The sequence below is a fragment of the Zootermopsis nevadensis genome, unplaced genomic scaffold, assembly GCF_977971745.1.
Source record: "Zootermopsis nevadensis isolate Lab colony 2312 unplaced genomic scaffold, Znev_1.0 Znev_ptg000030l, whole genome shotgun sequence".
NCBI classification, from domain to species: domain Eukaryota; kingdom Metazoa; phylum Arthropoda; class Insecta; order Blattodea; family Termopsidae; genus Zootermopsis; species Zootermopsis nevadensis.
The window spans coordinates 15,921,492-15,993,580 of NW_028259162.1; the positions used below are offsets into that span (position 1 = coordinate 15,921,492).

A 72,089-nucleotide genomic window follows, 5' to 3' on the forward strand; every position below is an offset into this window, starting at 1 on the left:
CCTCCATCATCAGGATGGAGACAGAGCACAAGGTGCAATATCCCAGAAGGCTGTAACCTTCATGCTCACTGCCGTGAATTCTCAAAAAAGGGCTAATACTAACCTGGCAATATGAATAGTTTCCCAGTGCCTTGTGAGCTTCATCCACTACCACACACTTAATGCTTGCAGTTGGACACAGATCAGAAGTCAAATAATTTGTTAACACTTGAGGTGTCAGAAAGAAGACCCGCTTCCTCTTCCAAGCCACAGCCCGCTCTGGAGGAGACATGGAACCTCCACACATTACTCACACATAATACTTCTGTTATCGTTCTGTAAGGCTAGCCAACATTTCAAACTGCATACAGTGACAATACAAATCTGAAGCTTCTACATTCTCATAGTCTTTGTTCACATCAATATATACTTTCTTTCACTATTTAGGATTTGAGTTTTTCATGGCAGTGGGTCCAAAGATGGCTATCTTCTGAGTTGTTACACCAGTAATCTGGTAGAAGTTTAGCAATGTTTGATGATGGAGGCAGCAAGGAAATCTGTGATGCCAGTAAACTTCTACCAGACTACACAGTGTAACAACCCAAAAGACAGTCACGTTTTATAAATCTATTTATTATAAATCAATTAAAAGACTGAATGTTCTTGGATGGAATCCTTTATAGTGCTCCCCCCTTTTTTCCATCCTCATTTCCTTGTCTTTGGTGATCTCTCTGTTGGTCCCCAAGGAGGGCCGTCCCCTATTCTCTGTCCCCTGAATGTCCAGGCTACATCTGACTCCCCACCCCACCCCTTCTGGCCAAACTGGTCTGCCCTTCTTCCACTAGCTCCCCAACTCTCATCAAATCTTTGCATTTTTCTCTGTTAGTCCAGACAAGGTTCTTCATTATCCAACTTGTTCCTACATCTCAAACTGATTCTTCATGCTTGGCTTACTCACTAGCCTGATGATGGAGGCTGCAAACACCTCTGAAACATCAATGAACTTCCACCACACTAGATGGCGCAACAACCCAGAAAACAGTCATCTTCATACTTTCCGTCATGAGAATCTGAAATCTCATGCTCTCTAATACTATTTTTGACATTTCTTTAACACATTTTATTTTGTCTTGTTGCTCCCTTATATATTATTCACCATAATATAAATGGAAATATGTACTCCATAAAGTACACCAAAATTCCAAAATTGTTCTTCATACCGTATTCTACCTAAGATGCTTCCACATTCTGTAAGTTGTCTATCAACCAACCCTTTGCATCCATCAATGTCTCCCCATGGTCACTCCTCAATTTAATTCCATTTTCATCATCCTCTGCATGAAATATTTCTTAACCTGTTGTTACCGTGTGGATTTTAACCTCTCTCCTAAATGTTCAGCCCTGATGACTGAGGCAGTATTTTTCTATAAACTGATGATCTCTACCTACATGTACACATGGCATTATACCCCAGAAGACAAACACCGACAACTTCTCTACTCTGAGAACGTGTGGTCTAAGTTAATCATTACCTGTAACCTCAGCTGTATCATCCTTTGGTATTCCCATTACTTTATAACATGATTCAATCTGCTGATGGACTAGTGGTTGCGCTGCCTTCTTTCCCACCTGGTTGACGTGCGCCGACCAGGTAAGCCCGGCGTCAAGGGTGACCCCCAGATACCGCGCTGTTTTGACCCATTCGATCGGCTGTACGAGAAAATGCATTGCTCTGGGCTGTTGGATGCGTCTTCTCGCCGAAACGAAGAGAACCGCGGTGCTCTTCGAGACGTTGATAGCAATCCTCCAGGCCCTGAGCCAGAGCTCAAGTCTACTGAGGTAAGTCTCCAGATACCTGACGAGAAGCGTTGGTCTACGGTACGTGGCTACTAGAGCCGTGTCGTCCGCGTACTGTGCTAACTCGACGTGGCGGGACGGTGTGGGTATGTCGTTGACAGGGGAGAGAAGTCCGCCCTGCACAACTCCAGCCTGCATGGCACGACTCGTGGACGTGGCCGACTGGAAGGACGTCTGGAATGTCCGGTCAGCGAGGTAGGAAGAGATGGTTTTCACCAAGTACGACGGGAAGTTGAGGACGGTCAGTTTGTATAGGAGGCCTTGGACCCAGACTGTGTCGAAGGCTTTGGCCACGTCCAGGAAAACCGCGCCGGTTAGCCGCCTCTCATCAAGGTTCCTGTTGACCCTTTCGACGAGGCGAGCCAGCTGCATCGACGTGCTGTGTCTGGGTCGAAACCCAAACTGCTCGTCGCGCAGCAGCCCGCGTTCGCCGACCTCGTGTAGGACCCTCGTTAGGAGGATCTTCTCGCAGAGCTTGCCGACCGTGTCAAGAAGACTGATGGGTCTATAGGAAGAAGGTAGCGTGGGGTCCTTCCCCGGTTTCAGTATGGACACCACGCGAGCGTGTTTCCATGCCGAGGGGAAGTGCTGCCTGCGGAGGACCGCGTTGAACACTTTCGTGAGAAAGGTTATCGCGCGTCGTGGGAGATGTCTCAGGACCCTGTTCGGTATACCGTTGGGGAACGGAGCCTTGCCAACCTTGAGTCCCTTGATGGCCTGGGCGACCTCCGAGGGACTGGTTAATTTCGGTTCACTTGCGGGGGCATACTCGTATGCTCGCATTGCCTCGTTAACCATGTCAATTGCAGCCGGGTCCGACGGGTTGTCTACCGGCTGGAACTGGACCTCAAGGTTGTCGGCCAGGGCTTCTGCCTTCTTGGGGTTCGAGAGAGCCAGTCCTCCCAGCACTAGCAAGGGGGGGCGACGGAGTGGGGACCAACATATGACACAAACCACAGTTTCTATTTCTTCTTAATTAGTTCTAATCGGTAGCGATTGGTGGCAGCACAAACTTCATCCGTACTATGCTGCCATCTATTGAGTGATGCATAAACTTGATTGTATATTAGTTCTAATCGGCTGCGATAGGTGGCAGCACAAACTTGATCCGTACTATGCTGCCATCTATTGAGTGATGCATAAACGTGATTGTATATTAGTTCTAATAGTTAGCGACTGGTGGCAAAACAATCATTTTCTTTATGTTTTGCTATTGTTGAGGAGGATATTTGGGCCTAAGAGGGAAGACGATGGGGCGTGGAGATAACTGCACGATGACGAGCTTAAAAATCTGTACTGCTCCTCCAGTATTGTGAGGGTGATTAAGTCGAGAAGAATGAGATGGGCGGGACATGTAGCGCGCATGGATGGGACAAGAGGTGTGCACCGGGTACTGGTTGGGAAACCTGAAGGGAAGAGACCGCTGGGGAGACCTAGACGTAGATGGGAGGATAATCTCAGGCGGGATCTATGGGAGATAGGAGTTGAAGGAAACTGGATTTTGTTGGCCCAGGACAGGGTCCGGTGGAGGGCTTTGGTTAATTCGGTGATGAACCTTCGGGTTCGGTAAGCCATCTAGTTAGTTAGTTAGTTATCCTACCATAATAGATAGATAGGCACGTTCTGATTGTGATCACATCATGCTCACAACTGCATAGCTTTTGCTCAGCTGGCGTTAGCAGCGGCCTAGTATCTATCGTGACTTTGACCTTGGTGGAGAGGATGAGAGTCATTTATCTGTTATTTCGTAGGGGTGGACCTACCTCTGATTTTACGTTTGTACCATAACACATTATTGTTGTTGGGTTGCCTTTTAAATGGAAAATTCTGTGAAAATGATCAGGAATGTTGATTTTGTTCTATTCTAAATATTGTTCTATGTAGGGACGTTTGAAGCTTACTACGGGGGCGTTTCTTGAGTTGGCTACACTGTCCAATCCGATTTGCTATTGTATGTTCTATTTATTAATGATAAAGTTCATAAAATGAATGTATACATATAAGAAAAGCTGTGAAAGAGTTACAGGTGAATGCATTGTATGACTGATAAAGTCACGCGAGAAATGACAGAGCAAGATTCCAGTCTAGACAGCGAAAGTGACTGTGACATTCCATCCGATTTTGGTATTTGCCCATGTGAAGCTGAATTAGAAAGGCTCAGACTAAGGAATCTATGACCGGACTTCGATCGATTATCTCCGAAAGACGAAGATGTAGTGACATCGTACAATAACATTCGGTTCATATTTGTAAATAAAATTCGTTGAATTTTTAAAGTTTATTGAAACTTAAATAATGAAGACTCATACATTAATTATTTTGCAGCTGTATATACAGTTTGTTTGCAACAATGTTTCTGCTACAAAGTGAACGCCTCGCACTAATATTTTCTCGTAGAAAGTGCGGTCTACACTAATTTTAAAAAGTTAGTCGACTAGGAATATTGCAGTATTAGGCTACATTAAGTTAACATTATGGAATTTCAGTGGAGAAGTTGAGAAAATAAGCGAATGGTACAGAAATCAGCAACCTCGTTAATGTCTAAGTTCGACATCGGACACTATCATTACAAATGCATATGCTCAATAAATCACGATGTAATGAACCCCGCCTATACAATAAGTGAATCCTTTAGAATAAAGTTGTGTGCTCCTAACTTTGGCATTCAGTACACTTCCTCCAGTAAGTCAACGCTTTCTTTTTCCGAAACAGAAAAGTTGTGGATACAGGCCGTGCGCTACCAGAAGTCCGCTGAGAGTAGACTTAGTAGTAGGGTAGAGTTGAACTGCTACGTTGTACTCTTCCCCAAATTACGCGTCAAACATGCAAGAAGATTCGATACTAAGTGGGCCGCACTCATAAAGGCTATTGGAAAATATTGCGTTTGGAATTTGAATGAGCTGAGGTGTAGGCGTAGACGCACGCGCAGTAAGATCAACTCTCTACCCACCCCTACTCCCTAAGCAGGAAAATTTTCCCTCACCCCTTACCCCAACCCGCGAAAACTTCCCGCGGAGTGGAGATAATTCATCTTCAACTGAGAGCCCAAAGAATCTGCTACATTGACTAAGGACTTTTGTGATTTTCTTCAGTTCCTACAGTAAACTGCCTGTGCAAAACGCTTAAATTAAATTAGGCTGCAACTGGCTCCTTCCATATCGTTTTCAGATTCTTAATTCATTGGTCATTCTATCATTCTGTGCCAAGCCTGAAATACTGAGCACGATGTTTAGTACAGCACAAATAAATAATGAAAACGTGAACAAATATCTACTCTGTCCAAAGTGTGCATGGAGCTGAAGTAACATAGACGAGAAACAGGCAGGAAAGTGGCATGCGTAGTCCACAATCGCTCGAAGGCATTTTGACCGAGTCTATACCTGTTCACAGGCCGAGGACAGTCGAAGTACATGATTGAATATCGCTTGAAGGTACTTCCTAGACTCTCAACCAATAGGAAGCCAGTCACTGATCATCGACCGACCAAGACCGTGTCTACTCCATACACATCCTGAAAGCACACAACGACAGAATTTTTTTCGCCGCTGGGGAGTGGAAATGGAATTACAAATTTTAGTATACAGCGTGAATGTGGCATTATTTTTAATGCGTTGAGCTGTTGCTACAGTGTCAGTCATCAGGGGTTTATAAACTCGCGCTTCCCACAAAAACCACGTGAGAAAGAGCATTTACTGCGCTCGTGTGGGGATCCTTATCTATCATATTGTGACGCTGAGTAAGGACAGGTCGGCTGCGTGAGAGAGCACCGGGTACGTGGACCGTGGCGGCCGAGGAGCCAGCGTGTGTCCAGTGGGGTGCTACGGGTCGATGTGTAAGCGAAGAGTGTGAAGAGCGCCGAGCTCGGGGGACCAGATAGACTCGAAGGACAGTGCGAGACTATGTGTGTGTGCAGAGAACAGAGACACGAAGTGTGTTGTTGTTGTTGTAGAGAGTTGACTGTAACTGATTTAATTTGACGTGAATAAATCAGGGTTGACAATCCAGGGTACCAATACCGCCCCACGTTACAATATGTTACCCGTCAAGATGACATGAGTCCCTGACTCACATATTTCATCCTTTGTTTTGGTTTAAGTTATTCTTGGGGTAAAATCAACTAAGTTTTTTAATTTTCTAGAAAGTGAGCTTTGTGAACTTACGTGGTTTTGCAAATAACCCATTCAGTTATTAAAGTAATATTTAACAGAGTATGCCCTGCTGAAAACACAGAAAGTTTTGTAAACTATTAGTCTTCAAAATTCCGGGAGTTTCAACAGTGGTTGATTCATTGTCGAAACATTGTTAGATATCGTCCATTGTCTGTGGTATACTTCATATACAGGAATACGTCGGAGATATTGCGGGTTTGGTTCCAGACCACTGCAATAAAGCGAATATCGTAATAAAACGAGTCACACGAAATTCTTGGTTTCCTAGCGCATATAAAAGTAATGTTTACACTATACTGAAGTCTATTAAGAGTGAAATAGAATTATGTATAAAAACCAATGTACATACCTTAATTAAATGTGACACAGAGACACGAAGTGAGCGCATGTTCTTGGAAAAATGGTGCCGATAGACTTGCTCGACGCAGGGTTGCAACAAACCTTCAATTTGTACAAAACGCAATATCTGCGATGCGCAATAAAACGAGGTATGCCCTTACACGACGTTCCGTGAGTTGGCTCTGCTCCCCTCTTCATTAGTTTGGCTGACACTCTTCCTCGTGTTGCCAATGACAACGGTGAAACCTGTGGAATGCTAGGCTGCTAGGTCACCGTCGTGACCCGCAAATGACTGCAGTTTTCCCTCTACTTACGTTTCACGTCCATGGATCGTTTTCTGTAAGATCGCGAGATAAAAGTCGTCAGTTCAGTGACAAAAAGTCACAGGAAAACGGGGCAGAGTGGAAACTCTAATAGTCGCATATATCAAATATACCTCAGATAATAAACAATGTCCACCCATGTAAGCAAGTATTCGCCAGAGATGGCTCCACTGCACGGAATCGAAGGCCTTTCCATAGTCCAAAAAACACAGATAAACCGGAGCATAAAATTCCCTGGCCTTCTCGACTGTTTGCCTTACATTTAAAAGTTGTTCGCTTGTGCCTTTCTTTGCCTTTAACAAATCCAGTTGTTCTTCAGGTATTTGATGGTCTAAAAAGGCTTTTTAAACGATTACGTAGGATCTGGAGCATGACTTTGCTGGCGTGCGATATTAACGCTATTAAACGATAGTTCTCGCACTTTTTCTTCGATCCTTTTTTGTATATTGGAACAAAGATGGATTTTGTCCAATCTTCAGGCCATTTTCCTGTAATCCATATATTTTGGCATATTTTTAGTAGGATATCTCCCGTGGCCTTGAGGGTCTCAGGAGGGATTCCATCCGGCCCACAAGACTTCCTCTTTTTAACATATGAACAGCTAGTTTCACCGCACCACGTAGAATTCCAGGTTCTAATGTCAGATTTATATCAGGCTCCCATAAATCATCATCATCTACATTTTGAAAAGAGATTTTGAAAATATAATTTTCAGACATTAAAAATCTTCTCAATTTCTGTTACTTCCGCTTCCAAATTGTTTTCTATGACCCAACTCTGAGGTTTAAATTCTCTTGTCAGTCTTCTGAGTTTAGCAAAAAGATCTCCATTTTGATGGCGATTAGAATGTTCTTCTATTTCTAAACATACGTTTCTAATTTATGTATTTTTGTTTCTTCTGCAGGCCGTCTGAACATCTTTATTTAGTTTATCCAACTGCTCCCTCATTTTATGGGAATTTCTCGTCACTCTCATTTCTCGTCGAATTTCTATTAGTTCGAGTCTGCAGTCTTGTAACACAATGGGCTCCGGCGGGAATAAGTAATGTGTTATGTTAACCACGTCTGGGTTAATGGCACTTTCTTGTCCAGGTACCAGGCAGTTAGACGGCGTAAAGTCTTCTTTCAGGCCCGGCTTAAGATCTGTTAAGCTGATCCTGTATTAGATTTTATCTCGGAAACATGCCTTGAGTTCCCCGTTTGATTACAGCTGTGACATATTTCTATTACTCCGTATGTATCTTAACTAAATTCAAGTTCTTAGTTTTGTGTATTTTATAGTAATATTTTGTGCTAATTCATTAAAATACTTAAAAGTACCCTACAAAATAACCTGAATAAATAAATACATCTGTCAACTGAAAGCATCGTCTGTTTCTTCATGCCATTTGAAAAGGTTGTTTCTTCCCCAGGCACATGGCACAATTAACCGGTATATTTGGGCAACTCAGCCAAATGTACATGTGCAATTTCCTTACAATATCACACGTAGATCAGAAATCGATACAAAATTCTCACTGTTTTACCTTCGTAATGACGATTTTCTAAACAATGTCCATGAAGAAAAATATTTACTCTTCCCCTAATACCATGAAGACGGTTTCGTAGCTCGAAACATGTCGCCACAAGTGGATTTATTTAATACAAGACGCAAGGTGAAACTGCTGTGTGTTGGTGGATGGTAATATTTTAGATAAAATTAAACGTCTGTAAAATAACTAATTTCAATAAGACTTCTTGAGCAGAAAATAACGAGAAATAATTTTTTCCTTCTCTGCTGCAAACAATATTTCTCTTCTTATTTTTTTGTAGCTCCTACATCAATTCAAATTTGTACATTATTTTCATAAGGAAAGTAATTAAAATTAATGTGTTCGTCGTGGTTGTAATCAACTGCAAACTACTGATTCTCCCAATCTAACATTTATTTTACTTTTCTCCTCCTTCTTTTGCGTTTCTTCTTCATTAATTTGTCTCTGAGTTTGTAGGTGTAGTCGCTTGCATTCGGGAGGTTCTTGATGACACAAGTCGACGGACAGTATCTATCAAATTTCATCTCTGGCGCCTGGTACCTGCAATTTAAAAAATTAAAAGTATAAACAACCCCTCTTTCATCGCCCATCAGTATTATCTACACTCAAGACAATTTTTATCACATTTGGCGGACACAGTTACAGAAAATATGTAACTCAACACGAGATGATGCAACTCACGAAGGAATGCGTCTTCTAACATAAATAATTTATTTAATATAAGTTTAACAGAAATGTAATTTGAATGCCAGTGCATTTATGTCGAGAAAATATCCACTTTCTTAAAAATATATATACTTTTTCTTCTGGTGTTCTAAAATATTAGACATTTCAATGTAGAATAAGTATAAAAGAATTGTCTTTGCGAGTCGTAAAATGTGTTGACCTAAAAATATCCATGTCTTTGGGTAGAATGGAAAATTGCTTGAAGCTAAGGGCATAGCTTCCAACGAAATGTCGTTGCTTATAATTCCCCCAATCGGACGTCAGTGCACGATTCCCACACCATATTTCAGAACAGTTTCCAGTTCATCTTTCTTTTACTCAGATGCACATAGGACACCGGCCAACGCGGTATTATAACGTAATATATTTTATTACATCAAAATGGAGGGAGAGATTACCACTATTTTAATGACTTGTGTACTGCGCAAGCTACGTTTGGTACACTTCATTACGCCATTACCTTCGGTCAGAATAATAAATTTAATCACACGCTTTCTTCGGAGAGATAAGCGTGTCTTGTTTGAGACATGCGCCCATGACAATAAAATTTTGACCCACCAAAAATAATTCTGGAGAGGTTCTGCTGGACGTAAAACAGACACAAACCAAAATCGAATGAATTTCTGTGGGATTTTAGGCTCTTGCACAAACAAATAAGAAGAAATTTGTCCTCTGGGGTGTTTTTGGAGCTCCTTACCAACTCCGTCAATAGATGGTAGGAGACTGCATGGTCAAACATGCCAAGAGACAGCCTTTTCCAAGTAAACTTCCATCAGAAATTGGAACATAAGACGGAGAGGCGTCGTTAAACCTGAAACTGGCCTAACCCTTTGATGAAAGATAAAGATTATGGCGGTGCTGATGTGCTGAACGCCACAAACTTCCTGTCCAAGTGAGTGCCACTCATCAAAGAAACTTCGTCAAAGAGCTTCTTATTAATGCAGTTAAAGCTTACATCTGATTAGCATTTCCCAGTCATTTGCCCTCTGATTTAGCGATTCAGCTTGACCGCAACGTCGCCCTGCCTCCTTTCATTCTACCCCCTCCACTCACCCATTTGTCGTGCGTTTATTCAAGGTCTTGAGTAAGCAGGAAGAACCTCCGAAACGTCGGTCAATTTCTACGATACTACACGGCGCAGCATTCGCAAGATCGCGGTTATTTTGACCGGAAATAATTCACTTCCTAGTGTTTTTCGAAAGTAAAAGTCTGTGATTATACAGCCCTGAACAATCAAGGAAAGAAACAAACCATCGAATTTCCTTGTCATCGACACATGCGGAGCCCTGGTTATAACTTCCACCGATGACAAAGATTTTATCGTCGATTACTTCTACTTTGATGCAAGACGATTGGACGACCATGCCAGGGATCTCGGTCCACTTGTCTTCGGCGAGGTCATACTTTTCGGTGCTGAGGTCGTCTGATGTCTTGTTGTGTCCTCCTGCACACACACATTCAGTAACAGGTCACAGTATACAAAAAAAAATGCCAAAGGGAACTTATTCTAACCCCATTTATCGGGGCCCATCTTGATATTTGTAACTGTCACCTGGCCACCAAATGTTTAGCCTGTATGGAACCACAAGATTCATTACCTTATTCACAAAAGTCGGTAGTTGAACCATTTCCACATAATCTAGTTCCATAAAACATTTTAATATTATCCTTCCTTTTAAGACTATCATCACAAGTGGTATCTTACCTTCAAGATTACTAATTATAACTTTCTAGACGTATGTATTTCTCGTAACTTCAATGCTTCAAACTCCGTCCGTCTTAACCAAAGTTTTTACGCACTTAAAATTTGCAATTCCGTAAACGCAACGAATAAATGAAATACAACGAAGAAAATTCATTCCCTCTTGAAGTGTTAGTATTAGTACCAGGAACGAAATTAAAGATGAAAAAGCTACAATATTATTCTCGTACTTGTAGCATCAGGAAATTGCGCCTGACATCTGTTTTCTGCTTCATGAAACTGCGTGCGAAAGGACTTATATATCAACACAAGATGCACTCTTCAAAACGGCGTGACACAAACAAGTGACGAAAGCAAAGACTGCGAAGGAACTGCTTTAAACCATCGGCTTTTTGGGGATAACAGCACGGCAAACTGAAATTTCCTTGCTACAAGGACAAAATATTTACCTTTAAAAACTGCGACTGTGTCTACTTTACTTGAGATACCACAAGAGATTATGCGTTGTTAGTTAGTTAGTTAATTGTTCTTTTTGGAGAATGTAATCTAAACGACGAATCGGGGTTTAAATTACCAACAAACTAACTCTGTAAGGACAGGAGAAAAATGTTGTTCATAAAATCTCAGTCACTCAAAGAAAACCAGGAATACATTTCACAATAACAATTTCTGTAAGAAGGATACAGGGGCATCACTCAGAATGCCCAGAGTTCTCACCTACGGCGTACAGACAGCCCAGGAACTCGACACAAGAAAAACGCCCACGTCCAGAAAGCATTGGTGCAACGAACGTCCATTGGTCGATGTCCGTGTCGTAAACTTCCACCGAGTTTAGAAAATTCTTATCATGACGTCCACCAGCGACGTATATTTTGTCTGTAAAAACAAATTAGCTATATGACACAAACTGTAAACAATTTTGATGAAGGCGGAGGCATTAAACTGATCCATGCAGATCACAGACATGGGACAATCCGTACTTAAATTTGTAAATCTATTAATGATATTTTATTTTATGTTCCCCCTCGAGCCACAGACACGGCTGTCTCTGTTCAACTGTTTCTCTGTTTTAAATGCAGACAAACAGCGTGTCAAAGTAAAGTAATTGTACCGATATAATTTAATACAAACAGCATAAAGTGCTTAAATTAATGCATAATGGTAATGATGGTGAGTTATTAATACATTTTCTGTGAATTGGATTTTATTAAATTTGGTGCTAGAGACGTACGGTACGAGCTGCCAAGTGGTGCTCTACATTTATAAAACAAAGTGCTATTTACATGAGATTATTGATTGCCTCAAAACATATTACATCCGTATTATATGAGCGCCAGTTTGATAGTTTGACGGTTGTTTACACTCACTCCGAGTGTACACTACAAAGGCAGAAGACGACGCACAGGGACAGTTTACAAGAGCAGAAGAAACCATCACGACTCAGAACTTCAAGCCGTTGCAGTCTGTGAAATAACGTAGTACGTAGCACGGATAAAAGAAAGAGATAATAAAAGAATGTGGACAAAGGAGTGAGGGAAACTAAGTTCAAGAGAGAAGATGAGGAATGTCTTGATGATGAAGGCATAAAGTTCGTCTGAAACGTCGACAGAAGCCAAACGACAGCCATCTTCGTACTCGCGACCGTGAGAACCTCAAATCCTGCGATTCCTTCAACCGTTCTTGCGTCGTTACAGACAGACGCCTCGCCTTCTGCACTATTTCACAAATTTATGTTTCACAGGATTTACGTACTATTCAGTACAGCCGCACTTGCATCTTCTCGCCCTGTGTTCATGGGAGCGATCAAAGACCACTGGTCCGTCTCGCAGTCGTATCTTTCCGCCGTACTGAGATGCAGACCACCATAGAAACCGCCCATGGCGTACACTGCACCTCGCAGAACTGCCACACTTAAACTGCGTCTGAAACGGTAAAAGTACACGCTCTGCTATGCTCATTTATTGCTGATTCAGATGCATTTCCTCTCGCAGAACGCAATTGTTCGCTCGTCATTGTTAAATCACAATTCAAAAGAATTAAGAAGCAAATCATATTCTTATAACCAACATTGTTCAAAAAGTCCTCCTACCTATTCATACTTTGCACGATGCTCCTGTATGTGAGTGGTACAGAACCTGCTCACATTTATATCTTGACTAACAGAGCGACTATCAGCTTTTTAGGAAGAACTCTGTTCCAAGGAGTTCCTTAGGTACCAAGCTGCATCTTACCTGCCTTCATGCATAGGCGCCACCTCGCGTCATTTCTTCGTAACAGCGTTGAAGCAGACACATGAAACGCCAAAACCACCGATGACGTAAATGTCGAAACCGACTACTGCCGTGCAATGGTAGGCTACCGCACCGATCGAGTCGACGCCCTTTACCTGCAGGAACGACAGGTTATGGCTTACGATTCTTTGAGTATTTGGCTCACTAAACTGAAGTCCGTACATTAGAGTCCAAGCGACCGACCACCGGATCAGAGGTGCAATCCCCAACAGTGGACCGAAACTGCTCCACCGTGGTGGGTGGCACTCGACAAAGACCGTGAGAAATGGAATTATGAGAGGCGGAGGAAAGAGGAAGACCCGAAGAGAAGCTCAAACATTACCAGTGCTCTCGTCAAGTTCGACAGACAAATGTAGAATTAATTTCTGATCAACAGCTGACATTTCAGGTTCGTACGATGGCAAAGACAGATGTTGGTGTTTTGGGTTTTATCGACGCGAAGCTGGAGGCAGTACTTCCCCCACCCCACTCCAAAGCCTTCTAATTCACGAGGCGTTACCACGCAGATGGCCAACATCGATACTCATTTATTACATTGAAATCCACTGACGATCAACGATGATTTCGTTTCATGTCTAAAATCAGCAGACAGGTTGCCATGACAGTTGATGTAGGACGCTTATTGTAAATGGTATTTAAGGCAAACTTCACATCCTTCGTCGATTCCTATTACAACTTACATTGTACATGAGACTCAGCACTTGTGTAATTTATTCATTTATTCTCTTTAATTTATGTCTTTGGAGCTTCTCTTAAAAAAGGGTTCACTGAAATAGAAATAAACGAACACGAAATAAAGAGGCGACGAGGTGCTTGTGATTAAGCTTAAATAAACAATTACTTGGTATAAATAAGCTACGAAAGAAAAGTTAGTTTTTCTCGGAGACGTCATTTAACAAGGCACGTTAAGAGTAGAAATGTGTGCAACTCACCACAGTCCACCGGTCTGCTCGTGCGTCGTACGCTTCGATCACATTTGTAAACCCTTCGTAGCGACATCCACCAATAACAAACAGAATGTCCTGTGGGTTTCGCGGGCGAGCAAACCTTGGTATAACGAAGTCCATGTGTTTCTTCGTCAACTTTTTCACGTCGGGCAGGTATGTGAGCGTGTCCGAGATCACGGGTCTGCACCGCTCATTTTCCGTTACGTACGGGTGCTTTGACACCTGTTGAACAGTTCAATGTGGACCTTATGAACTTTTAGGAAGAGATGGCACGTTCCATTGCAGAGGAGACAAGAAATTCACACATAATTTGGTTCGGAACTCACCGAAATAGACTGTGGTATATACAAGATAATATGATTTTTGCTTTATATAACGGCGCTATTAACAAATGCACAGGTTGTGGGGAGAAGCGAAATCAAGGTTAAATCGATCTTAGAGAAAACTATTGAAATGTGTTTCAACCGAAAGTTAAATACTTCAGTAAGGGTTGCAATATGAGTTACATTCAAAAATGTAACTTATTTCTCGTCTCTCCCGTGCGAGATGGACGCTGCGATCACCACATTCTTTAATCGTCAAAATTACGTAGCATCAAAAGAAAGTTATGACAATTAGTTGCTTCGAGTTTCCAGGGAGGCAACCTGCTGTATGTTGATGGTTGGGTTGAAGTCCGTCAACACAACAGCGTGATTATAGGCTCGATGTCTCTTAAGGGCCGTTGCATGTTTCGACCTTAATTGATCATCATCAGGTGTTTCTCTTTAAGTTTTCGAAACTAGTAGATAGGAATTCTAAATTGTATAGACATTTGATGCAGATAAAATTTTATGACTCCGTGCGAGTGTTTCACACGTAGTCGTAAGAGGCGAGTGGCTGAAAGTACAGGGCATTTGACCTTGAGTAGAAACATTTTTTCTCTCGGGTTAAAGCGCTTGATGAAATGGAAGAAGGAATATCATAAGTTGTATGGCTGCTTCGTGAGATAACGGTTAAAATATTAGAAAGTTAAAGCTGTCTATGAGATTTGGGGTAATTTACTCTTGGATGTTGAACGAAGTTTTCTTGCTGCATTTTCCGATTTCTATTATCCCTATGTGGTCAATCAGCTGACGATTATCATGCTAAGTGTTGTCGGGTTGACTATGTATACCGTCGGACATGTGTGAAATTATTATAGCAGTTAAGATACGCTTCTTATGGCAGTAGGATCTTTGGTTATGTAGAACGCTGAGCCAGAAGACGTGATTTATCTGTTGGAGGATTTTCCTATTCAAACTGAGTGGACGTTTGAATGTAGTTAACGGTGGAATGCTGTAGTTGAACTGAAACACGTAATGGATATTTATAAAGGCTGAGACTGTAATCAAAGATTTGCAGTGCAGACGGACTCTCAAACTTACAGACGATGAATAAAAGACGATTATTAAATCCAACCACATATCTGCATAAAAGGACGAATCGAATATTTGTTTTGCACATACACACATGTATACGAGCGTGTTACCAGCGGTATTCCACAGATAGTCATTGTAACCTTGGTAACTAAGTGAATCTGGGGATTTCTTACGCAGGAAATTTTGCGCGAAACAAGGCATTCAATTCATTGTGTAATTTTCACGTTTTTGTTGTAAGATTTTAACCAGAATTGGAATGTGTCAACAGATTCCGTTAAAGCTCTTCAGCATTAAATCTAATGAACATCCGGTCAGACGTTCTCGACCTGGAACTGCGGACAAACAGACGGGCTTACACGTGACGAAGGAAAAGGCTTCCGATTTGCATTAATTAGTTACGAACACGTGTGAATATGGAATTGAAAATGTGGGTTTCACTTCCCATAAACATCCACGATTTCATGGCGATTCTGACCTTCTTCTTGACGAACTTTGCGCCAAGTAGTCCCAGTCTGACGCCCTTCAAAAGGCCCGCGATGTGACCTTTCCTGTTGTCCGGGTCGTGGTTGATCCACCGGAGAATGCACTCCCACACAAATGTCTCGTCCTTCACGTTCAGTTCCTCGGACTCGATTATCGCTTGCAGCTCCTCTACAGGCAGTTCCAGCAGTTCTTTGCTCTTCAGAGACACTTGCATGAAGTTGTGCAGAACGAAGCGGTGAGCGTGAGTCTCGAGGTCGGCGAAGAAGTAAAACCTGAGACAGCGAAGGTAAGAGCCGACTCAGAATCGATCTCCTTCGAACTCTGACACATTGAAACACTGCAGGAAGAACTTGATTCTCAAGCATTTGCACACCACAATATTTCGCTTCCAATTTTACCTTAGTCCTTTTGAAGCCCGAATGAGCGACACTGAGAGCAGATAAGTGTGCGAGGCAACGATGAGAGATGCTCAGTTTAACCGTGGATAAATAGAAAGTTTTCGGCTCTGAAGTTTCCAAGGCAATGCCCGCTCGTCCTCGTGATAAGATTATAGGTTGAAACAAGAGCACGGTTTACGCAAGTGTAGAAGGCAGTGAGATGAGAAGTGTAGAATTTTTAGTTCTGGCATTAACCTTGGCGAAACGACGTTGTGTTAGCTATGTGTGTTAATCCAGTGAAACCTCGTTTAACCGGACTGTATGGGGGGAGGGGGGGAGGAACCGCGGTTCGGATAAGCCGATAGGTCGGATGAGCGAGAGAAAGGGAACGTGGTCATGGAATTGACAAATAAGTAGAGACTCAATGCAGATTTTCCTCTACGGTGGATGATGCGGGCGTTTCGCACACACAAGCCGACGGGAAATGTCACTTGTGGGCGCTGTTCAAGGAAGTTCCTATATTAAAATAGCGAATTTATCAGCCATTCAGTCCATCGCATCAAGTGGAGGTTCTGGTGTGATTCTGCAAATGTCAATTTATTTGCTAGCTATGTTTTCCTGAACAAGACGAAGTAAGAGTTCATCTTCTACGGGGACCAGCGGGTTGTATCTTGTCTTTGCCCAATAATAACCACTTCTCTAAATGTCTTGAAGTTTTCATAATTCTCATCAAAATATGGGTGTGAGGTTAGATCAATGAACTGTACCGCGTGGACATCGCTATAAACACTCTCGCCGGTGGAAACCGATCGCAACAGATCTGGTCGAAATTCGGTCGCTAATTTGGGAATCGGATAATCGATGCTCGGTTAACAGGTGCTTCTTCTGTATGCAGAAAGATGTGGGGCTGAAAGTTGATTCTGATATTGGGAGTATTATGTAAGAAGCAAGGAATTCCGCAGAGAAAGAAGGAAAGAAAAAAAGAAATCAGAACATTTAAATTACAAGCACATAAATAGCCTGGCAACGCTTTATAATTTTCCCAGTCCTCAGTCAGAGGCCTTAACCTCCGACCCGGCACTCGGCTGCTGAGTCGCTCCAGCGGCGAAGGCTTACGTCACAGCAAATGACAAATGAACATCAATTACCTTGCGAAAACCAAGATGCCGATACAGTTGTCGGCGTCCATCGCGTTCTTGAGGAAGTCGCAGCAGAGTTTAGTAACGCCAGGAATACACAAGTAGTCAGCCTCCACGAGCAGCTGACGCGCGTTGTCGGAGTGAATGTCAACCTCTCGCAAATAAACAAAATCCAGTATCTGGTTCATCATGTCTGAGCTGACTGCGTGGAGAAGAATATCAGTCTCCTCGCTGGTGTGCAGTGTTGTCGTGAAGAGGGTCCTGAATCGTCACGAAGCAGTCGTCGATTTGGAGAAACGGCAAGCAGAAAATTACAAGCCATGCGCATAAACGTTAAGTTTTTATAACTCACGTAGCCGAATAAAAGTATCGTTTTTCAGTGTGATATACGAATTTCTGTTATCTGAATACTTCAAAAACTGCCAGAATGGGTACTAATGGGATCACATTAACTGCCAGAGGGTTAAGAGCGTGCGGAGACTTAACAGAATATAAATTACTAATCGGAATGCAAGCAGCGAACATTTGTACTATAGAATGGTCGCCTCGTTTCTTACATATATTTCACTCCTTCAAGAGATATCTGAGGTTATAACAACTCCTACAGAAATTTTAAAGCCAACCAGCAAAGTAAATCAAATATTTCAACATACATCGCAGGATGTACATTCCACTGATTGATCAGTTCGTAATATGAAATCTATTTGTTCTGTCAAAACGCTTTCCCGACAGTAAACAGCTTAAAAGAAAAGCCGATGGTTCTACGCGGCCTTTAAAAAGTGATCACCAACCAGCAAACAATTTCCTATTACAATTTAAGTGCTTTGCAGTGCAAGACAAACAGGAGGATTTGATTGTCGGAAAACTGAAAGAGGGGTACAGCTTGTAACAAGACGTGAGAAACGTCTGTTAGGAAACAGAAACAATGGTTCACGGTTAAAATTAATTTCCCATTTTAAGAACTCGCCGCATCTTTATTTAAACACAAGCAAATTAACGTATGTACAAATTCTCGAACGATTCTCTCCTGCCAATGAAACTTATTTCCAGAAGGTCTTTGTTACAGTTTATTTCAGACAGAGCAACTCACAGCAGCTTCCAATGTAACAGACAATGTCGTTACGAAGGTGCATTACCAACTTTCTTCTGCACTTTGTCGGTCGTCTTTATGTATTAAAACCAAGACGTTTTGGAAAGGTATTGATCCTATTTCTCCCTCCAGATCGATTAACTGTCACCTTGGTACAACCGAACTTAAATTTAGTACAAAAAAACACCTACGTCTTCCGGGATGTTGCGTCGTAGTAATTATCGGACGTTTCAGAGGTGCTTACTGCCTCAATCATCAAGGAAAGTAGGCAGTAAGTACGTCTGAAATGCCACTCAGTTTCTACGGCGCAACGTCCAGAAGACATTATTCTTCTTCTTCTTCGTCACCGCCGTGAGATTTCATGACAATGAACAAATAACAAAGGACAAATAGCCATATAAAAATACAGGTTTCTGCAGTAAAGAGGACAAATTATTTCACATACTTATGTCCTTATTTCACATGTTAATGAACCACGTCAGTTAATAAACAAACCTGAAATATTCGCTATGCATCGACAGGATCACTCTGTGGACTCGAAAGACGCCGCCGTCCTCCAACCTCAACACCGAGTCACACAAGAGGTTCTTCTCTCTCATCTCGTTCAGATGGACCAATGCTTTGGTGCACGTGCACCTGCCGCCATCTTTACTTTGGTTTGACTCCATCTCCTGAAACACAGTCCATCGCTGTTACAGGTTTCTCTTCATACTGACGCGTGTGCACATCAACTGAGAGTGACTGAGAGGGAACACGGTACTCAGAAGAATATCTGGTCCTGCGAGAGAGTTTCTGACAAGGGAATGGTGAAAATTGCATAATATGGAGCTTTATAGATCTCTTCACTAATTAATAAATTGTAGTCTGTCAGATCAAGTGTGATGAGATGGGCGGGGCATGTAGTACACATGGCAGAGACAAGAAGTGCAACTTTTTAATCGGAAGACCTGAAACGGAAAGGTAGCTTGAGAGTCCTATGAGTTGCAGGGATAATATTAAAATGGATCTCAGAGGTGGGGAATTAAGGTGTGAATTGACTTCATCTGCTTGTGGATGTGGCTTAGAGGCGGGGTCTTGTAAACACGGACATGAAATCTCATGTTTCATAAAAGGCGAGACACTTGATTACCTGGGCTACTGTTACATTCTCAAGCAGGCCTTCCGCTCCATGGACTCAGTTTGTTTCTTTGTTACAGTTGAGATTCAATACAAAATTAGAAAGCTCTAAATTAGACATATAACTAACTAAATAACTTCCTAGACGGCTTACGGAACACGAAGTTTCAACACCGAATTAACCAAAGCCCTCCACCGGACCTTGTCCTGGGCCAACAAAATCCAGTCTCCTTCAACTCCTATGTCCCATAGATCCCGCCTGAGATTATTCTCCCATCTACGTCTAGGTCTCCCCAGTGGTCTCTTCTCCTCAGGCTTTCCAAAAATACCCGGTGCACACCTCTCGCCCCATCCATGCACTCCACATGCCCCGCCCATCTCACTCTTCTTGGCTTAATCACCCTGAAAATGTGACTGATGTAGGCAATATTAAGTCATGCCGCGTGTTTGTCATTACTCGCATAAATCTTCTTATATGTAAACTACGTGCCTAGACATTACGTATAAAATATCAATGTAATCTAAAAAGTCTTACATGCCTCTACTCTGGTAAATCGATTTTAGAGAAATTACGACAAAAATATGCCATAGAAAATGCGTGACCTTTGACGCAGAAACAGTTATAACAAATAAATTTTGGAAAAAGAAGACTACGCTTTTTCATAGAACAAAAAGTGCTTAACAGTTTACATGATTAAAGACTATCCTGCCTAAGTTACACATTTATATATACTTTTTTATTTGTAGTGTTCTGTCTGACGACAGGTCCATATGAATAGGATCCTTCCATCCTTTTCTCGGACTGGGACCTGTTCATATACGTTCTTGGCAGATGATCCAGAAGTGGTTTGCCATTGCCTTCTTCTGTGTGTGAATGGAGTAATTGTTGGGATGCCACGGAGAAACCGGGGAAGCCCCCGGAGGAAAACTCCGTGTTGCCTAGACCACGGCCTTGCCCAACACAAGTTATAAATTCGGGCACCGCCGGGAATCTAACCCGAGACCCCAGGATTACAAGGCTAGTGTTCTGACCGCTAGACCACCGTGGCGGCTTTATATACACTACAAGCACAAAATATAATTTAAATTTATCAAATGAACGCGAGAATTACAGTTTTGAACAGTCACAAAAGCTCTAAGCTGTTCTACCGCATGCGTAGATCAGGCCTAAATCACGCTACTCACACACTGCAATGTGCAAGATATTCTATGAAAATTCGATTGGAACTAGGCTCGTCAAAGAATAGCCCCGTTCCTTTACTGAACCAGAGGGTTCATCATCGTGTTCAAAAATCCCGCCATCGGGGTCTATCCTTAGCCATTTGCATCCAGTTCGCTCCATCGAGTCCCATCTCCTTAAGGTCCGTCTTAATGTTATCCTCCCACCTACGCCGAGTTCTTCCCAGAGGTCTCCTCCCTTCAGGCCTTGTAAACTCCTCTCCCCTGCCCGCCTCACCCTAACAACATCGGGTGAGGAGCTCGTCTTGCACTTTTCTCTCTTATCTGTCCCACTCCCGTTTTGGGTCCAGATATCTTCCTCAACACTCTGTTGTCAGACATATATATCCCATTTCTTAAGAGCCATATATTTTTATTAAGATTCTAGGCTACTAAACACATTTTATTCCTTTATAATTGTAAAATCTTAATTGCTTAAAGGAATATCATTTTACTTTCAATGATGCCGTGAACTAACAGAAGTTAATCTAACATTACTTGAAATTGTGTTAAAAAGCTGACAAGCCTAATTCTCGTACACGAGTTCACAAATGCAGATGAAACACGTAAATGTGATGAACAACAATAATAATAAATAGGAATCTTTTACCTCAAACTTGTTTCAATTGTAAGAGACCACGATGTCCACCGGCAAAGACCAATTTAATCAAAAATAAAATGGAGGGCAGTATCACAGATTTCTTAATAATTCTTATGTAAGATAAGTACTCGTGATATTCTAAAACGTTTTTAACAGCACAAAATTATCTACTCAACGACGCACTTCCTCCACAAGCGACTCAAAGCTCAGCTCTTTCTGCAGTAACGAAAGCGAATTGTTGACGGCAATAATGAAACACAACAATGCCGAGTAAACAGATGACGTAACAATTAGTTTCTTAGGTAAAAGATTGGAGTGCAATACGGTTCATTCAGGCTATTATACTGCATGCATAAGGAACGTGAAAAGAGCCTTGTGGCGTGCTGAACCAACTTTGTTGCAGGCGTGGATTAGAAATTCCAATACTTTTTCTTGCATTGTTATGCACGCAGGAGTTCATAGTATAAAAGCTGACCATTGTCGGTCCATATTTACACATTGTTGGTAGTTGAAAAAATCAAAATTGACGGTGACGTGTTGTATTTAAATTATACTTAGGCAATAAATACGATGAAAGGAAGTTTATATATTGGCTTTATTCTGAATATTCCCTTTATACATGCTTTACACTTGAGTAAATAGTCTGATTAGGCCATCGCTTATTTATATCTTATTGCATCATGCTTGTGTTTCAATACAATACTTTTATTTTCCGTCGTTTACACAAGCTTATTGTTAAAATCATATAAAATCATATAAAATTTCACATAAAATTGTTACATTTTAAAATTGACGACATGTTTCGATATACAATCTTATCATCGTCAGGTCTATCAAAATTAAAATTAAAATCTGGTGTATCTGTTGCTCTGCTTATATTGTTTTTGTTTTTACTCGTTTTTACTACATCTCCAGGCTTCTTCGATTTTATTTTTGGAGACGCGCCTGGGTGCCTATATATGCAAAATCAATTTTAATTTTCATATCGTGATAAGGCTACCGAAATAGGAAATGGAATAATATTACTCTAATTTATAATATTTTAAGGAATTATTCAAATATATCGTATTACAAGCAAAATGAATGCAATCACAAAATATAAAGTATTATAACATACCGGGTTGTGTATGAGGTGCGTGTCCGTTGTTATTGAATGGCAGACAGTAACTGAGTTGTGAGTATCGTGTATGGCTATATATATTGGGTGAAAGTTGTTTAGGGGGTTGGGTCAATGGACTGTAGAATGTTAAATATCGGATTGTTCGTGTAAATGTTGCTGTCGTTTAATGCAAGGTTCTGTTTATGTGTTCTTTGTATATGATATTTCTCTATGGTGTCTCTATGTCGTTTATTTTGTATTATTTTTATAATGTCCAATGTATGTTCTATTTTGTTGTATGAATGTCCTGTGTTTAATATATGCTTTGCATATGCTGAATGGTCTTTATTATGTTTTATTGCTGTAATATGTTCTTTATATCTTTGATTAAAGGTGCGTCCAGTTTGGCCTATATAGGTTAACGGGCAATCATTGCATTTCAACCTATATATGCCTGGTTTTTCGTATTGATTTGTTGTATCTATTTGTGGTTTTTGTTTCAAGATGTTTTTTATAGTGTTTTTTGTTCTAAATGCTATTTTTATGTTATTTGTTTTAAATGTTTTTGTTATATATTTGGTTTCTTTTCCTATATATGTGAATGTGGCCCATTTGTTTTGTTTATTTTCGTTTCCGTCTTCATTTATGTTGTTTATATTGTTTATTTTATTTTTGGGTTTTACTTCATGATTATTATATCCGTTTTCTATTAGAATTTGTTTTATTGTGTTACATTCAATTTGTTTGTTTACTGTGGTTATGGGATATGTATTTTTCCTGTTTATTAAGTAGTTAATAGCCATCTGTTTATGTTCATTCGGATGGCATGAAGAGGCATGTATTATGGTGCTTGTATTTGTGGGCTTTCTGTATATTTTGAATTCGAAGTTATTTTCGTTTCGTATTATAGTTAGATCTAAATAATTTAATTTGTTATTTTGTTCTTTTTCTAAAGTGAATTGTATATTTTGATTTATGTTGTTAAATTCATTTAAAACATTTTTTATGTCTGTATTTTTTCCATCAAAAATCATGAGTATATCGTCAACATATCTACTATAGTATTTAATTTGATATTTATTTAATATATTTACTATGTAATCATGTTCGAGATATTGTAAGAATATTTCAGATAATATGCTCGAGGTGGGAGCTCCCATAGGTAATCCTGTTTCTTGTTTCCAATATTCATTGTTGAATTGGAAATAATTTTGGTTAATAATAATGTTAGTTATGTTTGTAATTTCATTTATTAGATCTGTATTTATATTCTGTCTATTTAGAATATCTCTCACAACATCTCGTAGCATGCTTGTTGGAATATTTGTATACATATTATTGATGTCAAAAGAACAAATTTGTATATTTTTATTATTATGAAAATTTAGTTGTTGGATTTCATTTATTAATTTTATAGAATTTGTTATATTAAAGGTATTTGGTAAATTACAATATTCTTTTAAAATGTTTTGCATTTTTATTGCTATTTTATATGCAGGGGCTGATGTCCAATTTATTAATGGTCTGATAGAGTATGGGTTCTTATGTAGTTTAATTTGTCCTGTGATGATTGGTGCGGTGGCGCTATGATTATAGTATTGTGTTTTGGGATGGTTAAAAATGTTATTACACTTTTGGGTTATTTTTTGTATTTCCTTTTGATATTTTAGTGTTGGGTTTTGTGTTAGTTGTGTGAATTCATTTTTGTTTATAAATTGAGTGATGTATTTTTGGTATTGTTCTATAGAGAGTATTATGATGGTTTTTCCTTTATCTGCTTGCGTAATTGTTAGTTTATTTTGTTGTAATTTTTGTTTGATATTTTTTATTAATTTCCATTCATTATTATGTGTTTTATTATATTGATCGTTCTTTTTGTTTTGTTTAATTAGGTGTTCAATTTTGTCTGCTATTATGTGTCGTATATGATCTTGTTTTTGTATAGGAATTAGATTTATTGCAGTTTCTGCTTCCAGTGCTAGGTTTGTGATCCATGTTTTATGTTTATGATGTAAATTGTATTTTAAGCCTTTGTTTAGTAAATTATATTCATTTGGTGTGAATTGAATATTTGTTAAGTTTTTTACGCGACATGCGAAATGGTGTGATGGTTCATTTTGTTTGTATTCGTTATTATCTTCGTTTCGTGTTTTACTTATTAATGTTTTTATTTTATTATTTTGTTTCTGATATACTTTAGTCAATTCGGTTTTTAATTTTTGTATTATTTCATTTTCTATGTCCAACCATACATCCTTCCATATGTTTGCAACTTCTAAATGTTTTTTATAGGTTAATATGTTTAACTGATATTTCTTTTTGTATAATTGTTTAATTTCTGCTTTTATATATAATGTTTCTGCCTTTCGTTGAATTATTTGTATATTAGGATTATTTCCTTGTATTTTTATTTTTACATATTTCGGTGTTATTCTCTCCTTTAAACAGAGTTTGTTAAACCTAATATTAGCATTGCACTTCAATACCTTACGTTTTAAATTTAATAATTGATATATGCAATTTATTTGACAATTGTACAGCTTATATCTTAATTGCATCATGCTTGTGTTTCAATACAATACTTTTATTTTCCGTCGTTTACACAAGCTTATTGTTAAAATCATATAAAATCATATAAAATTTCACATAAAATTGTTACAATTTAAAATTGACGACATGTTTCGATATACAATCTTATCATCGTCAGGTCTATCAAAATTAAAATTAAAATCTGGTGTATCTGTTGCTCTGCTTATATTGTTTTTGTTTTTACTCGTTTTTACTACATCTCCAGGCTTCTTCGATTTTATTTTTGGAGACGCGCCTGGGTGCCTATATCTGCAAAATCAATTTTAATTTTCATATCGTGATAAGGCTACCGAAATAGGAAATGGAATAATATTACTCTAATTTATAATATTTTAAGGAATTATTCAAATATATCGTATTACAAGCAAAATGAATGCAATCACAAAATATAAAGTATTATAACATACCGGGTTGTGTATGAGGTGCGTGTCCGTTGTTATTGAATGGCAGACAGTAACTGAGTTGTGAGTATCGTGTATGGCTATATATATTGGGTGAAAGTTGTTTAGGGGGTTGGGTCAATGGACTGTAGAATGTTAAATATCGGATTGTTCGTGTAAATGTTGCTGTCGTTTAATGCAAGGTTCTGTTTATGTGTTCTTTGTATATGATATTTCTCTATGGTGTCTCTATGTCGTTTATTTTGTATTATTTTTATAATGTCCAATGTATGTTCTATTTTGTTGTATGAATGTCCTGTGTTTAATATATGCTTTGCATATGCTGAATGGTCTTTATTATGTTTTATTGCTGTAATATGTTCTTTATATCTTTGATTAAAGGTGCGTCCAGTTTGGCCTATATAGGTTAACGGGCAATCATTGCATTTCAACCTATATATGCCTGGTTTTTCGTATTGATTTGTTGTATCTATTTGTGGTTTTTGTTTCAAGATGTTTTTTATAGTGTTTTTTGTTCTAAATGCTATTTTTATGTTATTTGTTTTAAATGTTTTTGTTATATATTTGGTTTCTTTTCCTATATATGTGAATGTGGCCCATTTGTTTTGTTGATAAGATTGTATATCGAAACATGTCGTCAATTTTAAAATGTAACAATTTTATGTGAAATTTTATATGATTTTATATGATTTTAACAATAAGCTTGTGTAAACGACGGAAAATAAAAGTATTGTATTGAAACACAAGCATGATGCAATTAAGATATAAGCTGTACAATTGTCAAATAAATTGCATATATCAATTATTAAATTTAAAACGTAAGGTATTGAAGTGCAATGCTAATATTAGGTTTAACAAACTCTGTTTAAAGGAGAGAATAACACCGAAATATGTAAAAATAAAAATACAAGGAAATAATCCTAATATACAAATAATTCAACGAAAGGCAGAAACATTATATATAAAAGCAGAAATTAAACAATTATACAAAAAGAAATATCAGTTAAACATATTAACCTATAAAAAACATTTAGAAGTTGCAAACATATGGAAGGATGTATGGTTGGACATAGAAAATGAAATAATACAAAAATTAAAAACCGAATTGACTAAAGTATATCAGAAACAAAATAATAAAATAAAAACATTAATAAGTAAAACACGAAACGAAGATAATAACGAATACAAACAAAATGAACCATCACACCATTTCGCATGTCGCGTAAAAAACTTAACAAATATTCAATTCACACCAAATGAATATAATTTACTAAACAAAGGCTTAAAATACAATTTACATCATAAACATAAAACATGGATCACAAACCTAGCACTGGAAGCAGAAACTGCAATAAATCTAATTCCTATACAAAAACAAGATCATATACGACACATAATAGCAGACAAAATTGAACACCTAATTAAACAAAACAAAAAGAACGATCAATATAATAAAACACATAATAATGAATGGAAATTAATAAAAAATATCAAACAAAAATTACAACAAAATAAACTAACAATTACGCAAGCAGATAAAGGAAAAACCATCATAATACTCTCTATAGAACAATACCAAAAATACATCACTCAATTTATAAACAAAAATGAATTCACACAACTAACACAAAACCCAACACTAAAATATCAAAAGGAAATACAAAAAATAACCCAAAAGTGTAATAACATTTTTAACCATCCCAAAACACAATACTATAATCATAGCGCCACCGCACCAATCATCACAGGACAAATTAAACTACATAAGAACCCATACTCTATCAGACCATTAATAAATTGGACATCAGCCCCTGCATATAAAATAGCAATAAAAATGCAAAACATTTTAAAAGAATATTGTAATTTACCAAATACCTTTAATATAACAAATTCTATAAAATTAATAAATGAAATCCAACAACTAAATTTTCATAATAATAAAAATATACAAATTTGTTCTTTTGACATCAATAATATGTATACAAATATTCCAACAAGCATGCTACGAGATGTTGTGAGAGATATTCTAAATAGACAGAATATAAATACAGATCTAATAAATGAAATTACAAACATAACTAACATTATTATTAACCAAAATTATTTCCAATTCAACAATGAATATTGGAAACAAGAAACAGGATTACCTATGGGAGCTCCCACCTCGAGCATATTATCTGAAATATTCTTACAATATCTCGAACATGATTACATAGTAAATATATTAAATAAATATCAAATTAAATACTATAGTAGATATGTTGACGATATACTCATGATTTTTGATGGAAAAAATACAGACATAAAAAATGTTTTAAATGAATTTAACAACATAAATCAAAATATACAATTCACTTTAGAAAAAGAACAAAATAACAAATTAAATTATTTAGATCTAACTATAATACGAAACGAAAATAACTTCGAATTCAAAATATACAGAAAGCCCACAAATACAAGCACCATAATACATGCCTCTTCATGCCATCCGAATGAACATAAACAGATGGCTATTAACTACTTAATAAACAGGAAAAATACATATCCCATAACCACAGTAAACAAACAAATTGAATGTAACACAATAAAACAAATTCTAATAGAAAACGGATATAATAATCATGAAGTAAAACCCAAAAATAAAATAAACAATATAAACAACATAAATGAAGACGGAAACGAAAATAAACAAAACAAATGGGCCACATTCACATATATAGGAAAAGAAACCAAATATATAACAAAAACATTTAAAACAAATAACATAAAAATAGCATTTAGAACAAAAAACACTATAAAAAACATCTTGAAACAAAAACCACAAATAGATACAACAAATCAATACGAAAAACCAGGCATATATAGGTTGAAATGCAATGATTGCCCGTTAACCTATATAGGCCAAACTGGACGCACCTTTAATCAAAGATATAAAGAACATATTACAGCAATAAAACATAATAAAGACCATTCAGCATATGCAAAGCATATATTAAACACAGGACATTCATACAACAAAATAGAACATACATTGGACATTATAAAAATAATACAAAATAAACGACATAGAGACACCATAGAGAAATATCATATACAAAGAACACATAAACAGAACCTTGCATTAAACGACAGCAACATTTACACGAACAATCCGATATTTAACATTCTACAGTCCATTGACCCAACCCCCTAAACAACTTTCACCCAATATATATAGCCATACACGATACTCACAACTCAGTTACTGTCTGCCATTCAATAACAACGGACACGCACCTCATACACAACCCGGTATGTTATAATACTTTATATTTTGTGATTGCATTCATTTTGCTTGTAATACGATATATTTGAATAATTCCTTAAAATATTATAAATTAGAGTAATATTATTCCATTTCCTATTTCGGTAGCCTTATCACGATATGAAAATTAAAATTGATTTTGCAGATATAGGCACCCAGGCGCGTCTCCAAAAATAAAATCGAAGAAGCCTGGAGATGTAGTAAAAACGAGTAAAAACAAAAACAATATAAGCAGAGCAACAGATACACCAGATTTTAATTTTAATTTTGATAGACCTGACGATGATAAGATTGTATATCGAAACATGTCGTCAATTTTAAATTGTAACAATTTTATGTGAAATTTTATATGATTTTATATGATTTTAACAATAAGCTTGTGTAAACGACGGAAAATAAAAGTATTGTATCGCTTATTTAATTTGAATTAGTTACGCTTAAGATGGGTCTGTTGTAGCTGAAGTATCTTCTTAATATAAAATTCGTGATTGTTCGCCATCGCCAAACAATTATCTTCACTGTTCAAACATACAAAGATATTAAATGGCATCTGACATAAGCATTTAAAGAAATGCACATATTCCACTAGAAGTCTCACATCTTGCACATGGTAATGCGTAGTTTGATAACAGTTGATGTAATTTTTATTAATAGATGTGAAAAGAGATTTATTCACAATAACAAACAAGCAAGGCAGATCCTGCATTTAGTATTTATAATTGAACTTCATTTTGACTAAGTACTGGATTTTCACCCGCGCCTCATCGTATACCACGTATCTGAGACTATGATTAAGGAAACTGCACAATTCTGATAAAGTTAAATAAACAAACTAAACAGGAAAACTGGAAGAAACAATAACACAGGACAAATGATTTATTCAGGAACTCAATGCATCTGTTTAATTTAACAATAATTTATCATCATGTTAGTCTTATGTACTTTATCTATATTCAGGGAGGTCTGTACAGGTTGAAAACAAATAAAAAGTAATCAATCTGCCTATTCTTAACACTGAAGGTGTCATGAGCATTTGAAGTTATCATTATTAGCGGAAATCAGCACAGAAAGCAATTTTCTGAACACTATTTTATAATTTTTACTAAAGCAATTAGTTTTTTTACAATAACTGCTCAAAGTGGCCACCATCTTCTCCTATGTAAGATCTTGCTCTCTTTTCACGAGCATTAGTTGTTCTATGAAGTGTGGCACCATGATTTCTGATTTGTGCAGTAGCAGCAATGCCACTGTTTGCAGTTTCATTTCATGAACAAGGCTCTTGATATTCCGCCATAAGTAATAATAAAAAGGTGTAATTTGGTAACCCTGATGGCAAGATACATTTCCCACCCGTCATCGCTGCTCTCAATTGGATTGGCAGTACTTAAAGAGTCGATCACGTCAGCAACAACCCCGTCCTATTCCCAGTATTGTCGTTCCACATGTTGGCAGTATCCTTCCCAGTCTTTTGCCGTCACAGTTGCAGTCCCTTCTGTAGTTAAGTCCAGCAGCCGCTTCAAGGACAAATCCCCTGCCACGTTGTTCTCGCGAACGTAGTTTTTTACCTTAGAGCAGGGGTGGCCAACCCAAATGATCTTTCGGACCACTTTGGAAATGCATCATAACTCCGCGGGCCACATATAAAATTATATATCCCCATATTAGATTTAGATACACTATAGACATTTTTTTGGAGTGAAAAATTGAAACATAATGAGTTATTATTATTGTGTTTACTATTATTCTTACATGTAAACATAGATAATATAATAATAATGATACTAAGCGTACATTGTAAAGAAATATATAGCACTAAAAATTAAATATAAAAAATATATAAATATGAATGAAATAAAAATAATGAAATCATTAAAAAATATTTATTTTACTAGTGCGATATTTATTTCTCCACTCTTTCACTTAGCTTTTGCAAATCGATCTCAATTTGGGTATTTGCACATCGTAATTGGTGTTGCAGGTTAGCGTCCGTTATGTTTGAGCGTGTTTTGTGTTTGGTCAATTTCATTTTCGAAAAAAACGATTCGCAGGTGTAAGTTGAACCAAAAGCGCTAACAACTTTTTGTGCCAGATTTCTCAAATTGGAAAATTTCTCTTTTGTGACGTAAGTGTTATAAAAATCTATTTTTGATTCTGATGTTTCAAAAATGTGTTTTAATTCAATATTGCACTGTAAGTCAACCAGTTCCATTTGGAGATATTCTGGGGCCGACTCGATTTTAACATGAAAGGGAGATGAATATATTTCAAAAATTTTGTTGTATTTGTCTAACTCTAAATTACTGAATCGGCTTTCAAAAGCAGCTGTAAGTTTTCTTATTTCTTTTGCATATTTGATGTAATTGTTACATTTTGATTTCTTAAATTCTTTCAACAATGGAAAGTGGTGAGCGTTATTACTTTTCAATTGCGATTCAAATAACAACAATTTCTTCTGAAATGCTTTGATGTGATTAAATGTATCGATTATAAGGTTATCTTTTCCTTGCAATGATATATTTAACTGATTAAGTTTTTCGACAATATCCACTAAAAAGCATAAATCCAATAACCACTCATCATTTCTTAATTCTGGTACAGGTCTTTGCTTGTCATTCATAAACAAGTCAATTTCTTCTCGTAACTCATAAAACCGCTGTAAACATCTTCCACGACTTAATCATCTGACTTGACTGAAGTATACAACGTCACCATATTCAGAATCTAATTCTTTCAGGAACTCCTTAAATTGTCATATATTCGCAAGAATATTATTTTAAAATCAAAGTTAATTTTTTCTCATAATTTCGACAGATAATTTTTGAATATATGGATGCACAAATAATGTATTTTTTTAATACATTGCTTTTCACTACTTTGGCCATTATAAAATAAATATATTTTGTAAAAGTGTGATGAATCTCGCGGGCCGGAAAAATGTTCAAGGAGGGCCACATGCGGCCCGCGGGTTGGCCACCCCTGCCTTAGACCATGCTAGTTCTATTGGGCTAAGGCAACCTAACTACAGTGTGACCATGGGCATTTAGCAACTGATCAATTTTGAAAATTCTTTCTTTTGGTTTCCTTGTGTGTATTAGGTCATACAGTTGGCCTTTTCTCATAGCTGGATATGTAACTAAAATAGATGAGATCTTATAGCTATAGTTGTTCATCCTGTTTTGGTACTGTATATGAATGGCCAGTCATAGGAACACCCTATGAAGGACCTTGTCTTTTTCTGGGCCCAGATAGGGTTCTCTCTCCTTTCCTTGATCAATTGCTCTGATCGACTCTCTTGAACATGTTTGATAACCTTTCTTCTTTAGCGTACCTACATCCTGGCTGCATTATGTTCTGCCCTGAAGATGGACTTTGCAGGTTCCTATGAAATACTGCTAACCACCTGCATGACTCTTGGGTCATATAACCCACAATCTAAATTTTCACCATTATTCATATCTCGTAAATTATGACGATAAATATTGTTTTCAGCCCCGTGAAAGGATAGCAGTGGAAACAGTGGACAGCGTCAAGAAATCGAAAAGTGAAAGTAAGTTCTATCTTAAGTAATTAATTCAGTTTATTTTAAAGAATGTCCTAACAAGGAATGGGTATGCAGATGACTCACGGGTGTTCTTTACACGACTTTCAGTGCTGGGTGATGGCATTATTGTCTCACCATGTGACTTCGCAAGTGTCATATTGATATTACTGGAAATTAAGATGCATGACTCTCGATTGGCCTCCAGTCTGTAGACTAAACATCTGCTTTATGTGTTTTATGTATAAGTTAAAAATAATTAAAGGACTTATATCCTGTATAAAATAGGTGAGAAATTTATATTATATTCATTCATCTAGTTACTGTACCAGGTGTTTGGTGCTTCATGGATGCAATTTGGGCCTGAGACTGGCTGAATCTGGTGAAGATTTTCTCAACACTTCTTTTACTAAAATTGAAACTTTATGAATGTATAATATTCTATGTTTACAACAAACAGGCTCATAGAGCATGCTTTTATTGCAGTCTTCTAAGTTGGCCAAAATTCTTGCTTGGAGTCTGCGCATTTACCAGGGAAATCAAGTCTTTTGTCTTGCTGTGATGGTTTATGAGACTGTTGCTGGAGATATTAACTAGAAACATTTGTGGTGTGGATATAAGCATACTAGGCAGATCATGAAATCATGAGTTTAATGGAATGATGGTGTTTGTTGCTGACATTCATCGTGATGCAAGTCTTCAATGAGATGTTAAGTCAAAGATGGCTGTGTTCTGGGTCATAGTGCCATGTAGTCTGGTAGAAGTTTACCATTGTTTCATACATACAGGCTGCCTCCATCATCAAGATGCCCTTTGATGGAGACAGCAAGGACCTCTGAAATGTTGGAAAACGTCTGCCAGACTACATGGCAGTACAGCAGCCCAGAAGACAGCAATCTTCGTTTGAACTGGGGTCATTAGTGGCTTACATTCTTGCTATAGTGATGCTGAATCACAGGAGTTCCACTGCCTGCAAGTAAGTAGTTCGTAATCAGTTGCAGTTAGAACGTAAGAGTTCATACTGCGGTAGTGAGGAATAGGAAATCTCATGTTCTTCTGCTGCATAAAGCCTGGATATCCAAAAAATTATAAAATTCGGATAACTATTACATATAAAATAAGGAAACAAGTTTGACTTTACCTCTTGTAAAATGTTGCTTAATAATAATAATAACCATATACATTTTATCATCATTTCTAAACACAAAATGAGTAATTTTTATTCAGTAAAATGTGGAGAATGTGGGCTTTGACTGTTTTGAATTGTTAATTTTAGCTTACAGTTTCTCTTATTGCAATGCGTTGTTTGTTTAGGCGTGTTCACAAAGAGTATGCCATCTAAGGTGAAGCTGAAATTGAAGCGAGGCATTGTCGTATCCCTGGCAGGGAATTGTTGGGCCCTTGACTCCCCGTCAGGATACGAACTGTAGATCTGCCAAGCAAATGCAATCTTATCTGGTGGCCTTGGAGCTATTGAGTAGGGAAGCGTTTAAAGGTGACAGCCCAAGAACAATCTTCAATCGACTATATAAAGATTCCTTTATTAAATGAAGATGGTTAAACAGCAATAGTACTTGTGCTGAGACGCCTGGATCCTTGACTTCCCAGAACCAAATCGTGAAGATCGGCGACAGCGTGACTGCCTCCGATAGGTTGTGAAAGCGTTATCCCACCGATACTGGTTTTTGAAGTGCATATAAAGGCCTCGGCAAATGGACCCCCTATGAATTAATTACAAAAGAGTTCCCGGTTTCGTCTTTTGCCAACTCAAGGATCCACTGTCTCCACACTGACAAATCCATTACAGTCCAGCGAGAACAGACATACACCAGAAGACACGATGCTTTTAGGGATGGTCTGGTTATGCAGCAGTACCAGCCATAATGGTCCCACAGTGGAAAGCAGCGTTGACATACATTGCCCAAGATCCCCATTGAAACAATCTCGGAAATGATCCTCAATAAGTGGTCCGCAGTTCAGATGCGACAGCATTGTAGTTGACCCTTACTCAGGCCTGGATGACTCTTCTGTCACTACCTCATGAGGAGTGCAGTAGCTCAAACCTCAATCCTCAGTTAGTGGCTTTATCTCTGGCCTGGTGCTTGGCTCATCTTGGTGTGAAGTAGTTAAATTTTTCCACATTGTGTGCAAGTGACATTAGATAGAATTATAACTGCATGGAACTATTTTATTTTACAATACCCATCACAGGCACCATGGGTCAGATGCGTTAAGGGATACTAATGGTCAGACTTAATTAACCTAACTTTGAAGTTATTCACGTTGGTGTCTTTCTTGCGGTTGCTATTGAAATGCTTATTGTGTTGCAGTTATTGGTTATTCCAGTTCTGGGGTCACATAGGCACCACAATTGGAGGAAAGAAGTTAGAGGAAGTGCCTTCATTGAAACAAGCGCTTCAAAAGTTTGAGAAAATTTACAAGGAAAAGACAGGGAACAATTGGTGCAGAAGACACATTCCTAAGAAAGTTCACGACTGTTACTACCTTGTCAATGTGGACTATTCTCAGGTAAGATTTAATTGTTATGAGATTGCTGCACTCCTGATTCTGATATGAATAATTCTAGCCCTTAAAATTTAAAAACACACTCTGCTAAAAGTCATTCCCCTACAAATAACATATAAACTATAATGGACCAGTGATGAGCACTCATGCTTCATATTGAGGAGTTCCTGGGCTCAATTCTCAGCCCAGAGACCAGCTATCCTGACTGAGGTGTTTTGTGGTTTTCTTCAGTCCCTCCAGGGAATTGCCAGGCTAGAGGCATAGTCCTGCCAACATTCTGCTCATTATTCACTGCACTGAAATGATATGCCAAGCTGTAGAGTGGAATGAAGGATGCATTCACTTAGATTACAAAAAACAGCTAACTTACTGATTGCTATGTAGCTTCTGTTTGTTGTACTGATTAACTAAAATTTCTGTATTCTGAACAGTTTATTACATCAGTGTGATGTGACATCCTTCAAATAGGCAAGTCTAGCAATGCCAACTACATTCATTAATCAAATGATCTGTGTAATGGAGACATGCTGCATATTCTCCGAGGTACAAACAGAATTTTTAAATAGTAAAGTGAAGCATGCAACTTTCAGTAAGTTTACAGTGTGGAAAAATATTTATCACCAACTTCTGTTACTAACCCTTACTTTATGACTCTAGACAAGCCACATAGTGGAAAGGTCTTAGGAAGAAGATAATCTACATCTTTATCACTTCCAAAGCCTGCTTAATTAACAGGATTTCCAAAACTCTGAAAACATACTTATACATTTCCTAAAGCAACTTCACACAGGAGAAGCAACCCAACTGAATTGTTTGGAGAAGTGCAGCAGTAGTTGGCAGACTTGGACACCATGTCTGCAAAGTAGATCCTCTTACCAAACATATAACCTGTAACTGGTGGAGCAATTCGCAAACCCTGAAACAAATGTACAATGTGATGTTACAAAATTTACGGAGCCAAAGATTTCTGCTCGATATAACAAAGTTCTTGTTATAGACTGTACTCATTCTTCCATGGTTACACTGTGGTCTGTTGCTGCAAGTGAATGTTAAGATACCTCAAACGTTAAGACTTCTTCAAATATTATTCACACGGTTATAAAATTTGAACACTCATACCTGAGACAAAATGCCTGCAAAGTTAATTAGATGAGATCAATGCCACAGCAGCTTCCGGTTGTGTAACTTTTTGAAAGGTTTGTACCTTTTTTCTTCTCCACTGCGCTTAAGCTTGAATACCTGGAAAAAGAAATCTGTCTATACAATGAAATACCAATAATCCAGCAAAATACAGCACTTCACAGAATGCTTGTTTTTATTTCTCATTTCACAAGAAATAAACATCATTATGGTACAAATGTACCACAAGTCTAATGTTCAATTAAGGCAAGAAAATTTACGTGTTAAGGTCGTGTGAAAATTGTGAAAAGTAGGCATTGTGACTGTTGAAGTATTCAGTTCTCATGACCATAGATGGAATACAACTATTTTCATAAAAATGACAGACTGGACATTCAACATACCTCCAAAATCTCCAGGTCATAATGAGTGTTCTTAACATACTGTTTCAGCAGCTCAAACTCATCAGTGTTTTTGTCCAGTACCTAGATGTCGGTATTGAGCTTAGCATAATGAGCACCCAGAGGGTGCACATTACCATCAGCATCACCTTTCTGCAACTTGTATGCACTCTCTACTTCCATGAGGCTGTCCAACATCTCTGTCTTTTGCTGCAACATCATAAGTAACAATACTTTACCACTACAAATCGGGTGTATGTATATGAAGCTTTAGGAGTCAGGATAGCTCAGTCACTATAGTGACTGGCTACGGGCTGGATGACCGGGGTTCGATCCCCGACAGGAGCAGAGTATTTTTCCTCTAGCCTCTGCGTCCAGACTGGCTCTGGGACCCACCCAGCCTCCTGTCCAATGGGTACCGGGATTCTTTCCTGGGGGTAAAGCACGGCCGGGGGCGTGATGCTGACCACTCACACATTCACCCCCATCTGGTGCCGAGGTCAAGAAAGAGTAGGAGCTATACCTCCACTCCCCCCAAACAACCTACATGGCGTGTAGCGGGACAGCTTTACTTTTTTATATATGAAGCTTTAACAGTGTTGAAATAATTGCAACTGTTTAAACTCCATATTCACATCCAACAAGAACACGTGCAGAGAATAAAGAGAATTACTTTAGAAAAACTATACTGGAGTTCTGAAGTTATAATGTAATAACAGTAACTTCAGTACAATGTAAACATCTTATTAACACTTCTGTAGTTGCTTACAGGGTTAAATAAGTAATAACTATATTTATATACAGTGAAACATCGATGCATCGTTTTTGGCGGGGGTGGGAAATAAAAAGATGAATACGGGAAAACGATAGTTGCGGGAAAGCATTAAAATTTTTAAAAAAAACTGAAAATTTCTCTTTCAAAGTTACTTCTTTTTACCAAAAAAGTCTTTAATGGACAACTGGTTTGTTGAAACTTACGTTTTAGGCCAAACAGAGCCCTTTCCACGTTCAAAATGTTTTCCTCGTCACGTTCACTAATATTACGCACTTCACTTTTGCCAATGCAGCATGTGCTTCTGCAAAACTCGGCACAGCTTTGGGCTCGCATTCCTCGTCTTCCACTTCCTCACCACTCCCACCCCCTTCGCGAACAATAACAGGAAGAATGGAAATACTATTACTGCCGAACTCAAGGAAATGTAGCTGTAGAAGACAGGAGATGAACCAGAAGAATGAAAAGTGTCCCCTGCCTTTCCTTTGTACTTATAATAAAAGCATTTGTGAAGAAATTCACACTGCACATGCCATCTGGCATCACTGGAATGAAATATGAGTGCACCCTAATTAAACTCGTAAAATTTCTGACAATGGGCACAGCCATTCTCTCCAACTATCACCCCTTCACCCTCATTCCAAAAGAATAAGTGCTGGTTGGGCGACATAACAGGTTACCGCTACTGCGTATTCCAAAAACATTGTGCGTCTTTCGGTATTAATTTATCTCAAAACCCAGCATTTTAATTTCTCAGAAACGATCATTGCGGGAAAATTGTGGGCCAGGACTAAGATTTTTGAACGATCGATGCGATAAAACGATAGTTCGAGGAACAATAGAAGCAGGAAAATGTAACATTATTTTATATGGGGTGTATCCGGGACCGAACAAAACGGACGATGCATCCGGGAAAACGATAGTTCCGGGACCGATGGATAGAGGTTTCACTGTATAACTGCATGGAACTATTTTATTTTACAATACCCATCACAGGCACCATGGGTCAGATGCATTAAGGGATAATAATGGTCAGACATAATTAACCTAACTTTGAGAGTTATTCACATTGGTTTCTTTCTTGTGGTTGCTATTGAAATGCTTATTGTGTTGCAGTTATTGGTTATTCCAGTCCTGGGGTCCCATAGGCACCACAATTAGAGACAAGGAGATAGAGGAAATGCATACTTTGAAACAAACGCTTGAAAAGTTTGTGAAAATTTACAAGGAAAAGACAGGGAACAATTGGTGCAGAAGAAACATTCCTAAGAAAGTTCAAGACTGCTACTACCCTGTCAATGTGGACTACTCTCAGGTAAGATTTAATTGTTATGAGATTGCTGCAATCCTGATTCTGATATGAATAATTCTAGCCCTTAAAATTAATAAGAACACACTCTGCTAAAAGTCATTCCCCTACAAATAACATATGAATTATAATGGAGCAGTGATCAAGAATGGTGGATCTGATACCCATTGAACAGCCTTTGCAAACCATTCTTCTGAATGTCCTTCAGCTGATCTCAATATTTGTACATCAGTTCATTCTGTGCTTTTATTTTAGAATTGTCATTGCTGACTTCCATTTTCTTTGATGGGCCTGGTCTATCATCAACTGCATCAGCTTTTTCTTTCCTTCAACAGTGCAAGACACACGTCTATAAACAAGTAGATCCTCTAACCTAACACTGCAAAATTGAAAGCTCCACATTCAAACACTGCAGTTAAAAACATAAATTACTACAAAAAATAAATGAAACAGAATAAAATAAAAAAAAAGACTGCTGATCATACTTTCAAATCATAGAAAAACCAAACTATGAAATCTATCATACCATTTTAACAACTTGAAACACCAAGTGTCACTTTAAATTCACCTTACTTCCTCAAGTGAATATCATTCAGAAGTAATGGGATGCCAGAGTACAGAAGAAAAACAAATTCATATATTGTGAATATATTGGCGAGACTCCAGTGTATTGCAAAGTGGTAAAGAAGTATATTAAGTAAGTAAATTCTTCTTGGGCTACCAGTGGTTGAAATGTGTGTGCAGAGCAAGCACTTGATTCCACACACCAGTCCCTATTGGCTAGAGTGCAGCCATAAGTAGGTGGGCTCTGGTATATATTATACCAGGTCTCCAATTTATGAGGTTACGGTTGTGCTTGCATTGCGTTATCGGCCGCTGCTGTTGACGTAGATGTTCAAAGTGACTTCCGTGTGCTTGCAAGCAAGTTTCACATCTCGTTAACATGTTTCGAAATACTCGACGAAGCTCTACTTGGGAAATTGTCGAATATTTTCTTTTTGTGATTTAAGGTAAAAACAATTAATGTAATAACATGTATTAGTGACGAGAAATATTCGTAGTTCACTGTTACTTGCGGCACCGAAACTGACTCGCCCGTGACTCACGCGTACAAGTCCCGCCTACGTCAACAGCAGCGGCCGATAACGCAATGTAAGCACGACCGTAACCTCATAAATTGGAGACCCGGTATATATATAACAGACTGGATCTCCAACCACTTCAGTACCCTGAGGATGAGAATAAAGACAACTCACAAAACGTTGGTTTTTTCACCTTTCAAACACCGGACACAGATGGTAGCCCAAGAATTTATTATGGTAAAGTCAAATTATAAATTCAGTTCCAAGGTTGAAATTCAGTACACTGATGTTCCACATCCTTTTTCACTTGTTACAAAGACATGCAACAGCACACCACAAAATTTTGTCTCAAAAAAAGAGTGCAGAATTATACATGGCATAAATATGTATCTACATGTAACAACTCAATCATATAAAAACAAAACATAACACATGTTGAATAAAACAATCGACTATCAACTTGTATGTATGTATTATGAATCTTAATTAGAAAAGATAAGACGTTGCCTTTTTCTAACTACAACATTTGAATATACAATTTATTATAAAAATCCAATGCACACTTGAAACCTGGGGCAGCAGAGCGGTTGCAGAACACACAACAGTATTCAAAAAGAACCTACATACTGAGTTGTAAAGTTTGCATCAATTACAATGTTTAATTATGTATTTATAAGTATGAATAAAGGCAGCTCATGAGGAACAACAATAAAACACCAGCGAATATTGATGCATGTAGGAAATTCACAGTAACCATTGTAAGAAGTCTTTTATAAATACCAAATTATACCAAATAGTTATTCAAAGTTGTCATAATTGAAATTGAACAATTAACAGTAGTTATGATATTAGATTCAAATAGCAACAAACTATTTTAGAAAAAATTAAATAGAAAACAGACACAGTGATATCAAACTTTACAATGTGATCAGCACTGATGCTTCTTATTTGGAATTACCCACCAACCTGTCAATGAAAACTGTATAATATGGAGCTGATAAACACTATTAAACAGAGAAACAACTGAAACAAATGCTCTTAGAAACATGGAAATGTGGTATCCACCAACTGTATTGTCTCCCTACCTACCAGCCTCCACACATGGTATATAGACCAGGTACATGGGGTGTAAACCCCCTCTTTTTTTCAGAGTAGAACACAATTTAATTGGCTGCCATCACTGAAGGGTTAATCAGTATTATATTCTATTTGCGATACACCACTTACTTTTCAACTTTAGGCAATTTGTTTTTCACCAATTGCTGATCTTTTTCCTTTAAGCTCTCGATACCAGGAAGACAATCCCCAGATTCCCAAAATTCCAGTTCATCGCGCAGTTCCGCAAAGCATTCAACGTAGTACCACCGCTCCTGACCACCATACATTTTTGCATTCTCACTTTCAAAGTCCTTTGAAATTCGTACTTCGCCCTAAAGAAAAAAGTAGATTGATGAAAGGCTTTCTCATAACTTCTGTCCTATAAAAATGGAATCTTCACAAAGTGTTCTTCCCACACCATTTTCATAAATACAACAAGACACCAAGTTCACATTAATGGATGCCCCCCCCCCCCCAGTTTACATGTGCCCCACCTAACTATTTGGCCTCAAATGGTTATCTCATTTTAAAATATAGAAAAAATGTTTCAAATAAAATGTACAGTGACTAATGGGGTATACAATGAACAATAAAATATTAATTATGGGCTCATTGCTATGAAGTTATCAAGGTCATCTCTTCTTTCGAATGGAGTCATTTTTAATTTTGAAGCTAAAATTACAGCAAGATTTAAGATGACTTCACAAAACACATTTATTTTTTATGTACCATTACACATTATTTGAAACTTTTTATTACTTTTATGCATTAAAATGGGAGAATTATTAGATTTTACAGAGTTAGGTGGGACACCTAAATATATACATTTTTCTTTTGCCCTAGTAATTTTCCATTGTATTTAATGGTCTTGGTAGGACTGTAGAAAAACGAAATAATGTTTACAAATTAAATCCAAACAAATTTGTGTTTATGCCAATGATATCTTCGTTACAAGAAATATTCCAGTATTAAAAGAATTATTATTTGCAATGGGAAACTGAATGAAGAAAAATGGGACTAGAAATTAATGAACAGAAAACTAAACATCTGAAGGTGCCCTCTTCACAAGCAAGAAGATACCATCAAAACCTAACAACAAGTGATTTTAATTTTGTAGGTGTTCAAATTTTCACATATTTGAGATCAGTTATGGACAATGGAAATAAAATGTGGAAATACATTCATTTTAAAACAAACCATGCATATTATGCACATACTAAACTTTTAAGGTATTTACTTGTGTCCCAAAACTTCTTCTTCTGTGGCTCTCTGGTCCATATTCGGTCCATGGCTTCCTCAATTCTCCTCTTCCACTCGGTCCCATTGTTACGTGCATTCTATCAGAGGCTTTGATTGAGGTTTTGAAACATCTTCCTTTTTACGGTGCAAGGTTGTTAGCCTTGTGACCAACCCCCAACCTGGAGGACCAGGGTACCTGTCTTAGTCTGACCTCTCCCCCTCAACCAATCTGGCTAGGGAGGCCCTACCAGTAGCTAAGCTACCGCCAGCATAGCTCTTGGGATCACCGAGGTACTCAATCCCCACCACCACGACAAGGTGCAAGTACCATTAAGTGGGGTGTGTCCCAAAACACTAAATCAAAAATAAACAAAACTTTAATAACACCTATTCTAAGTAATGAATCTCAAACTTGGACAATGACTTCAAAAGAAATGAAGGCCCTTAGAATATTTGAAAGGAAGATTATTAGAAGAATTTACAGTCCCATAAATGAAGGAGAAAGCTGGAAAATAACTAATAAGGAGAGAGGATATGTTAGAAGGGGAAGATATTTTAAAATTTATAAAATCTCTCACATTGAGATGGTGCAGACATATTGAAAGGATGAATAATAACAGAAGGCTTAAAAACATAATGACAACTAAAATGCACAGAACAAAAGAGAGAGAGAGAGAGAGGCAGACAATGTAAAAGATGGATAGATGAAGCTGAAGAGAACTGGAAGATTATGGGAACACAAAATTGGCATACAGTGGCTAAGGATTGTCACGAATGGAGGAAAAATGTACTGGAAGCCAAGGTCCACAACAGACTATAGTGCCTGAGAAGAAAGAGTAATTTTTAATTTCAACATATTTAATTCCACTAAAAACCAATACAATATGAACATTTATATGTTTACTGTAGCCCATGGGCCACACCACCAAATCAGGAAACAGTGACAAAGTTGCAGGCATTCCTAATCACCTTCACAGTGAGGTCAGAATATCCAGCACCCAGCTGTGCTGAACATGGTGAACTTGCTAGAACCAAGATTCAGTCATCAAAACATTATTCAGCTGCATATAATAAATAACATAATACTTTTTCACCGTTACTAACTCTCTCACACACACATCATACGCAAAGACCAAAAACTTATGACATCATAATATTTATAACAAGTTGAGATAAATAGTTGATACAGCAATAATTTCCTACCTACCTATTTTTTTTTATCTTCTCCTGATCCTCCCATCTTTGGGATTCAAAATGAGAAATATCACCTACTGATTTTGGCCGCTGACGTCCAAAGAAGCACATATAGTGGTACCAGTGAGGTGTTTTTCCATCAAACATCAGTGACTATAAAAGAATTTATTAAAAAAGAATGCCTTATATCAAATAAATCATTAATTGTTATTTATGTATGATGGTTATGAGTATTAGCAGCCACCAGTAATACCCACAAAACATTCTATTACATTTAATACAAACATTCAAACACACAGTGCATATACCTGACAAACATGTGAGTTAAGTATAACCCTATACTTGCAATTACGCTCTGAAGACTGCCAATTTAATGTACATACAGATACATGTATGCCATGCTCCCTATTTCAAATAAAACTTAACAGAGGAGATATCGCACCAACACGTATGTATACACTTCTTCAAAATATACGTCTGACTAGCTCATAAATACATGATTATATCCCCTCCCTCTAGAAGTGTTTAAAATTGGGCTTCAGTTTTCCTTTGAGTTCTACAGAGCCCTCAGTCCTTTAACAACATATGCCACTTTGTACAACATAATTATGCAAGCAAGAAAATGCATCATACAGCATGATGAATGTTATTCCATCTGTGCAATCATGCCAATTGGCCAGACACATTCAGTAACTGACATCATCGGAACAACATATGCATACATCTTTATTACATTCCATGGATCCATGAGTTAGTCAGATGACATTAAGAATTGAAATAAGTCATAATAATATAACACATAAAAACAAGTACAATCCATAGTATTAGAAAGCTTTTGTTTCTACATGAATTGCACATATTTCAAAATCCTGTTATTTACAGTGATGGGATATATGTATTTTATTTATACATTTATTTTCCTTAACTAGTATTTGTACGTTATATGGACCAATTATAAGACACCTCTAAGCTAAGTCTTAAACGTGGCGGAAGCCAGTTATATTGTAAATTCCTACCTGAACCATAACGGCCAAACGCAGTGAATTTTTTCAATAGAAGATTTGCATCCTTTACATGTTGCACGGCCGCTTTTGGCGTATTCTGCTATATATGGCAAGTCGTCTGAAATTATTTACCGATATTTTGAAAATGTAGCACAAACCGGCACGTAGAGTAGAGAGTAGAGTGGAGTTTATTTACGTTCCATAGATCCTTCTTAGGACTCAACCAAAGGATGTAGAACATGTCATTTCATACAATATACATACACTTCAGAACTTTCAACACAAGTACAAGAACGTATTTCACATATCAATGTACATAAATTTCAGATTCTGCAATACAAGTATGAAAAATAATTTTACAAATCAATATACATACGAGGTGCGATCAGAAAGTTTCAAGACTGCGCATATAAAACCCGTACACTTATCTCAGGTATTAAATTCATCCATCACCCTCGAAGTAGTTCCCCTGGGAGTGAACACAACGATCCCAGCGCCGCTGCCAAGCCTGGAAGCATCCCTGGAAATCTTTCTTTGTCAGCCTGTCAAGCACCATCTGCGATTCTGCCTGAATCTCTTCTATCGTCTCAAATATCCTTCCCTTTAGCTGAATTTTCATCTTTGGGAAGAGGAAGAAGTCACGCGGAGCTTAGAAAGGAAGTTGGGGTCGGTTCTTGCAAGATCTTTGAGCTCCTGACAAACGAGAAGTCGATTCTGCTTCTGGTCCTCAGACAGAATGCGTCACATGTGGAGTTCTTCCTTTAGAATCAGCTGACAGGTCCCATAGCCTATCCCAACAATGTCGCACAAGTCGTTGATGGTACGACGTCTATCTTCGTGAATGGCCTGCTGAATCTTCGTAACATTTTCGGGCGTTGTGTCGTCCAGAACGCTCATCATCATCGACAGAGGTTCGGCCATTTTTAAAACGTGAATGCCACACAAAACTTTGTGCACGACCCATTGCGGATTCCCCAAATGCTTGCTTTAGCATTTCATAGGTTTCCGTAGCCGTTTTGGCGAGTCTTTGGCAAAATTTGATGCACATGCCATTCCGAAATCGCAGGAGGGTCGGTGTAATGCACTACCAAAACGCCCGTAACTAAGAAACAAATGCTAATTCGATGATTCCGGCTGGCACACTGATTCACTATGAATGTAGGCCCAACCTCTTAGCAGCAGAAGCTCGTACTACATCCAGTTCGCCCTCTATTGACACAGTCTGGAAACTTTCTGATCGCACCTCGTAAACCTCAGAATTTTAAATATAAATACAAAACTTGCTTTACATATACGTAGATTATGGATATAAAGCTTAAACATTTTCAGCAGAGATAAAATCATCCACAGAATAGAAGGAATGAGTAAAGAGGTACTCTTTCAATGCAGGCTTGAATACCTTTATATCATATTTTTATAGTTTATAGTTTAGATGCGTCATGTTTGTGTTTTTAATTCATACATATATTTATTCTTCAAGTCTATACACAAACTATATTAATATTGATGTTAAAAATTAAAATTGATATAAATATTTCGCGCTATTCATCGTTTCCTCGATGTTACAATTTGCGCTACATATTACAACTCTAGGAGTCTATGAACTGACATTCACCTGATCAGACATGACCAGCCGAGGACACACGACACATCAAACTCCTGAAATAAGGAACAAATAACATAATACGCCACAGAATATGCAAAAGAATCAGAAGATAATAGGAACATCCACAACTACAACCTACAATCTACAAATACTGAAAAGCGTGCATTAAAAAATATTGAATAGTTTTAAAAATAAAACCTGAAGATGATGCTGAGACATCGAAACATGTTGTAATATGTAGCGCAAATTGTAACATCGAGGAAACGATGAATAGCGCGAAATATTTATATCAATTTTAATTTTTAACATCAATATTAATATAGTTTGTGTATAGACTTGAAGAATAAATATATGTATATACTTTATATCATAATTTAGACTTTTAATTCTTGGTGGAAGATTATTAAATAACTTGATACCTGTATAGTACACTCCTTTCTGATATTTAGTAAAGTTAGCATTTGGCACATATAGATCATATTTACGTCTTGTATTTAAATTATGTACATTTGTATTTCTTTTAAATTTATCCATGTTTTCCACCACAAATGATAGCAAGCAGAGTATAAGTTCACTTGCAAGTGGAAGTATATTAAATTTACGAAATAATTTTCTACAAGATACCCTGCTTTTGACACCAGCTATTATTCTAATTATTTTCTTTGCACGTAAAAAACTTTATTACTGTCTGTTGAATTTCCCCAAAAGATTAATCCATATGACACTACAGAGTGAAAGTAAGCAAAGTAAACTAGCTTTAAAAGTATCTATTGTCATGAGTGGTACGACTGTTCTCATGGCAAGGCACGCTCCATTTGTGGCTCTGCACACATCAGAGCAATACTAGATTGTTCTGCATCACTGCTGGTCTTGTTTGCTGTATCTACCGAAGTGTGTGAATGTGATCATGCACCCCACAGGGATGGCAACTCTAATACCAACCTCCATCTAGTGCTGAAATCTAGAACGGTGCAACTTTACATCCATGCCCCTTATATGCCTTCATAGTGTTGTTACCTGAACAGTTGCTTTCAGAAATGATGCAATGGTTACAGACAGCATCTTTCTCAGGTTCAGTGTTCCTCTCATCACCACGTTGCTTGCCAACAGTCGCCAATGAAAACAATATATTTATTGAATGGTTGAGTTCTTACAAACACACATCCTGAAATATTGCTGGTGGGTCAAGAGAAGCATGTTTTCTGTCTTCTTTCTGCGATTGGGGCATATTTAGCACTAATGGGATATAATGAATAAAAATTAACTTTACTCTCTTCTGCAGCCTTTAATTTCTCAGCACCATATTTCAAAACATTACCAACTTGTCCTTTGATCAGTGACAGGCATATTTATTAATGCTTTTAGAAATTGTCTTCGTTGATTCTGGTATGACCATAAATGGTCCTTGCCACACTGTAATGGTGAAAGTGGGGTTTAACCTCGCAGGCCTACCTCAGTTAAGACAAAAGTGGAATGACATATTTTCCAGACGCAATCTGTGATTTTATATACTTCACTGAATTTTATGTTTGTTTATTGTGAATACAAATACATTGTCGTATAGATAATTACAGTACAGATTCATTGCACTGAGTTATAAATGTTTTCATTACTTCATTATCATCGCCCACGTGTCACTGCTTACACAGGATCCAGCTGACCATATATGACTTCAGAACACCACTAAACTTGGTCACCCTGGGTTAAAGTCCATCCAGCAACCCCATAGTACAAGGGTTTAAATCCTCTATTAACCATACAATAAAGGTTAAATATTCACATATAAAAACTGTGGTCAAATAAAACACATATGTCTTAACCCTTACGCAAAAATTGGGAGGGAGGATATCTTCAAACCCACAATAGGCAGCGAGAGTCTCCATGCACTTAGTAATTATAACGGTGTTAGAGCAGTAACCTTCGCTACGTCAAAAGACTTAATTGTAAAAAGTACAAAAATTTCCACACCGTCATATTCATAAATACACTTGGACTTCTCCAGGTGGCAGCACACACAATCAAATAGATCATGTTTTAGTAGATAATAGAAGGCAGACAAATCTAATTGAAGTGAGGTCATTCAGAAGAGCAGATTATGACACTGATCATTATCTGGTGATATCAAAAGTGAGGAAGCGGCTTTCAGTAGACGAACTAAGCAAATTTCCACACAGAAAGATTTGATTTGAAAAAAATAAGTGAGGGAAAGGCGAAGGAACAGTATCAACTTGAAATATTGAATAGGTTTCAAATTTCAGAGACGGATGAAGATAATGAAAGTGTGGACATCAACAGGGAGTTGGAAAATGTCAGAAACTGCATCAAAAATTCAGCCAAAGAGAAACTAGGATACTACATGAGAAAGCAAAATATACCGTGGTTTGATGAAGAATGTTCAAAATTAATAGATCGAAGAAAGCAAACAAAATTTCAATGGTTGCAAGACCCAAACAAGACAAATGCGGATAATCTACGTAACGTGAGACGTGAGGCTAGTAGAACCTTTACGAATAAGAAAAGGGAATACCAGAAGGGCAAAATTGCTGAACTTGATGCAAATAATAAGGAAAAAATATCAGAGACCTGTACAGAGGCATTAATAACTTTAAGAAAGGATATCAACCCCAGACCAATTTGGTAAAGGATGATAACGGCAATTTGCTTCCAGATCCAATAAAAATTGTGAATAGATGGAAAAATTACTTTAGCCAGCTCTTAAATGTTCATGAGACTGAGGATATCAGACAGATTAAAATACATACAGCTGAAATGTTAGTGCCACAACCTAGTTTAGATGAAGTTGAACTAGCCATTGGGAAGTTGAAAAGTTATAAATCTCCAGGTATTGATCATATTCCAGCAGAATTATAGCAGGTGGCAAAGGGTTGCATATGAGGATCCATAAGCTTATTCAGTTAATTTGGGATAAGGAAGAGATGCCACAACAATGGAAGGAATCCATAATTATTTCTATTCAGAAGAAGGGGGACAAGACTGAGTGTGGTAATTACTGAGGAATTTCTCTGCTATCAACCTCATACAAAATTCCATCAAACATTCTTTTGGCAAGATTAACTCCATATGCAAATGAAATTATTGGGGATCATCAGTGTGGGTTCAGACGAAACAGATCAATGATTGATCAGATCTTTTGCATTCGTCAGATACTAGAGAAAAAATGGGAGTTCGGTGGGACCGTACATCAATTATTTATAGATTTAAAAAAAGCCTATGACTCTGTGAAGACAGAAGTGTTATATAATATTCTTATTGAATTTGGTATACCAAAGAAGCTAGTGAGTCTAATAAAAATGTGCTTAAATGAAACCTACAGCAAAATTCGTATAGGTAAATATGTATCTGAGACATTCTTCATCAAGAACGGTCTAAAACAAGGAGATGCTTTGTCTCCATCGCTATGTAGCTTTGCACTAGAATATGCCATCAGGAAAGTCCAAGATAGGCAGGAGGGTTTGCAACTGAATGGGACACGTCAGCTATTGGCGTAAGCTGATGATCTTAATTTATTGGGGGACGATATAAATACAATAAAGAGGAACGCAGAAGTTTTACTAGAGGCTAGTAGACAGGTGGGGCTAGAAGTAAATTCAGAAAAAACTAAGTACATGTTAGTATCTCGTCATCAGAAGAGAGGCGGGCAAAATTATCTTAGGGTAGCTAATAAGTCCTTTGAAAGGGTTACAAAGTTCAAATATTTGGGAACAACAATAACAAATGAAAATGACACTCATGAGGAAGTTAGGAGGAGATTAAATTCCAGAAATGCTTGTTACTTCTCAGTTCAAAATATTTTGTCTTCCCGTCTGATTTCTAAGAACCTGAAAATTAAAGTATACAAAACAACAATCTTGCCTGTTCTTTTGTATGGGTGCGAAACATGGTCTCTCACTCAGAGGCAGAAACACAGATTGCAGGTGTTTGAGAATGGGGCGTTGAGGAGGATATTTGGGCCTAGGAGAGAAGACGATGGGGCATAGAGAAAACTGCATAATGATGAGCTTAAAAATCTGTACACCTCCCCCAATACTGTCAGGGTGATTAAGTCAGGAAGAATGAGATGGGCGGGGCATGTAGCGCACATGGATGGGACAAGAGGTGTGCACCGGGTATTGGTTGGGAAGCCTGAGGGGAAGAAACCGCTGCAGAGACGTAGATGGGAGGATAATGTCAGGCGGAATCTATGGGAGAAAGGAGACTGAATTTTGTTGGCCCAGGACAGGGTCCGGTGGAGGGCTTTGGTTAATTCGGTGTAGAACCTTTGGGTTCGGTACAGCATCTAGTTAGTTAGTTAATGTCTTAACCTTTTGAAGCTATGTTCATCTAAATACTATACAGTCAAACGTCGGTTCACGAACTTAATTCGTTCCTGAAGGTCGTTCGTAAACCGAAACTATTTTCCCCATAGGAATTAATGTAAAATGGATTAATCCATTCCTGGACCCCAGATGATTGCTTATTTAAAATTTTACAACAGTACTTTGTGCACAAGTTCTTAAGAAAGAAATCATAGCCAAACATGAAAATGGTGTTCGTGTAGCAGTAGCAAGCCGCAGCATAAACATTTTCAATGATAATGGCATGTGTCACTTTAGAAACATTTTAAAACGTAGACAAAAACAAATCACACTGGACAACTTTTTAGTGAGACAGAGGCCCAGTGAGTCTGATGCAGAGTCGAGTGGTGCCAAGAGACAGAAAAAAGAAAAAGAATCCCCTTCTAAACTATAACATCTCACTTGCTCACCACTTTCCACTTACACCATCAACTCTCCTCCTTACAAGTACGGTAAAACTAAATTAAGTTTTCGTCTATATTTGATCTGCTTAGTGTTGTGTTTATCTTTTTTGTGACAGATTTAATGGTTTCCATTGATTTTGTGTTAAGATCTATCATGATATTGGTATTTTTTCTTTTCACTTTGCTGCTATCATTGTCTTTCTTTGGCCCCATACTGGATCATTCTTCTACGAATACTGCCGACGCTGATATTCCCAGCTTATCGCTCCACGATGTTGACGGCTTGCGTGTTCGTAACTTGAGACACAGTACGTCATCCGAGACGCTTTGTGTTCGGAAAATTTGTTCGTCATCCAAGGCATTCGTGAACCGAGGTTTGACTGTATACAAATTCAGCCTTTACAGCCCAAAAACACATCTTCATTACAAAACTGATTGGGTAATACTTTTACGGAAATAAACACTGATTACTATGAGAATCATACAAAACATAAATACAGTGTGGGAGTAAAATGCAGTCACTGAATATTAAAACAAGCACTGAATATGGTTACCGCTAGTTGTTAAAGGGTTAATGAGTCCTAAATAGTCATGTACAAATTTTTTTGTGGTGAAACATTTTTAGATCATTTATAAAATTCTATTTAAACTTCATGCAAAGTTGGGATTATATTAGATGAACAGATTCCCAAATTGCATTTGTCTGAAAAAAATTAATACAGACCCCTCTCCCATATATTAATATCCATAGAGTATGTCACAATTTAAATGTGGATGATCAGATAGCTGTTTCCTCATAATAACAGTGCAACAGTTCCATAATGAAATGAAAAATATTATCAAGAAAATCCCAGTACCGCAACAATGAGCATACTGACCATAGGGCCCACAGCTAATATAAACAGACCACACAGAACTGTGTTTAGTTTCAGCTGTGAGACATCAATTTCTGTGCCGATGAGCCCAAACAACTTCCATATCAAGTCGTATGTGTCTGCCACAGGATTCTGCCAGGTTAGATTACACAATTACAAAAATGTTACAACACAGTACATTTAGCATGTGGCTCTGTCACCTTACGTTTCCTAAGACAAGAAATATTCTCCCTTCTAAATTCCTTTGCATCCCTGTAAGCAAAATGGGGTTATTGATGTAACATTCGTGTCTTTCTTCTTTCAACCAACTGCCTCATTTCCATGAAACACACAACGAACACATTGCCTTTGCAAGCTACACTTCCAAATTTACCACTTAGAAATATCAGCACAGCAGTCATGCAAAATAGGGAACTGCATAAATGAGGATTTAGCCTGTAGGAAAATAATATAAATTATACTATCATAGTCCATGCAAAGAATTTTGGGAAATATGAATATAAACTTTTATGCAAATGGGAAAACAAAATCAGCAAGATGGAAGTGTTAGTCGAGGGTACGAGAGAAGAATGATAGATGCTCATGGAACTATTAAATGGTGCTCAACTGCACATGAGCACGTGAAATTCAGTACGGCAGTAAGTCATGGCAGAAGGCCTTAATTAACACTTTTGAGTGCTGATACTTATTTGTACGCTACCAGTCCCACAAGCTGCTTTTAAAGTATTTCCTCATTGCTCTGACTTATCAGATTACTTGAAGTGATATTCTCTCTCTCTCATCTGAAAGATATATTTTGTGTTTGGAAAACAAGTTTGTCAGTTTGGCAGACAAACTGTCACATGGAGGCAAAGGTAATGTGCTATTTGTAGTGATGGTAAAAAAGAAAAAGTAAGCCTTCTCACTCAATGATAAGGTAGGGTAAAAATAATTATGCATGCATTAAAACTACAGTAATTGAAAAAACTAAACACAGCAAAAAAATACACAACACAGGATGTTAGTAAAAATGCAGCACTTAAAAAGTTTTTAAGTTTATTATATTTTAGCTGCCAAGACATTCCAGCTTTCTGTTGAAACCTAAGATTTGTCTCTTTTGTGTTCCTTGAAGCAATACTCGTCCTGAGCCAGCTCAGTCCAGTTTACATCATAAAAGAAATTATAAATGCCCTTAACAATGTTGTATGTATAGGCCGTTCGGTGGGACATGAGCTATGGCCTTGGTATGTGCAGCGTATCTGCAGCTCGAACAGTGGGTGGGGTGAACTCAGAGCTCAGTTACAAGGCAGACTCGACCGAGTTCACTTCGTGTGGTAAATTCCATTTCAATAACATTGACCCATTTATAATAGACCTGTTATATTCATCGCTTTTGTTTCTACTCAGCACGAACAGAATGCAAAGCGTGGGCAGAGGTGTAAAGAAAATAGTGGGACGTAAAGTAATACACAGCCAAAGTAGAGAAATGGTGATAAGTGTTTACAGTTTTATGAAGAAAGAAGCTGACAGCGGCAGTGTGATTAACGTTAATCAAATACAAAATCGTGTTTCTGAAGCTACTGGTGTGTCCATAAGTACTCTGAAACGAATTTTAAAAGAGTACAAACATAATAAACGAGTGGGAAAAGAATTCAGCACACCTCACAAGAAACGGCCAAGAAGGAAAATTGAAACTGATGTAGATGATTTTGACAAGTGTGTAATTCGAAGAACGATTAACGAATTTCACACTACACAAGGCAAGCGCCCTACTTTAAAATCGTTGTTGGCAGTAATTAAGAAAAAGATTAACTTCAGTGGCGAGAAGTGGGCTCTTTGGAAAATAATTAGAAATTTAGGCTTCAGGTGGAGGAAATCGGAAAGTAATAGGAAAGTTCTCATCGAAAAGGATGATATTCGTACAGCAAGACTGTCTTATTTGAGAAATATAAGTCGTTACAGAAATGAGACGACAATGATACCAACAGTTGTAGCAGTAGTGAAGAAGAGGAGAGGGAGGAAGAAGATGCAGAAGAAGATAATGGGGAATTAAGTGGAATTGAAGCTTTGTAAAACGTTCGTCAGCCGCTGTAAGTAATTCAATCTGCACTGATGTTTTTGTGTTCAGTAGTACAGAGAAAGGTGTTCTCCTCCGTGCCCTACTACCGCTAGCAGACAGCGTCAGTACCCTCCCTCACGTGCATTTCACAGCCCATGTCTCAGCGAACGACTAATACATAATTATTTTTACAGTTTCGACCAATTTTATTACACTTTTTCTTTGATATGAAGTAACAAATAGAAGAAAATATGGGCATGTATGAGTACAGAGATTGCGTATTAGAAACTGTTAATAGGATTCTGCAGTTGGCTAAATGCAAAATGTCAAGGTCAGCATGAGAACTCACAAAATTGCTGCTCCAGCCTAGCATCTTCCAGCCAGAGCAGGCTACAATGTAAGCAAGAGGACCTGCCCCAGAGTATCCCTCTAGACTACTGCCCAGGACAGCAAATAGTCCACATCCCTCCTATTAGGAAGGCTCCTTCACTAACCACCCTCACCTGTAACACAGACCATTATTACTGTGAATATAATGGAAAGAATAACTTATGTTGCATAGAAATAAGCACAGAGATTTGTATTTTCATAACAATAAACAAATGTATTTGCCCTTTCAGATATGTAACATATGGCATTCTTTAAAACATATGCAGAAATATTCCTTTATAGTGATAAGCAAGCAGTTCTTTTCATAAAACAAAACACAGAAATTAACCTAAAATGGCTGAAATAAGGATAAACTTTATGATGTTTCAAAGCATCAGTTATGGTAAAAAAAAGCTTAAGAAATGTATGTATTGCTTACCTCCAGCCTTTGTCACATCTGTATGCTGGCATCTTCTTTCTATAAAGAAATGCACTGTTGATATCTAACCTGATAGTGTATTAACAAACAGAAAAAATGTATTTACTTGCAATTATTCTGAGAACTGTAAATAAAAACAGTATTGACTGGTGGAATGAAGCACTCATAACCTCAAAATTCTAATTGGCCAGTAAGTTATCTTTTGAAGCACTTTAACATTCAAGTTGCCAGAAACCACAAAAAACAGGAATATTGACAAGTGAAACATAACCTAACAGAAGGTTAATATACAACAGTGAAACATCAAGGCAGGGAAATAAATTATTGTGAATGACATGAAGATTATAATGAATTACATCTTTATGGGGAATGAACATCAAAAGAATTCCTCATCCTATCTCAAAACTCAGTCCAACTGCCAAAGCTATGGGAATATGTGCTAAGTGCTGCATCACATCACCTGCAATCCCACACCAGAATTAGAAAACAGTGCACGGGGGGAGACTGCTATGTTGAAACTGGAACTGACTATCCTGACTGGCATTTTTTGTTATCCTTGACCTTTCCTTTAAAATATGCTGAAATTCTTTCCTCATACAATTCTCTTAGTTTATACATTGTATATTTCATTTGTTATTACGTAACCTCATTCTTGCGAAGTTTCCATTTTTGTAGGTTCCTTATTTGTCATACTCCACAACTATCGATAATTCCAGCTAACTTCCTTCAAATACCTTCTGTCCTTGCTTTAAACAACATTACATATTTTACATACATAATTATGGTAAATCACTTCATTACACATCCAAGGAGTTAACATCTAGAATTGTGTTTTCATAACAATAAACAAATATATCTACGCTTTCAGATATGTAACATATGCAGAAATATTCCTTTATAATGATGAGCAAATGAGTCCGCATTATTAAGAAATATAATGAAAATCTGATCCCAGGATCTTCAATGTTGATGGACAGACAGACAACACAAACAAAAGGGCTAACGGGGGTATTTTTTAAAATTTCAGATGTAGACGCGCCTATGATTGATGACTCTCGTATGTAGTTATTTCACTGCTGCAAGCTTAATTACATTTCTTATCAAAAGTTGTTGTTGCAAATTTTGTTGTGTACTTTAATATAAGGGGTGAATATCACACTATATTTAACATTTAAATTTCTACATACTCATGGAATGGAATAATTACCATGCTGTGCCCTATCCCCTCATTGCCTCAGGGGCCAAGTACTGCGGTGTGCTGCAGATGGAGTATGTTAGTTTATCCTGCTAACAAAACATTTTACATGTGACAGCACTTTAGAAAGAGATGCCACTCACTAGCTGTGGTACTGGAAGCAGAACATTGAGGACTGCTAGCACTCAAGATTGCCACTGGAAGCAGCACAGAGCCAGTTCAGTTCTGTTTCTCAAACATCCAGCTTAATGTATATTCCAGTCTCCTTGGTCTTAGTGATTATGTCCTTGAAAGCATCCATGAAGCTGAACAATGCATTGGTAACACTTCGCTTTTGCCAGGCCACTGTTCTGTGAAGACATTCAAGAACGCAGTCTGCCATCACAAAAAGATCAATACAGATGGAAAAAACATTTTTGATGGTCTCAGTTTAGGGATAACAAAATCTGTGCATTTTATCATTTTCTTCAGCCATTTGTTATGATTTCTTCAAAAATAAAAAAGATCTCCGATAATCTTGATACAAGAATCGTATGTAACACCAATGATGACTTGGCTGAGTTTATGAGTTTTGGTCAGATATTGGCTGTTCATAATTGTAAAAGTTTGTACACAGATAAAAGTTAAAACTGTAACATCTTCAACTTTCCTGCATTTAGTGAACTCGTGTTGAGCTGCAATCATCTTGCTTCTGTAACAGTCACTGCTAGATGGCTCAGAAGTCAGGCCTGTTTTTTTTAAGCAGAGAAATGCTAATTGCACTTACCGCCTACTGCATCACTTCACGGGAAAATTTAATTTTATTGCTTTATGAACATTGTTTACAATAGCTAAACGCTGAATCATAGTGAAGACAACACAAGAGAATTTTGTAATAATTTCTGCTCTACGTTCGATTATTTGACAAAGTTTTGCAAAAAACACGTTTGGCAGAATTTCTCTGTATGTCAGGCGAATAGATAAACATATTTGTACTTTCACATGTTATCATTTGTATTAAGAATAACGAACACCAACTTACTTACCAAGCAATCTGTTAACTTCAAAACTTAGACTAGACATGCCTACAATGAGATTTTCCTTCACCACAAACATACTACAACAACTCAACCAGCCATAACAGTTCTAGACTGTTTGTATGGCGTCACCAGAGATGTCAGTGCGAACAGAGCGCGCTCAATTCAAATGAAAGATAATTAAGGTGACGGCATTGTCCTCTAATGTACCCGAAATCTTCTACGGGGAAACGACGAGGCCCTGTAACAGGCATCATAATTACAGGCATGTCCGAATGTACCTTTCAAGCACAATGTATATTACAATCAAGGAGGCGCCTGCACCTCAAATGGCTTTCTCCTTGGCGACCTGCCGAGTTCCTGACCGTAGGACTCAATGGTAATGTGTTTAAATATTTCCATATATAGGCTAATGTGTAAACACTGTTTAATTATATTATAGAAATTTACAAGCTGCTGTAAACTAGATAGAGCCTTTTCTGTTGAGAGATTTTTTCTAAATCCAAATTGTTCCTTTACATGGATGTTGTTTAAGTTTAAAAAATTATTTACTCTCTTGCACATAACTTTCTCAAAAATTTTAGAAAATGTTGACAGCAGTTAAATAGGTCTGTAGTTAGAGATGCAGGATTTTTCACCCTTTTTATATAGGGGTTTTACTTTTGAATATGTAAGTCTTTCAGGAAACATTCCTATAGCCATTGAATGATTACAAAGATAACTTAATGGAATACTTATATAATTAAGTTTAAGTACTTTAGATGAAATTCCATCATAACCACATGAATTTTTTGACTTGACAGAAGTTATTATACTTTTAATTTCATTTGGTGTGTGTGGTAGTAATAAGATTAATGTTCGGAAATCAATTAGGAATTGCCTTAGCCAAGAACTTCATTGCATCTTCGGTTTTTGGGGTATTGGTGTCACTGCTGTTCATTCTTTCTACAATCGTTAAAAAGTAGGTATTAAAATAGTTAGTTATAAGTTTAGGATCATTTACTGTTATTATTTATCATTATTGGTGGGCTTACAATGTCTCTAGATGGTTTGCTAGTATCTTTTTTTTACAATTTTTTACTTGTTTTCAGATTACCATCAATTTATTGTAATGCATGCTTTTAGCTTCTCTAATAACTAGAGGTAAAATTTTCCAATTTTTTCTATAGTGTTGCTTCAGTAGTTGGTTATTACTGTACCTGTTATTTAGGTAAAGAGCTCACTTATATTTGCATGTTTTGATGCCTTTAGTTAACCATACATTGGTTTCAGACAAATTTTTCTCTGTTTTAGTAGGAAAACTTTTTTAAAATATGCTTAAAAAGATGTTTAGAAAAGAATTGAACTTTGAATCCATATCACCACCACTGAGTAATAATTCCCAATCTTCACTACTGAGATGTTGTATAAATTCATTTAAAGTGACTTCATTCATCACTCTAGTTACCTTCTTATCATTGTGAAAGTTAGAAATAAGGTTTATGTTTTTTACAACTAATAGCTGAGCATCATGATCAGATAGTCCATTTATTACTGATTTAATGGAAATGTGTTCTAACCTGTAACTACCTACAAAAATATTTTCAATGGCAGAGTTGGAGCTATTTTGAATTCTTGTGGGAAAGCTAACTGTAGGTGTAAGACTAAATGTTGCTAAAAGAGAATTTAGACATTAATTATGGCAGCTTTCAGAGAGATAGTCAATATTTATATCCCCACAGATGACAAATTCCGTTTTCGGTTTGTAAAGGTAGTCCATAATGCTGTTTAACTTGTTAATAAACATTTCAAAGTCACCTGTTGGTGCTCTGTATATTGCTAAAAAACATAATTTAGAAAAATTTATATCAAGTTATACAGCACAGTATTCTATGTCCTGCTCCTTGCAAAATTGCACTAGCTCTATCTGGCTAAATTTTAGATTATTTTTAACAAATATACTCACTCCTCCTCTAGCTAAATTTTTCCTGCAAAAACTACTCGCTAGTGTGTAATTGTCTAAATTTACCTGTAAGATATCTGGTGCTTTCAAATGATGTTCAGTTAGACAAAGAATATGTGGTAATTTGGCACTTTTAAGAGAAATTATCAATTCTTCAGTTTTTGGGAAAAGTCCTCTGATGTTCTGATGGAAAACCAGGAGATTTTCTTTCTGGGTGGTTTCTAAGTTTTCGGTTGTAAAGCCTCTAATGTTCTGATGATATAACATGAAATTCTTATTTTGATTGTGATCTAAATTTAGAACTGGCTTATTCACAGTGACTTGGATATCTTTCAGGAATTTAGTGATACATTTGGGCTTTAATTTAAAAAAGGCCTAGGTCTTACACCAGTGATTACAGGAATCTTACCAGTATTTGGTTTGCACCTAATCTCATCGGCAATGAGTTGCACAAGCTTCTCCTTACCCCTTGAATTTAGGTGCAATCCATGTCTATTGTAGTCATACCTATTCACAGATGACACATCAATTAATCTAATGTGCGATCTGTCCGTATTCCAAAGCGCATGCTCATGTCTCACATTTGCACTCCTAACCCACTTGCTCATATGAGGCCTGTCATGACGCTCGAGAAGGCCAACAAAACCAACATTAGTATGTAAGCTTTTCCTGGCAATGCTGTCCATATAATTTTCAATCTTGTAATTTATGTCCCTGTCAAGGCTATTTCCCGGTCCTCCCACTATAATTACATTATCATCCTTAGTGAAATCTTTGCTTAGTGTTTCTAGTTCCCCAACAACATTTCCAAGTGTAGCATTGGGTTTGAATATATTTGTAACCTTATATTCATCCCCTAGGACTGAGTGAAGATGTTCACATAGTCCCCTACCATGACTACTGCCTAAGAGCAGGACCTTCTTACATTTTTTAATCTTAATAATTTGTTTTCATCTTTTTCCTTTAACTGAGCAGCATCTGAAGGTTCTGACACAGTCAAAGCCTCAAATTTGTTGCTCAGTTTAACAGTAACGTTTGAACCCTTACTGGAGCAAACACTTTTGTTTCTGTGTTGCGATTTGGCCTTAACTTCAGTCCAAAGAGTGGACGAATAGTTACATTTAATATTAGAGCTGTTATCAGCTTTCAAACTAGCAATCTGATCATATGCCAAAGCCAACTCCCTCCGTAGATCCAAAATAGTTTCCTGTTCCCTAACTAACCTGGCCTGGTTACACATCAAACAAAACCATGGCTTAGCTACATCTACATTATTAACAGTGGTGTTGGCACATTCCCAGTGGAACAACCAATTACAGTTATCACATAATATACCTTTACAGACTTTTTTCCGGCAGGAGCCACACTTGCCTGATAACTCATTAGACCTATTCTTATCTTCCATATCTTAAAACTTACTTAAGTTACAAAGGCTTAGACTAAAGAGAACTATTAATAACAGTGAACAGATTGGAGATGTGGATCTAACTTATGTCAAGTTATTATATCACACTTGAACACTTCACTGAACTTACACTTAGAATCACAAGCACTTTAAATGGAATATACCGTTTTACTGCACTTCACTTGGATTCACTTACTGTAATACACAGCACTTCCTATAATTTTACTTCACTTCACTTAAAATCAATTGATTTATTTTTTAGGTTAGGCCTAAATTAGTTTGATTTATCTGTAGCTTAAAGATATGTAATGCAATTAGTACTGTAAATAAAGCATAAAACCTAAAAAAACAAATATAATTTATAACACAGTTATTACAAAAATATGTTACACTAAATCGCAAACCACGGGTCTGTAAAGGTACAATTTGGCTGCACGCGACAGAGACAAGCGACCGAGGCAGGCGACAGAGTTACGAGACCGAGACTGGTCGCTTCCTGTCTGCTCTCTGTACAATCGTATGAAGTACAATTACGAGCGCGAGACAAAGACAGGCGACAGAGACAAAGCACAGGAGACCGCTCTCGGACCAATAGTGTCTCGCGACGGGCTCAGGCAGCACGTGTGTTGTTGAGTAAAATAATGGCAGAAATTAAATTTACTGGTGACCAAGATGAGCAATTGGTAGAATTAGTAACAGAAAACCGACCACTGTCCACCGACAGAAAGATCCTTCTTCACGTCTGGTTTTGAATATTAAATTCATAGGTTTTCTTTGTTTCTTTCGCAACAAATAACACAGCAACACATCATCTTCTTCTTCTTCTTCGAGTAACCTTTTTAGAAGCATTTTGGTAGTCATTTTTTACAGAATATGTGCACGTATGTCTCAACAAAACAAAGAAAACAAACACTTTGCCGCATGTTTCGGTTGTCACCTCAAAAGTGTGTGGCGACAAGCTGCGATGTGTCCGTCTCCCGTCTCTGTCGCCTGTCTCGGTCGCTTGTCTCTGTCGCGTGCAGCCAAATTGTACCTTTAGCCTAAGGGTACGAAGCCCTTGTCTCGCTACCCCAATTATTAAGAACACAGAATTTTATTTTGAATGTGGCTGATACAAATGACGAGCTCTGTAATTTGTACTTTTTATAAAATTTTATTAGAGTGATCAAATCAATGAAAATGAGATGTTTGGGGCTTGTACTAGCGTGAGGGAGATAAATACGTGCAGAATTTTGGTTGGATAGCCTGAAGGTAAGGAGCCATTCGAAATAACTAAGGGGTTTGTGGGATGGTATGATAATATTAAAATGATTGTTATGGAAATAATTTGGAAGGGTGTGGATTGGATCTATGTGGCTCAGGATTGGACCGGTGACGAGTTCTTTGACACGGTAATGAACCTTGGGGTTCCATAAAAGACGACGAATCTCTTGACTACCAGATCGTACTATTTAGCTTCTCAACAATGACTCTGATTCGTAGAGTTAGTGACATCTTCAGACTCACCGCCGCGAAAAACTCAAACCCTATGCAGGTAATTATATTCTGCTTATGGCTTTGTTTTTAAATATCTTCAGATACTGTCCTTCATGTGAGGGAAAATTATACGCCCACACAGGACAGATAAATAAGTATAGTGACTGACATTTACTTTCTGTGAAGCTGTTGCAAAAGCTGAAGTACGGAGTGATACGTAAAGTAACGCCCTTGCCTTGAGCGAGAATCGAAACCAAAAACTTAATGTCATCTTTCAACGACTAGACGATTAAAAGCGTTAATCGACTGTGAATTAATTTGAATATAAACTAAGCAGTTAATATCTGTTTTAGACGCTTGGGAAACTTAAGATCGTGAAGCGCACATCACGCGACCGAGGATTAGTTACTATGGAATAAACGCTAAAGTGAATTTGAATGGTCCGCTTTCTGTTAACGTCGTTAAGTGAATACTTTCTTAATGGCAGCTCATGTCCGTCATTCCGCGTGTTCCACATCCGATTTTAAAAATATTTTATTGTGGGGATAGAGCGTATTTCTGCATGTGTATATCGTTTTATAAATTTTCTGAAACAGCTCCTCGTTGTAAAAAAGAAATTGTACGTATAACAAAATACAGATCTTCTTCAAAATTATAAAACTCACTTGAGCGTGTGAAAAGCTTTTACAGTCGGATCGGATTCAAGGCAACATACTCCAAAAAGCAGGGGTTGACAATAAAGGGCGTAATTACGAACCTACGTCACAATACTTTTTCAGAGTCATATTGATAATAGTAATAAGATTCACTATGGTCCGAATTAAAATCACAAATTTACTAGCTGATATTTGGTGTCCTCATTTTAAGCCATATCAGATCGTGAAAAGCACAAATCTAGAACTTCGTTAATTTGTGTACAGCAACCTCGAAGTTCGTCGGAGAACATTGCAGCAGATAACATGTGATTGACATCGGCAGACGTATTGAATTTTACTGTTAGACCAATGGCCCGATGGTTGTTTGAAGATGTCATGTCGTACTAATGTTGATTACTTGAAACACACTACACTACGAGTTATAAAACCGCGTTGCAACTCGAACGGCATTTTCCTTCATAAATTACGTGTTATAATGAATAGTTTTAAGTTTCACAACACTCCGAATAATTTCACATAGTTTCAGGCTGCTATATGGTGTACTCAAATTTCTCATTTTCACATCGAGGAACAAACAAATCTGGAACTTTGCTCATTTGCGTGCAGCGACCTCCTAGTAGGTCGGAAATTATAGCAGATGCACATATATGTGAATTAAGAGTTGAATTTATATTCACTTTCACACATACCGCCCGATGGTTTTTTTGTAGACGTCAGAGCATACAAATATAGATTAGATGGAATAAGCTTTTCTAGGAGTTAATCGACCGTGATGCAAATCCAACGTCATTCTCCTTTATAAGGTATGTGTTAATGTTAAAATACAGTCAGTGTTTAGTTTCAAAGAGCCCCACGAACATTCTTAGCGAATGTTCTGTTCACGGCTACATTACCGACCCTTCTCAAAATGTAGGAATGAGATGTATCCTATAATAAAAGTGGTACGTTTCTAGTCTTCATAAAAACGTTTTTCAGAGTTATATGAAGAATCGGTTTTAGTTTTACTATGGTCCGATTAATATTCACAAATTTACAGGCCTCTATTTGGTTGTCTGATAAAACGCCTTTTCAGATCGAGGAAAACACAACTATGGAAATTCGTTCATTTGCGTTCAGCGACCTCGAATTTCGTCAGAGAAAATCGCAGATGCACATAAGTGTGTGAATTCAGGAGAAGTATTGACATACACTTACAGGCTTACAGTCCGATATTTATTTGAAGACATCACTACATACAAAATATGAATTATTTGAAATAAATTTACCTCCCACTTTTCTAACCGTGAAGCAAACCAAGCTTCATTTTCCTTCATTAATTACGAGCTAACGACAAAATATATTCAGTATTTAGCCTCCTCAATAATCCCCAAAAACGTATTTAGCGGTTGTATAGTTCGCGGCTGCATTACCGACCTTTCTCAAAATGTAACAATGAACTAGTTTCCAACCTTAAATACGAACATATCCAGTCTTCATCAAAACGTTTTTCAGAGTCATATAAAGAATAGTTTTAAGTTTCACTATGGTCCGATTAATTTCACAAAGTTATAGGTTGATATTTGGTGATCTCATATTTCGCCTTATCAGGTCGTGAAACACGCAAATCTGGATCTTCCATCATTTGCGTGCAGCGACCTCGTGTTTCGTCGGAGAATATCGCAGCAGCTTATATGTGTGTGAATTCAGCACATGTATTGATATTCACTGACAGACTCACGTTCCGAAGATTTTTACAAGACGTCATATAATACGAATGTAGATGATTTGAAACAATCTTACCGACGAGCTATTCTATTGTGATGCAACTCGAATGTCATTTTCCGTAATAAATTACGTGTTAATGTTAAAGTACTATCAGTATTTAGCCGTAATGTTCCACAAGAACGTATTTAGCTAATGTTCTTTCCCGGCTTCATTATCGAACATTCTTAAAATGTAAGAATGAACTAGTTTAAAAACTTAAGGTGTCTTCATAAAAACATTTTTCAGAGTCATATAATGAATTGTTTTAATTTTCACTATGGTCCTATTTATTTCCAGAGTTAGAGGTTGTTATTTGATGTTCTCATATTCCATCTTTTTAGATCATGAAACACATTACCTGGAACGTCGTTCATCTGCGTAAAGCGATGCAGTAGCTCGTCTGAGAATATCTCAGAGGCACATATGTTTGTGAAGTTAGCAGATATATTGATATTCATTGACAGATTTACGGAGAGATGCTCGTATGAAATCGTCTGATCATACAAATATAGATAATTTGAAACAATCTTACCGACGTGTTATTCTACCGTAATGCAACTCGTACGTATTTTTTCCTTCATAAATTACGTGTTAACGATAAAATACATCAGTATGTAGCTTCAATGAGCCCCAAGAATATATTTATCGAATGTTCTGCTCGCTGCTGCATTACCGACCATTCTCAAAATGTAAGAATGAACTGGATCCTAAACTTAAAGTGGTATCAATACATATATTTATTTTTCCAGTCTATACACAAAACTTGTTTTAAAATAATGTTGTTTAAAATTTTATAACATTTACAATATAAATTGCATTATGTTATATTTTATGGCGCTTTTCTGTGTCGTATAATATTACATCTATCACAGCGCTTTTGATTTCGACGACATGTTTCGATGTTTACCACATCATCATCAGGCTTATCAATTCATACATTTTTAAAAACTATTGTACATTTTTGTGCATTGCGTTTATTGATTTTTAATTTTCAGTCTTCATCTTGATTTGGAGTATGCATTTTGATGTTCATATCAGGTTGTATTGTCATGTATCGGACGTCTGATATCCACAGACGATAAACTGCAACTTCCCCCCCCCCCCCCACTTTAGTACCTTTCGTTTCAAATTTAAAAATTGATATACTCAATTTATTTGACTGTTATTCAATTTATATCTTAATTGCGTCATGTTTGTGTTATATCAGTACATATATTTATTTTTCCAGTCTATACACAAAACTTGTTTTAAAACAAGTATAAATATATGTATTGATATAACACAAACATGACGCAATTAAGATATAAATTAAAGTGGTATGTTTCTAGTCTTCGTAAAAACGTTTTTCAGAGTCATCTAATTAATAGTTTTAAGTTTCACTGTGGTCCGATTTAATATCACAAAATTACAGGCTGATAATTATTGTTCTCATTTTCCGCCTTTTCAGACCCTAAAACACACAACTCTGGAACTTCTTTGTTTGGCGTGCAGCGACCTCGTAGTTCGTCGGCGAGTATCGCACCAGGTTATATGAGTGCGAATCCAGCAGAAATATTGATAATCACTGACAGATTTACGGTCCTAAGTATGTTTAAATACGTCATATCATACAATTATAGATTATTTGGTATAATTTTGACTACGTGTTAATCAATAGTGAAGCAACTCTAACGTCATTTTCCTCTATAAATTACGAAGTATTGAATATCAAAGTAAATTAGTAATGAAGAACCAAGGAAGACTGCTAATAGCAGCAAATTTTAACGACGAACATCAACAACATTAGAAAGTTGACTGACCAAGAACAGTTGGCTTCTGAACAGCGACGTAAAGAACTAAAACATGAGAAATATTTAACAAATAATGATAAGCGAAAGAGAAAGCGCTCCGAAAGGAGCGCGTTGCTCTAGTAATTTAAAAACTGTGTGATTACCTCCTGAATAACAGAATCAGCAAATGACGTTAAACATACCATTAGCTGCTTGCTCTCCTCACTGAGGATACTTTCTAAAGTCTGTTGTACGAACAAGCCTTCCTCTAAGTCATCCAGGAAATGATTCAAGTCTGTAATATACTATATGTGCAAACTACCAATCGCCAGGTAGAAACATGCGAGAATTTCAGTGTAGTTTTCTCTTAATTCTTCATCCAAGTCTTGTAACTGCTATAATGGAACACAACACATTTCTACTTTACTTTCAATGGGAAGGTGAGAGTTAAAAATTGACAACTGAAACACAAGATTTTTAATGAGAGTCCCAGCATAATATTTATGAACCATTAAGACCCCAAATTAAATATGAGCTGAAAAATGTGTACGACCACTCAGAAAAATCATATATAAATATTTAAGTATGAGACGATCCTTAAGCTGTGCAACTTATATTACTGTCAGATTTCTCTCGTGGAAAAATAATATTTAATCAACTATGTTAATACTGGAATATGGCAATCATGATATGTTGAGCTGCCTACAAGCTACCAACATTTGTGTCTGTGCAATGAACAGAATTCAACAACATTAATTGCAATCATGAAGAAACCAATTGCAAAACTTAGTTACCAAGATGGATTAATCTATAAAAATGCAAAAAGGGTTAGTAATGTTACATTCTAGAATAAGTATAGTTTATGTTCTTACATTTCACCTCAGCAAAAATGACTAAATATTTTTCTTCCATCTCCTTTCAACTTCCTTGTAACTTTTACTAATGCAATACTCAGCACAATCCATTTGTCGCCATGGCAGGTATGTATGAACTCACACTCTGCATGTGATCAGAAACATACAGTACTGTTAAGAAAAACAGTAATATGCCAGATGGTAATACCATGGATGGAGGCAGTGTGATCAGCAAAAGACTACCAGTAGGCTACATGTAGGGAACTGGAGGTGGAACAGAAGTAAAGCTAAACTCAATTCTTCAGCATTCTCTTCAATTTTCCATTTCAATAAAAGGTTTATATTTTCAATACGTACAGGGTTACTGTCTATTTTCTGATCAGACACTCTAAAGTAGCTAAAATCTGAGATGATTTATCCACACTTATTTTGATCTTGTCGCCCTCGGTGGACTAGTGCTCGCCACTGGACCCAAGGTTCGCGGGTTCAATCCCGGCCGAAGTTGGTGGATTTTTAAGGGTGATAAAAATCCGTAGCACAACTTCCTTCGGATGGGAAGTAAAGCCAGTGGTCCCATGTCGTAGATTTACGGCATGTAAAAGAACCTTGTGAGCATGATATGTTTCGTAAGCAAAATTTAGCTGCCATTTCCCCTGATTCACTGCTAGATGACTCTGGCAGTCAAATCAGGAGTGAGTAGCAATTGTGCAGTCACTCACTACTCTTAAATGCACGCTTCAAAGACTATGAAAACCCCAAAAGGAGGCCCTATGCTCCACTTAGGAGTTACAGGAACTACTACTACTACTACTACATGTTCATCTTGTTTTGTTTATAGCCTAAAAATAAATAAAACATTGCAATGTTGCATTCTATACATTAGTAAGGATAGTAATAACACAAAGTTGGTCTTGTGACCAAAAACCATCTATGAAAGTGCAATAAAATGTGTGGAGGTAAGACTCCACACATTCTTAACCTCACAATTATATGAAGGGTTATTAATCACATTCTGACTCTATCAACTTTCCCCTTAAGAAATCACACACAATAAACGTCAATATCATAAAATTCCAGATGAATCCCTGAGCTAGTCTGAACATGGCAGAAAAAAGAAATATCCGACTCCACCGGGAACTGAAACCAGTCTGAAGGGCAGTGACTGAAGTGACTTAAGCATATCAATAATCAAAATTATGAACATATTCATATTAAATGTTAGCCTTTCTTGTCCACAATAAAATAAAAATAAGCTTGACAAATTTCTCTGTGTTGAGTATGTTTGTGTGTGTGTATGTCTCTCTGTCCCTCACTTTCAACTTCTGAGCCAAATGACCAATTTTCACATTTGGTGTGCTCACTATTTTTTCTTTCTTTCTTCCCCCCCAGGTTTGTTCTATGAGACCCAGTTTTGTGAAAGGAGATAAAGAATGATGAACAAAATGCAAAGAGGAGGTTACACACAATTGATATGGATGGAAATCATATTCACTTTTTATTTTTTATCCTACTCTAAGTATAGTGATTAATTAGTGGATGTGTGTTTTGTATTGTGTGTCAGTTGTTTTATTTTGAGTGTGGTATGTTGTATTGTTGAGTGAGTGCATCAGTTCATGACGTTTGTAATTCATTACGGTTATTGTCTTATGTCTAGGTGGTATTAATTTTTAAGTTAAGTACTTTAGGTTAGATGGTTTTGTAATCTAATCTAATTGGTTGATTTTGAGTGGGATATGTTGTTTTGTTGTGTCTTATTGTTTTTGTTGTCTTTTTTTATTGTTTTGTTCTGTCTCATTGTGTTGATGTATCTCATTGTTTTGTTGTGTCTTATTGTTTTTTTTGTTGTGTCCTTTTTTATTGTTTTGTTCTGTCTCATTGTGTTGAAGTATCTCATTGTTCTGTTGTGTCTCATTGTTTTGCTGTGTCTTATTGTTTTGTATCTTATTGTAGGTCACTGCCACCAGGTATAAACCCATTTGCAGTCAATAATAAATAAATAAAATTTTGTGAAGGTTTCCAGCATCAATTTAATTGAAATCTCCTGAGCTATTTCAAAATAAAACATGTGGACAGGCACACTTCATGCAAAGAATGCATATCAACTTACTTGAAAACTGGTGGAATATAATCTTTCAGATGCAGGAGTTCCGCAATAATCACTTTCCCTCTTGAGACAAGTTGAAGGATACTCTGTCCACAAGGATTATTCTCAGCAAGAAATTCAGCCATACTGCTGCAACTTCACAAATGTAATGGACTTCCTATGCATTTTGAGCAGGACTTTTTATTTTGTACAATTACACTCTGAAAGAATTCATGAATAATTTTGTCATAAAATTTATAACATGGTGGGCTAAATTGCATGTCAACTTCCAAGCTATTTGTGCCTATTATTTGACCCTTTAAAAGCCAAGCCCAATGGTAACTATAAGTACCACATGCCTTGACAATCAATACTGTAGTAGTTATTTAGCATGCTGGAGTGCTGAAGTCTTTGGATAACTGGTAAAATGGTGAGGACACATAGAAACATGTTCTTTTGAATGAAAAGTTCTATTGGTTGTCACCCTTAATGGGTCATCTGTGCCTCAAAGTTCCAACCATTTTAGTTTAAAAATGGCAAACATTTTGTTGAGAATGAAAATCTCTAAAGTTCTATACAAAACAAACTGGAAACAACACAAAGAGACGATAGGAGACGGATGGTAGCAGCTTTGGGAACGACGGATCGAACCTGCCTGTTCCCAACTGTATTTTCCCCCACAATTACATTTACAGATTAAAAAAGTGATATCAAATGTAAAAAACAACTACAAATACGTCAAACTGCCAACAAATAAAAAATGTGCATCAAAATAAAATACAAAGCACAGATCGGTACTAGTCTGTACCTTATCTTGTCTAATTACAAACTAGGTTAGGATCCAAACCATTATAATTATTTATTTTCAAGACATGCCATAACAAACACATTTCATGGTGCCAAACCAGATTCTATTAACTCCACATCCAGAAATTTAAAAAGTAAAGTATGTAACAAGTGCCACAACAATACAACAAGCATAGCCAAGTAATTACTATCCTTGTGTAATTACTAAGTCACTAAGATCTTCATTTCCCACAATGTGAAGTGTCTTTTCATTAGCAAGATGCAGCAAGGCAACAAGAACCAGGGGTGCACATATATTCTCTAATAATTTTGAAGACAGTCTTGATGGCAGTGCAGTATACATGCTCTTGAAGGTAACAGGACGTTCTACTTGCAGGATGTCATTATCATCCTTGTCCTGTAACAAGAAAAGGAACTATAATTCAATTAACATCACAGAATTGTCATTTCAGGTTTTCGTGATTATTGCTCTTCATTGGATTGTTGTATGGGTATTCAAATGTCAAGGAATAAAGTACGTTTTGGAATAAACTAATACTTCCTTCTTCAGTCACCCTGATCCTGAAACAGCAAGCAGCAGACTCTTTTGAAACATCTTAGTATTCAAAGCCTTGACACTGTTATACCCAGACACAAAATGAACACAATATTTGTTTGATGTAAATGTCGGTAGTTATGATATTAAAAACACCACTAGCATCTTCATGCCATCAGTTGTGGTTGGATATTTCATTACTGTATCATTTGTAGAGGTTTTCTTTCATGCAACAGTTTATATTTGCTAGTTCATGCGTGCAGATGGTTCCTCACCTTATGACTGTCTGCTTTGGTTAAAATGCTCCATATAGCATGTTTAAGCTTCTTCATATCCACCTTCTTAGCTCTCATTGCATATGGAATAAAAATTCTTGCCACCTGAAACAAAGTGACAAATTCAGTTACATACACGTAAATTAACATAGATAGTCTCTTACTTTGCTCGACAGTCATGTTTGCCCGATTTCAACATAGCCATCATGTTGTACTGGCTTTGGTTATTTGGTGTAACTAATCTGATACTGTATACTCTTTTGTTTTTCACGATATGGAATAATTAACAGACTAAACACAGAAGCCTTGGTATTGAAAAAGTCTGAGAAATTGTCAATTTCAGTTTCCTCCCTCCACACTTCCATCTCCATCCAGCCTCCTATTAAAGTGCTATTAGATCTTTCCCAGGGAGCAAAGTGGCTGGAGTGTGAAAATAACGGCTCTTCGCCATGTCGTTCCAAGGACTAAAATATGTGGATGTTCTTTCAGACCCCCATGCAGTGGAGCTTAGGCACAATGTAAAATCTGTGAATTATGTTATGATGGAGCACTGTACTAACCTTGCTTGGAGGTGCTACCAGATTGTCTCCAGCAAATGTATCCAAGTCCCTGCACCCATCTGCTGTTAAGCTGTTATGTACATCCTGATGCTGACTTGCTAACAAGATATCAACTGGACCATCATCAGCAGCATCCATATCATTCTGTACAACACAAAATACCGCAATTAAGATAGTTGATCTCCTAGCTGAGATTCAAACCAGTAACTTACTGAATACAAAGTAACACACTATGACATTCTGTACAGTATTAGAAAGCTACAAGCAGTTGAGGGTACTTACTAAAGCAACGTTCGGACAGTATTCTGAAGTGTCAAGATCATTTTCATAATCGTAAGAAGACGGCTCATCGCCCTCGTATGGGGCAGGATGTTCACTCACACAAACCACCTTCCTCAGCTCCAACCTATAAGTTTGCAGAATTCTTAATAATAAACTGCTCCACTATGTTGCAAGTTTAGGATTATGACCTCACAGAGTTTGAAAATGAACTATGGTCTTCAGACATTCACAGCAGATTGTTGTTCTTAAGGAAACAGCAATACAACATACAGCAACAGCCATTCTCCTCAACACACACTTCACTTCATGATACTGGACTGTCAACATTGTTCAGAGGCAAACTGGGCAACATGGCAAGAGAAGGCACTTACATTCAGTAAACAATGCTCTGATACTCTGGAAAGGGATTTATTATTAAAACATACTGAAGCCATTTATCCTATCCCAACACATAAAATACAAATTATTTCCACTGTGACTTCATAGAAGAAATCTAACCACAATACATCCAAAAAGGGGTGAGGAGGGGAAGTAGAAGAAAAAGAGCCAGGCTGTAACAGCAAGTTGAATTTATAAGTTATTTAATGGTGGAGTTTCAAATGCCAAGTATTTAATAACACAGTGCTGAGAAGCATATTTGGACTGAATGATTCTATGATCATTTAATGACATCATTTGCTGTACAAATATTATGTAGCATCAAATAAGAAGGAAAGATTATAAGCCCAACTGGATCAAACTGATAACCTCCCACATAAAAAATTAAGCAGTGACTGCACCAATCTGTTCAGTAACTTGTAGTCATGCAATTTGCTAAACTTACTGTGAGAAGCATTTAACATCAAAGTGTACATCAGGAGGGAGGGTATTTTTGTCTGCACTCCACAATTTCTGCATTGTTCGCTTCGTTAGCATCAGCTTCTGAGGATTCGTCTCCAGAATAAATGCATCGCTGTTGTGTTCTCTCAGAAACTCAACTATAAATTCCTTCTTTTGCTTTTGCTTCTTACAGGCTGAAGCTGATCGAGGTTCATCTCCAGCTGTGTTTGCAGAAGCAGCACTGTTCCTATGCTGGTCCACACCTTCGCATAAACATAAGAAAAGCCACACAAAATTAAATTTATATTCAAAATTTATATATCTGGAAATAATTAATAAAAATAAGGTTTGTTCTGAAATTAAGAGAAGAATAAATTAAGAAAATGACTATTCTGTTTAAGAACTGGTATTCATCCCATCTGATTTCCAAAATGCCAAACAGCATGGTATACAAAACAAGAGCGAAAAAGAGTGCATATTTTTCCTGAACTTCACTGGCCCTGTAAATACTAATCCACTGCTGGAAACCTAATAGCAGTACAGATATATAGCACAGAGTCTGATTATTTTCCCTTCTATTTCATTAAATATTAACCAACTTCAATAATGTTTGAAATAAAAGTTTC

General features: G+C 37.3%; 3 protein-coding genes and 1 long non-coding RNA gene across 15 annotated transcripts in view; 1 reads left to right on the forward strand and 3 right to left on the reverse strand.

The window, feature by feature from the left end:
• Window positions 1-8,308: 8,308 nt before the first annotated feature.
• Window positions 8,309-21,489, reverse strand: LOC110833809 (kelch-like protein 10). 2 transcript variants are annotated; one of them, XM_022072298.2, is made up of 7 exons: window positions 21,295-21,489; window positions 18,846-19,021; window positions 17,270-17,521; window positions 15,737-16,016; window positions 13,850-14,086; window positions 12,858-13,012; window positions 12,420-12,548 (listed from the first exon to the last, which is right to left on the reverse strand). In XM_022072298.2, the coding sequence occupies exons 2-6, from the start codon at window positions 19,016-19,018 to the stop codon at window positions 12,887-12,889; spliced, it is 1,068 nt and encodes a 355-aa protein (XP_021927990.2). In that variant the 5' UTR covers window positions 19,019-19,021; window positions 21,295-21,489; the 3' UTR covers window positions 12,420-12,548; window positions 12,858-12,886. The 2 variants fall into 2 exon arrangements, with proteins under 2 accessions (XP_021927989.2, XP_021927990.2); XM_022072297.2 differs by lacking the exons at window positions 13,850-14,086; window positions 15,737-16,016; window positions 17,270-17,521; window positions 18,846-19,021; window positions 21,295-21,489 and adding exons at window positions 8,309-8,738; window positions 10,176-10,368; window positions 11,344-11,502 and having other exon boundaries at window positions 12,379-12,548; window positions 12,858-12,959.
• Window positions 21,490-33,738: 12,249 nt separating this feature from the next.
• On the reverse strand, window positions 33,739-60,040 carry LOC110839763 (poly [ADP-ribose] polymerase 1-like). 9 transcript variants are annotated; one of them, XR_015537885.1, is made up of 9 exons: window positions 59,735-60,040; window positions 55,254-55,969; window positions 54,047-54,085; window positions 41,761-53,741; window positions 40,653-40,855; window positions 36,266-36,472; window positions 35,862-35,981; window positions 35,503-35,658; window positions 33,739-35,038 (listed from the first exon to the last, which is right to left on the reverse strand). XR_015537885.1 is itself a non-coding variant. In XM_087358859.1 (9 exons), the coding sequence occupies exons 4-6, from the start codon at window positions 41,857-41,859 to the stop codon at window positions 36,436-36,438; spliced, it is 354 nt and encodes a 117-aa protein (XP_087214985.1). In that variant the 5' UTR covers window positions 41,860-53,741; window positions 54,047-54,085; window positions 55,254-55,591; window positions 56,267-56,408; the 3' UTR covers window positions 33,739-35,038; window positions 35,503-35,658; window positions 35,862-35,981; window positions 36,266-36,435. The 9 variants fall into 9 exon arrangements, 2 of the variants coding, with proteins under 2 accessions (XP_087214985.1, XP_087214986.1); XR_015537884.1 differs by lacking the exon at window positions 59,735-60,040 and adding an exon at window positions 56,267-56,770; XR_015537887.1 differs by lacking the exon at window positions 59,735-60,040 and adding an exon at window positions 56,267-56,769 and having other exon boundaries at window positions 55,254-55,932.
• LOC147872162 (uncharacterized) lies at window positions 38,273-38,815 on the forward strand. Its single transcript, XR_015537899.1, has 2 exons — window positions 38,273-38,349; window positions 38,599-38,815. It is a non-coding gene; the product is annotated as an uncharacterized LOC147872162 (long non-coding RNA).
• Window positions 60,041-69,019: 8,979 nt separating the features above from the next.
• The window catches only part of LOC110836375 (condensin complex subunit 2-like), a 12,453-nt gene continuing 9,383 nt past the window's right edge, over window positions 69,020-72,089 (reverse strand). For all 3 annotated transcript variants that reach the window (XM_087358833.1, XM_087358832.1, XM_087358834.1), the window contains 5 exons: window positions 71,468-71,726; window positions 70,645-70,768; window positions 70,363-70,506; window positions 69,803-69,907; window positions 69,020-69,389 (listed from right to left, as the gene is read on the reverse strand). In XM_087358833.1, the coding sequence (XP_087214959.1) occupies window positions 69,180-69,389; window positions 69,803-69,907; window positions 70,363-70,506; window positions 70,645-70,768; window positions 71,468-71,726 (842 nt within the window). In that variant the 3' untranslated portion in view covers window positions 69,020-69,179. The remainder of the gene's footprint in view (window positions 69,390-69,802; window positions 69,908-70,362; window positions 70,507-70,644; window positions 70,769-71,467; window positions 71,727-72,089) is intronic.

What these genes read in the sequence shown, in the direction of transcription:
- LOC110833809 (XM_022072298.2), bottom strand. Translation starts at nt 19,018, where the DNA reads ATGGAGTCAAACCAAAGTAAAGATGGCGGCAGGTGCACGTGCACCAAA. An exon ending in ATGCATAGCGAATATTTCAG is followed by an intron (nt 17,522 to 18,845) that starts GTTTGTTTATTA and finishes GTGACGATTCAG; the next exon opens with GACCCTCTTCACGACAACAC. An exon ending in GAGCAGACCGGTGGACTGTG is followed by an intron (nt 13,013 to 13,849) that starts GTGAGTTGCACA and finishes TCGTTCCTGCAG; the next exon opens with GTAAAGGGCGTCGACTCGAT.
- LOC110839763 (XM_087358859.1), bottom strand. Translation starts at nt 41,859, where the DNA reads ATGCACGTAACAATGGGACCGAGTGGAAGAGGAGAATTGAGGAAGCCA. An exon ending in CACAAGTAAATACCTTAAAA is followed by an intron (nt 40,856 to 41,745) that starts GTTTAGTATGTG and finishes TTTTTTCTTTAG; the next exon opens with GGCGAAGTACGAATTTCAAA. An exon ending in AAATTGCCTAAAGTTGAAAA is followed by an intron (nt 36,473 to 40,652) that starts GTAAGTGGTGTA and finishes ATGATGTTGCAG; the next exon opens with CAAAAGACAGAGATGTTGGA.